This window comes from Papaver somniferum, chromosome 11, assembly GCF_003573695.1.
Source record: "Papaver somniferum cultivar HN1 chromosome 11, ASM357369v1, whole genome shotgun sequence".
NCBI classification, from domain to species: Eukaryota; Viridiplantae; Streptophyta; class Magnoliopsida; order Ranunculales; family Papaveraceae; genus Papaver; species Papaver somniferum.
This window is the reverse complement of record NC_039368.1, coordinates 77325634-77397722: the sequence shown is the minus strand read 5'-3', so window position 1 is coordinate 77397722 and position 72089 is coordinate 77325634. Positions and strand designations below refer to the sequence as shown.

The following is a 72089-nucleotide window of genomic DNA, read 5'->3' as shown; positions in this document are numbered from 1 at the left end:
AAAATATGCTTGTTTAACTAAATATTTATTTTGCAGGATATTCAGAAAATAAGTAGAAAAAGTACATTCCCGCATTTGTTTCTTACAAGACATATAACAACAAGAATTGATAAAGAGTGGATAGGCTGCGAAGAAGATCGCATGATAATTGTGACTGAGAAGAAACAATAAATGCACGAAGATGAACGCTTATACTAAAGACAAATACAAAGAAATGAAGAATGGAAGCAATTTGAAGTGACATCAACATTGGAGCGGAAAAATAAGCTAAGTAACACCAACATTATCTATACATTGCATCAACAATAGATAAGTATTTCATAGCATAAGCATCGCATAAGCATTTCATGGAATAAGCATTACATGGAATAAGCATAACATATACGTTTCACCGCTCAAGTGTTTTCGCTCAATTATTTCGCATAAGCAACTTGAAGACATTATACCAATGCATACCAATGCATGACAACAAAACATAAGGAAGAGGAAAGATAAGAGTGAAGAGCAGAGGCAGAGTCATTATCTCGCTCATCCAATACTTTCTCAAGGATTCTACTCTCATAAATAAAGAACAGGAGCAACTATGAACTACATCAAGAAAACGTTTTTTGTTCTTTATCTTCTTGGTTAGAATCATTTCAAAAGAATACGCTCATTCGTGAATAATAGGAATCCTCACCAACAATGGAATAAGAGAAATAGAAGACATGTAATAGAAATAACACACAACAGTTTCGCATGATCGACAACAACATCAAATCACATGAAAGCTAACATAGCATGAGGCAGAGAACACGTAACAATTTCGCATGATTAGTTCGCAATACTTCTTATTCGTATTCAAGGACAAATACTTCTTCTATTTCGAGGATTAGTACTTCTTATACTTCTTCAAGGATACTTCATACTTCGCATACTTCAAGAAATGATACTTCTCAAATCTTCAGAACTTCACAAAAGAATAGAGGCAAGTACGTACTTTTCAAGAAAAGTATTCTTTCTCGTAGTTCCTTCATCAACAAAGATCAAAGACTACTACAATAATGGATTTTTTCTTAAAGATTGCTCTTCAAGCAATATTCAAGAAAAAAGAGGCAAAATTTAGGGACGGAATGTCGCACAACAGATTTTGTTAGTGTGCGAGATTCATTCATTTCGTTAGCGTGCGAGAATGTAGCTAGGGATCCGAAAATAGGGGAATATAAGATGTAACCCACTACATCTTAGCTGTCATCCACTATGTAAACACCTATATAAAGAGAAATGCAAGAGAGAGAAAGGGACGACATTATTGTTAGTTGTGAGAAAACAGAATTTGTACTATTATTATCTCCTTCTTCCTCCTTCACCAACTTAGATCTCCAAATACTCATTAATGGAGTCTCAATGTAATCCAAATGTAATTTCAACAATCATAATGAACCCTAACACCGTGGATGTAGATCACATTGATCGAACCATGTAAATCTTGTGTCTTGATTTACATTTCCATCATTTTTATCTTCATTTTCATTTTAAATAAGGTTAGCTCTAGAAATAGTTAAAGGGGTGTTAGTTGTGGGATTTCCTGCAACTACACCATGATGCCAGAGCAAGAGCATAAGAACTCACCTACTTCAATAACCTTAACACTTATGAGGTTCATTTTTATATACATACTCTATCTTCCACATAGACTTATATACTTGTATGACTGATTTAAGGGTTCATGCTCTTGTGGTCACTGTAAGTTCATTCCGTAGAGAACTAGATCGCCGAAACAGAAAACCTCCAATCTACTAAATTAGTCATGATTGATTTTTATGGGTAGTGTTTATACTTGTAGTTTCAAGTTTCCTCACAACCACATTCTAGTATAACTTTGATCAATATTAGGTAATCATCATTAAACTCTTCATTGATTATCAAGACTTAAGTCGATTTACAAGATGGATACAAGTATTACAACAATCTTACTTGCTCCTAGATTTACTTTCTCTCTCCTAATTTCTTGTCTAACACTCACTAAAAGAATTCCCACACAAGTAATAACCTCTCCTCTTTATATAAGATCTTACATAGTGGATGACAACTAAGAGATCCTTTATTTTCGGAATCTTTATGTGATACACTCTCTCATGTACAATCACTCGTTCTCGCACAGACCATACTTCGCACAGATCTTCACACTTTACTCGTGACTTTGCTGACATCATCCATTACGTCATCTCAACCTTGCTGTGTGCGATCTCCCCCGTTTAAGTTATATAGTCTTCACTTCGCATACTTACTAACATGTGCGATATCTCACTCTCACATTCTGACTCTTCTCATTTCGCTTATTCTACAGGGTGAGCGATACGAGAAACTCCCACCCTATATTATCGCATATGCTTGTGTTTTCACATTTTGCTTTGCCGACAATTTTCCAGAATTCCGTGTTCCCTTGTTTACGCGTGTCTTTTTAACCATTCATTTTTTGACACGTCTTTTTAACCGCTTGTTTCTATCCATTCATTTTCTCGCATTAATGAGAAGAAATTTTGAAAAACGGGACACACTTTCCCTATATATCTTCCTTTATCTTCTTCTTCTTCATTCTTTTTATTTATTTTACTCTTCTTCGTCTTCTCTTCTACTGTTCTTTATCAAATAACCTCCATTCCCATTCTTTAATGGCTCCTGCTGGTAAAAAGATGGAGAAAAATTTTACCAAGTTAAAGGACGAACTTCATTCAAAAGGTTATACACTTTCTCTTCCTCCATCAACTAATTATTCCTCCAAACTTAATTTTGATTTGATCAACTATGAACAGTGGAGTAATCAGAGAGTCATTGTTTCATTAAGGCAACTTCAAATTCTTCCAATTCCCCTGTATAACCCTGAAATTCCTCTTTTCTATAAAATTCTTGCTGATGAGAGATTCACACGGGGAATATTTCAACTGAATAGTGATGCGATTAGAATAACATTGGAATATTCTCGTCGGCGTAGCTGGATTAGAGTCCTCTTACTCTTATGAGGTCCGAAAAAAATTGTATCGCAATAAAGTTATTGATCCCACTGAATATACTCTTGATAATTTCTTCAATCATTATTATGTTGGGCTTATGAAAAGTAATTCAACCAAATGGGTCGTTCGCTTAAGAAGAAAAGACGGCATTGCTACAGATAACAGAATCATGCGAGACATTGACTGGAATGAAAAATCCAATAACAGTGCTCACAGTTCTAATGATTCAAGTTGGCTTAATTGTCCCACTATTTTAGAAGGTCCCTACATTTATGGTAAAGCTGAGGATGGTTCTGATCCTCCGCTTCCCGATAATCTTTCTTCTTATCAACCTTGGAAGTTCGCATTTTCCGAGAGTGAGACAAATAAAGTGGTATGTAATTTTCGCATAAGTATTCTCAATCTCGCATAATCTTTCTTCTAATTTCTTATTTTCCTGTATTTTTTCTTTGCAGGCTACTAAGAAGGCCAAAATTTTACACAATGCATCACCTTCGCAGAATAAGAAAGTAAGAAACATCCTTTTTAATTTCAACAATATTGTTGCCTCTGTTTCTTATCTTGGTTATTCGCGTAGGTGAAATCTTTGGGTGATAAGACTTCGGGAAAGGGTAAGAATATTCTGAAGGAAACCGTGTCTAAGTCTTCATCCAAAACGAATTCGTCCATGGATGATCTCTCTAGGAAGCGCAAAAGATATGGTTCTTCCTCAAGTTTGGAATCTACTAATGATGATATTCTCTCTCCTGAAGAAGATTCATTAATTGATTTTTATGTGAAAGAATTATCAAACCTTTTTTCTAGGGGTATGCTGACTATTGTCGATCATGAAGGGTTGGATCATGCCTTTAAGATGGTCTCAAATGTATGTATCACTCCTAACTTGGAGGATCCATCTCTTCCTGTAATTTCCTATGCAATAAACCCAGATCTCCAATATACACTTAACGCTATGGTAATATTCACAAATTTATTTTTAACTTTTCCTTAGTAACCCCTCCCTTTACTCATAATGCTTCTTTTACACTCTCGCAAGGAGATCGTTTTTCTTATGCAATTTTTGTGGATTACGAAATGAAGCTTCTCAAGCTGAAAAATGAGAATGCGAAACTTAAAGATGAGAACTCAACTAATTCTGAACTGATTCGCCAGGCTCGAGAAAGAAATAATAAACTTATTGGTATGTAATTATCATTTTCTTCATTCTTCTTCTTTTATGCGATAATTCGCACTTATTACTTTATTATGTTCGCAGACTTGTATAACCTTTCAGATGAAGCAGCTAACCTCCCTGATGCTGAAATTCTCTTAGAACATCTCAATTCTTCCCTAAATAATTTTCCCACTCAAGGATTTGAGAACCTTAGCTTGGAAGAATTAAGGTTGAAATACGCTACCCTTAGGCAAATCCATAGAAATGCATTAACCTCATTAAATAGCTTTAAACACCGTCTTTATGAAAGTAGAGAAAAAGTTCGAGTATTGGAAGCGAAGAGGAATAAACTTATTACTGAAAAAGATGAGATCCCTCTTAATGGTGCGAAAGCACTAGAAAAGTTGCAAGAGTCCCTTATTGAAGTTAAGAAAGAACGTGATTCAGCTTTGAGCGAAAGGAACACACTCATTGAAGAAATAAATTCAATTCGATCTAAACTGCTTATAGAGAGTGAAGCTGAATTTAGTTGGGCTGCTAGAGTTCTGAATGATGATAGGAATAATTTAGGTGTAAACGTGAGCCTTCAGACTAAGCATTCCACATTGGTGGCAGACATTGTTTCCAATTATGAAGGTCTTTTGTTGTTCTTTGACGCTTGTTCTTCAAGAATAACACCTTACGTCGTTTTAACTTGCTTGCTCATATTTCGCAGTGAAGGAGAAGGATTATCTTGAGAGAATTAGAGATTTAGAAACCAGCTTAACTGCTAAAGAAGAAGAATCCTCTACTCGCAACTTCAGGTACCAGCAATTGAAGGAAAATTGGACCCGTATGGTTTCAAACAATAGCAATGAAGCTAATCGCGCTCGTATAACTGTTGTTAAATGAGTCTGTCTAGAGAATAATATCCATGTCTCGAAGTATAAGTTTCCATAGATTCCTGAAAATGTACCTATTCCTGATATTATAATCAGTGATGGAGAAGATGAAGATTCTGAAGAAGAAGTTAGTGATTTTGATGCTGAGCGAGAAGATGAAGGAAATGAAGATTAATCCTTCATTTTTTTTCTTGTTACAAATTCCTTTGTTGTAAATTCTTCTTTCTTTTTGTATATCTTGAAGATATTAACTTTCATCCTTTTAATGCAAATCTTCTTTTCTTCGTGTTCATGCTGAAAATATTATTTCTCGCATGTATATAAGACTATTAAATGGCGCAATTAACATTTCCTTTGCATTCCCATTCTTGCCTCTTATTAATTGACGCATCTTGATAGGCCAAGTATGATTTATATCATTTATCATAAACTTCTTCTTGTGCGAACATTATCGCATTAGCTTCAATAATTTTTTCTCTTAGGTCTTATTTTGCCTTCCTATGTAAAGGTCTTATGTTGCCATTTTTCTGAGCGACGAGATTGCAGGATGTCTTTACACCATAGTGTATCGACCCATTAATCTCGTCTTATCTTTTTCTTGTATTATTTTCTCTTCAGGTTTTATCGCATAAATATGACAAGTCTTATTACTCGCATGAGTAAAAAGTCTCATGACATTTACGTCTTTTAACACAATTCAGCTCCCTAACAGAGGGTGTCGTCCTTATCTTTCCCCTAATTGCCCCTTCAAGGAAGCTTACCTCTACCGGGTTAAGGTTATGGCTCTTCCCATCCGGTAATTCAACAAGAGTGGCAAGGTACACTCCAGACGCCCCGGGCACTCTTGACTCAACCGTGTACCTCGTCTCCCTGATCGAGTTTCTGCGCTCCTAGGAAATAAACATTTTTGGAAAAATTAGCTCGAAAACTTGCCCGAGGCACTCTTGGAGGACATTTGTTATTCAGACTCTCATCATTGGTTAAGGAGCACTCAATTACGAAGGGGCACCTTCGTTGATATTTGCACCACAGCTGTTGATTAAGGGGCGTCCTTTTCTTCCTCATTTAAAAATTTCTTTTGGCGGGAAACTTTTGGTTCTCAACCGTGTATATTTGGTAATGATTCTTACGATATTTTTGGAGATTTCTGGCACAAAAATGAGCGGGAAATATTGCATCGTATCACAACAGGATTGTTAACAACATTAAATGCGATCAGATAGGAAGATATCACGAGACAGGGAAGAGAGAATAATTTGGATGTCTCTTTGCTATTTTTGGGAGTTACGTGGGAAGGAAAGCAGAGGAGATATTGATGAGTGCCAAATATTGTATATATTTATCCCTTTTTGTTGGCATTTTAACTCATCTTTTGTGCATTAATTCTACATTTTATCCCATATTCTGTATTTTCATTGTTTTCAAGAATAAATATTTTTATTAATTAATTTTGCATTTTTAGGTAATAAATAAAGTTCGGATGAGTCGCGGAGCGAAAAGAGCAGAAAAGTAGTGAAAAGCCGGGAGAAATTACGCAAGGAAGCCGCGAAGAATGGTGCGCACAACCTCATTTTCTACACACAAAAGCGCCTCCGTTCTCAGCCATCAGATCAGTTCTCAGGAGCATCCGACGGTCGCTCCTTCATAGAGCATCAAAATCTGAAGTCTCTGCCAAGCACCACAGCGCTGAAATTCCAAGCCTTCAGATTAGATGGTAGTTGAATCCAACGGTCGCTCCCTTGCTGTGCATCAAAGTTTGATATCTCCGCCTAACACTACAACACCTAACTCCATCTGGCATCGTTGATTTTGTTGTATTATATAATCTAGCGGTCGCTACAAGCCTCACTTCACATCACCGTCCGATCTACCTACCAGCTCCATATCCCACGGCTCATCCTCGCTGTTCATCCAATTTGATGAAGCCGCCTAACACCCTAGCAACCGAACCTATACCAGCCACCCAAACGCACCCTACCCCAAACTCAGTCGCCCTCTCCTCCATCACCTCCCTCTGCAGAAACCGTACACCACCACCTTCTCCACCTCTGCCACCCACTCCATCTGCCACCACCACCAGCTCAATACGATCTCTCAAACCACTCAACAACCCTAACCCACATCATTACTTCCCCTTTCACCAACTCTATGTCCTCCTAATCACTCAATTTCACGCCTCTCCCATGTCAGGAACCCTAGAGGTGAAATTGACAAATTAGGTGAAATAGAGTTGCAATTGGAGGCGTGGATAACATCAGGAGAACAATTAGAGGCGTGGGTCGAAGTCAGTAGCGTGTAATCACATCACTGTGGGTAAGAATTACCAAAACCTAATTCAACTGATTTTTGGGGAAGAACCCTAATTTTGTAATTTAGGGAAATTGTGTTGTGGACTATAAATAGGAACTATGGGTGTGTTGTAAAAACCATGCTTGGAGTAGCCAACATCCAGGACTTTCATGTCCTGTTAATTTCAGTTCACATGTTAATTTCAATTCACAGCTCAATTTCAGTTCATGTTGTGCTTAATGTTTTTTCTTGTTCAATTTGCTGCTTGTTTGATGTACATGTTCCACTTTTCAATTTCAATCTCATGTCCTGTTAATGTTAATTGTTATGCTTAGGATTATCATGTTGTAAAAATTGTTATGTTATGTTGTCTCCTGTTTGTGTTCTGTGTGTGATTGTATTGTTCATGTTATATTTGTGTTAACTAGTTTGTGTGTTTTGTTTCTACACATGATCCTGTAAGTCCCCTGTTTAACTCACATGTTCTTATTCCGAGTCTTAATGCTTGACAACCATGAGGACTCTTAACTGCAACATGTTCTAATTCCCCACTAGGGTGAGAAAACAACTGAACCATGATGGTTAGCTATTAGGATGGTTTTTGCTGAGCTTAAAATAGCTTAGGCTAGTTAGACTCCTAAAAGCCCAACTGATTTGTGATTAGTGGTGCTGTAAGAAGACCACTAATGCTAGGGGTCAGTGGTGGCTCTAAGGAATTAATCAGCTACATTAGTTAGTAAGCCACTGCCTAGTTAGTCTGTGATTGGTTGTGCCTTAAACAGACAGCCAATACTAGGGGTTAGCTAAGGCTGTAAGGTTGGTTAACTAGACATTTGACAAAAACTTAACCTAGGTGAACTGGCTAGGTAAAGGGAATTCTCATCCATCTCCTTGCACTTCCCATCCACAATTTCTTTTCCATGTTTTGATTAAATTGTTCTTGAATTTTCTTTGTTTCTTTGCCTCTTAACTTCATTGCCTTTGGCTCATTGCCACTGAATTTTCTTTGGTTCTTTAGTCACTGCCCTGTTGCTTAGGCCTTTGCTTGCACTGTTTTCTGTGGCTTAGGCCTCTGCTTCTGTTGCTTTGGTTCATCTTATTCCACTGCCCTGCAGCTGCTGTGCAGCACTTCTCTGCTGCTGCATTGCCTTCTCTGCTGCTGCAATTCTGTTGCTGCTGCTTTCCTCTGCAGCTGTTGCTGCCAAGCCAAAGACTGCTGCATTGCTTTTCTCTTGCTGTGCATTTTCTTCACTGCCTGCTGTTGCCACTCCACTGCTGCTACATTGCCTTCTCTGTCACTTGTGCTGCTGCCACTTCTTCTCCTGCCAAGCCAAGTCCAGTTCCTGCAGCCAAGCTCAGATCCCATCCAACTGAGCCCAAGTTCAAATCAGTGAAGCCCAAAGGCCCAGATCCTTGACTGAAACCAAAGCCCAAGGTTTAGTTCACTGAGGCCCATTTCAATAAGGCTCAAAGCCCAGTTTAGGTTAAGGTTAAAAGCCCAATTCAGTCAACTGTGGGCTTAATCAAAAGCCTAAGTTTAAGGCCAAAGCCCATTTGCACTTCAAAGACTAACTGAGCCCAAACTCAGTTCATTTTATTGAAACAAACCCATTAAGCCCAATTGAAGCCAAAAAGGCTTCATAGCCCAATAGCAATTTAGGAACCCCAATTAGCTAGAAACACTTCCAAAACACACCCGATCTCTGTGGATCGACCCGTATTTGCACGAGCTACAACCGACGACCGTGCACTTGCGGTATTACTGTAGGCCCCCGTTTCATTGCGCATAATTTCTATACCCTTTTCGTGGCCTGCCAAGTTTTTGGCGCCGCTGCCGGGGACTGCCAGATATTCGGTTTTGATTCATTGTTATCCTAAAGATATCTTGACAGTTGTAGATGATAGACACATTTTTGTGTCTAATTTGTCCTCAATGTCTGTAGTGTTGGAACTCTATTTTTGTACTAATATTGTGTTTTTATGTCTTTTTAGGAAATAAACATTTTTGGAAAATTCAGCTCGAAAAGTTGATTTTGGCACCCGGAGGACAAGTGTTATTCAGACTCTCGCTTTTGGATAAGGGGTAACCCGATTACTAAGGGTCACCCCCAGGTCACCCCAAGGCATCTGCTATTCGCACCCCATCTTCAACATTCAAATTCGTGTTTTGGCGGGAAAACCATTTTCACTCCTGACAGATTTTCAATCAGCAAAATGAAGGTGTTCTAGTGTGATTCAATCGCTGAAAATTGGTGAGAAGTTGTGATTTAACATGGAAAAGCTGTTGTGAGTGTTCTCTTAGCTCAAATTTGGCTATAATTGGCTAGCCAATTCACGGGCTCAAAACAGGTAAAACACATGCAGAAGAGTTTCTCTACGACTTCTGGAAGATTTTGTGTGTGTTCTGCTCGTGTTTCATGCATCGAGAAACCTGTTGGAGCATGTGTAATCGAATTGGAGCGTGCTGGACTAGAGAAAACGCGTGAAAAGCTAAAACATGAAAGAAAATATCCGAAAATATTTTCTTTCACTGCCGAGGATTTGTGGAGTTATGAAGGAGATTCGATGCATGCTTCGGGTTTAAATAGAGTCCTTGGAGGTCAGAGAAAGGGGGATGAAGAGTTTGGGGTCGAGACAGAGCCGAGAGGAACGAGAAAGAAAAAGTTGCAGAGCTTGTCTCTGCTGCTGCCATTAAAGGAGAACACGAAGAACAAATCACCAACAGAGGCAGTCGTTTAAGCTACAGTAACAACGACAACCATCTGTGGGTCATACATACTACATCACCTTTAAATTATCGTTCTTTGTAACGGTGTTTGCAACAATTAAAAACGTTGCAAACACCCGATTTTCATTATTTTCTCCTTTTAATCATAGCAATGAAATCAACTTTTGAGCGTGTTTCCAATATGCGAAGCTAGAACCCATCACTGGGACAACGGAGGAAGCAACTTTTCATGATTGTGGTAAATGATTAATTCTTTATATGACTTTTTTGCATAGATTTAATTGTTTAATGATTTTTATTAATTATTTGTTATTTTGTCTGATGTCGCATGCTTAGTTTAAATTAATTTTGATGCGTCATGTTTACGACTTACAGATAATGTTTTAAGAAATCTAGTTTTGGCAAAGAATTAGAGTCACAACTTCTTTTGTTTGAGCTATATTGTCTAGAGTTAATACCTGAACCACAAGAATATGAAAAGTTGTGAAATCCTGCGTCCTAGTGTCTCTTCATCCTGTTAATAAATTAAATTTTGTATAAAATCATTTATTTATTATTTTAAAAAAAAATTTAATCTCTAGAAGTCCGAGTGAACGACAACCCTTTTACTACACGGAAAATAATTAATCAGTAGACACGGGCAAGAAAAGAAGAAAAGAAGGAATAAAATCTTCGCAAAGAAGGAAATTATCCCGTGGAGAATAAAAACAATAATGGAGAAGATACGGTAGTTAAACTCGAGTTATGTTGATCCTCTGAGTATATATAAGGTGCTGGGGACTCAGAAAAAAGAGGTCGAGAGTTTTGGGAGCTAGGTAGAGCTAGAGAAGACGAAATCAGAGTTTAACAAAACTCTGTTTCTGTTGTTGCATGAAGATGAACACGAAGAACAATAGATTGTAAGAGACTGTCGTTCTTCAACAGTGAGAGCGACAGTGGAGTGTGGATCGTAGTTTCCCAAAGACTACAACATTTCATATGTATCGTTCTTGTGTGACGCTTCCTGTGGGTCGCACATTAGCTGTTTACACCATTTTCTCTTCTTCTCATCATTTGTAAACCATTTTTGAGCCATAATAAATTATTTTGAGAGCATTTATACTATGATGAGCTAATTCCCTCGTAACCAAGGCAATGGAGGAAGCTATTCACGCAACATAAATGGGTAACTATTTCATTTAATTATATAATTCACCTAATCGCTGCTTTTGCAGAGTTTTAAATTGTTTGAATGATTGTCTTAATTATTTGTTATTCAGTTTGATAGGTTATGCTTGGTTTAATCTCTTGATAATCTATGCTTAAGGTTTACAAATAATGTTTGAGAATCTATATGATTGATAGTGAATTAAAGATAAAAGAGGACTTAAGAATTGAATAGAGTTTTGAAATATTTATCATTCAATTTTGCATAATAGTGGAATCTAGTGTCTTGGTTACCTCTCGCACCAATTGTTAATAATTTTGTATATAATTTTATTAAATCTTTAAATTTAATCTTCACAAGTCCGAGAGTGTGAACCTCATTACTACAACCAACGAAAAATCATTAATCATTTTGGCGCCGCCGACGCGGATTTGTGCTTAGGTAGAATTTTTTAGTTTTTTTTTTATTTCATTTGTTCTTTTTACGTTTCTTCGGGTGTGTCTTTGTATTACAGGTTTGAAGTTGGATACTAAAGACTTGGAATCAAATCTTAAAGCTAAAAGAGAAGGAAAAGACAAAGCAAAAAAAAAAAAAAAGCGAAAGAAAAAATTAAACAAAAAGAGAGAGAATTTATTTATTTATTATTATTTTTTTTAGAGACCTTCCATTTTTTGTAATTATTATTATTCTTTTTATTTATTTATTTTGTATTTCTTTTCTTTTGCACTTTATTAGAAGTTGGTCTAGAAACAATCTAAGTGGAGCCATCATGCTTGTTGTTTGCTAGATTTTATAGGTTTGATTTGGTCGAGTCAGCCTTGTTTGTGATTGTGTAGAATTCCCTTGCAATTAAGAATGTCGAATTGGTATGATAGAAGCCAATACAATGATTATCGACCTGAATTTGAATATGGACATCATCCTTTCTATGACCATGTTGGGAATAGTGATTGGGAACGCCATCCTTTGGAAGGATATGGGTCATACCCTGGTGAGCCCAATTACTATCCACACATGCATCAGTCTTACAAGCAAGAAGATTATAGTACTAGTTCTTCGTCTCTAGAGGATACAATCAAACTATTGAAAAGTAGTCCTTTTTATGATCCCTCTGTTACTATTCCTTCTTTAGAAGAGTCCCTCAGGGAGTTAGCTGAGTCGACGCGTAAGTTAGCTGAGATGAATAGTGTAATTATAGATGAAAGAACTACAATAATGAGTGAAATTTCTATAGAGGAATCCCTCAAGCTGATGGCTGAGACGAACGAAAGACTTGCTCGAAATAATCTTACTTTCCAATATAGTGTTTCCAATAATACCCTTAAAAATGAGGATAGTTATTTTCATAATCAAGATGACAAGGTTAGAATTGGTAGCACTAGTGCACTACTTGTTTTGATGAGGTTCCATCTTTTTCATGTTATTATGATGAGGATAGTGTTGATGGAGAATCATACTTATGTAGGAATAGTGATCAGGAAATGGTTACTCCAATTGAACTTTACAATGATAATATTATTTCTAGTTCAAATCCAAATAATTTTAATAATTATTCACCTATTCAAAAGGACGGGGATTTGACTAGAGATATCCTCGTTTTAGACGATGTAGTATTTCCTGTTTACAAAGCCGATAATGATTTAGAGGAACGAGTTTATTCTGAGAATAATGTTTTAGAGTCTAGCGATTTAGAAACAATAGTCTTAGACGAAGAAGATGAACTCGTAGAGATGAGTGAGGCTGAACCTGACTTAGAAGAATCAATTGAACATTTCCAGGAATCTGATGACCTAGAAATTAGGGAAGTTGTGACTAGTCTTTCTAGAGACACAGAAAACTCTAAGTTTGGGGGTGATTATCGTTCTCCATGTGCGTCAACTCTTAGAAAGTTACCTCGTGTAGGACTTGACATTTATGCCTCAACCATATTACAAGATTATCTTCATACATGTTTTCACGAACCTAATGATGTCTATAGAGAAGCTCAGTCGTTAGAAACCCATCCTCTGGTTGACGTGGTTTGCCCAGGCTATGATCCCCAGATTGACTTTGTTTTCCCACCAAATAGTTTTCTTCCAACTGTGGGAACGTTTATATTCCAAATGTGTCGAATATTAAATTGTGAGACTAAACCTAAATGCTTTAGGAAATTAGAATCGACACATTTGATTAAGAATGACCACTACTCTCATTGTGGTCAATTATGTAAGTCAAATATTATTGACTTAGAGGATCCTCAGTTATTTAGGTTATTATTGTGCGCTTCTAAGATCATATTTGAGTTTTTCTAGACTCTAGGACCTAATGATTCGGATCCCACCTATGAAGAAACGCAACCAATGCAAATTTTCTATTTAGACCCTTTTATATCACCTGAACCTGAACTACAATTAGATATAAATTTCTTAATCAGGAAACTAAGTAAGGGTATGCTAGTCTTGTTCACTTTCTTGGTTCATTGCAGTTTCCTTTGGTCACCTCTATTTAGTTTTGAAGACCCACAGTTATTTCGACTGTTACTTTATGGTTCGAGTTGACTAATCCTTTCCTAAGTCTGGCTGAAGACTTTAAACTTAACACTTCTTGGGAGGTATTCCATGCTCATGCAACACGGTAATATCTCTCATTAACTCTTTCGCTTCAAATGGTAACAGTTTCTCCTTGTTCATGCTTTTAGTTTCATCTTTAGAACATTGAGGACAATGTTAGATTTAAGTTTGGGGGTATGGGAGAAACTTTTTAGTTGCAATTATTAAACTCCAGAGCCTAGAAATTTATGCCTATTAAGGTTTGCACTAACCAATCTAAGTGAATGGGAACATCTTGGTTATAGGAGTTGAGGAACCAATCCGATTAGATGGAAACATCTATAGAGTCTATTCATAAAAGAACAGATCTCATGTGTTAGAAATAACATGATAGTTGCACCATATCTCGTTGAGTCCTTTTCATTTCTTTTTTATTTTATTTTTCATTTTAAACTATGTTTCTCTAAGTGATTAGGTGGGACACACGATTCAAGTTGTTACCACTGCTAGGGTGAATTACAGTGACTGAGTTACTAAAAAAAAAAAAAGACCAGACCAGTTAGACCAATCGGAATAAGTATTAACACTTGGATAGCAATATGCGTGTGTTCTCCCTGTTTCCGTCGTCTAAGCAAGCGTGGAATGTAGGACCCGTGGGAACTATCGTGTAATCTGCTGACAAGAAGCATGCGCTTGGATCAAAAAGATCTATTCATGCCCTTAAGTTAAAAAAAAAGGTTATTGTTCTGTGTAGTCAACTGTTGGTTCCCTTGTATTTGCCAGTTTGTTGATCTAGATTTAAGTTATTGACCACTGGTTCCCTTGTATATGCCAGTTGTGTTGATATTAGTCAGACCGGTATCTCAGTTGGCAGGTCCGGAAGGGTGTATAAAAATGATGCGATGAAAACGGGCCTACAGTAATACCGCAAGTGCACGGTCGTCAGTTGTAGCTCGTGCAAGTACGGGTCGATCCACAGAGATCGGGTGTGTTTCGGAAATGTGTCTTAGCTAATTGGGTTCCTAAATTTGCTTTGGGCTTAGAAGCCCTTTGGAAGTGTTGGGCTTAATGTACTATTGGGTTTGTTCTCAATAAAAGGAACTGAGCTTGGGCTCAGTTGGTCTTTGAAAAGCAAATTGGGCTTTGGCCTTAAAGTGAGTTCAGGTTTTTAAGTTAAGCCCACAAATTAATTGAATTGGGCTTTAGCTCTAACCTATCAATACACTAGGCTTTGGCCTTAATGAAATTTGGGTTTTGGTCTTAAACAAATGGGCTTTGGTTAAGCCTGAATTGGATTGGGTCTTAACCTTAACCTAAACTGGGCTTTGAGCCTTAGTAAAATGGGCCTCAGTGAACTAGACCTTGGGCTTTTGGTTTAGTCAAGAATCTGGGCCTTTGGGTTTCACTGATTTGAATTGGGCTCAGTTGGATTGGAACTTGGGTTCAGTTGGCTGCAGGAGCTGGACTTGGCTTGGCAGGAGAAGGAGTGGCAGGGTAGCAGCAGCCTGACAGCAACCTTGGCAGCAACAAGAGCAGAATTGGCTTGGCTGCAGGAGAAGAAGGGGCAGCAGCAGCACTTTGGCAGAGCAGCAGGCACCAGCAGCAGCAAAACAGCACAAGGCCAAGAAGAAGGAAAAACAGTGCAGCAGCACAAGTGCTGCAGCAGCAATTGCAGCAGTAGAAGAAATGCAGCAGGGAAAGCAAGTAAGCAGTGAAAACAAACAAGTGAAAGAAAACAAGACTAACAGTTGAAGATGGATTTGTGGATGAGTGACAGAAACTAAGGCTTCAATTCCACCACCTAGATGCATCTAATTCCCTAGTTTGATAAACTTATCCTCTTTTTCATCAAATGGCTATAGAGGTTCTAGCCTCAAACCACTTTGAATGTGTGAAACAATCACTAACCACTGTGATGACTCAATTTCAGCTAACATGTCAATTCCCTAGCATTACTTGTCTGTCTAAAGCACAAGTAATCACAGATTGAGCTATAACAGTTTACACAGAGCTTTGAATTTTGACAAAGAGTTAATCAAACTACCTAGGATGCTTGACATACAAGGTGAAAGCAAATTGGCAAAATTCAGAAATTAAGGCATGCTTATCATTAAACTTTCATTGAGGAGAAGTAAACACACAAGGGGATTTCATTCATCAGGGGTTTCATCTCTGCCTCAGAAACTAAATTAGAACATGATACACAGCATGACAGTGAGTAATAGTGAGTGACAGGGCAATACTAACATTGAGCATAACAGTGATTAACAGTGAGTAAACTAACATAACATTGCAAACTAACATAACAACAAATGCAATTAAGAGTGAAAATGCAACTAACAGGGGCAATGAAAGTTAACAGGAGCATCAAAAACTAACAGTGCAATTTACATTGAAATTAACCTAACCCAAATTGGGTGGAAACTTGGCTAGTCCAAGAACAAGTTTTAACATCTCATACACATCCCCTTTTATACCCAAATTAGCAAATTAGGGTTTACACCCATTTTCCCCAAAAATCCTCACTCAACAGTACAATTAGGGTTTCGAGAAATAGTGAAATTAACTCACCCTCTGATGCAATTAGAGTCGACCCATGCTTTGGGTATGTCCCCTCTGCTCTTCTGAAGCTTTTCCAGCCCTCAATTGTGTCTTCTCCTCGCTGTTGGTGAAACCCTAGCTTCTCACTGTTCTAGCTTGTAGCACCTAGTTAGATGCTAGAAACGAGACAAGGGAGAGACTTGGGATGGAGTGGTGATGATGGTGGAGGTGTGGTGGTGGCAGTGAGTTGGTGGCAGAGGTGGAGAAGGTGGTGGTGTACGGTGGTTCTGCTGTGGAGAAGATGGTGGAGAGGGTATGGCTCGATGGTTTGGGAGAGAAGGGGGGTGTGTATGGTTAGGTGGGTGGTGCTCGGTCACTAGGGTGTAAGGCGGGTGTATCTAGTTTTGATGTTCTGTGACTCTGAGCTGCGAGATGCGAAGATGGTTGGTAGATCGGACGGTGATGCGGAGTCAAGCGATGAGCGACCGTTGGATTATATGATACAACAAAATCAACGATGCCAGATGGAGTTAGGTGTTGTATTGTTAGGCGGAGATATCAAACTTTGATGCACAGCAAGGGAGCGACCGTTGGATTCAACTACCATCTAATCTGAAGGCTTGGAATTTCAGCGCTGTGGTGCTCGGCAGAGACATCAGATTTTGATGTCTATAAAGGAGCGACCGTCGGATGCTTCTGAGAAATGATCTGATGGCTGAGAACGGAGGCGCTTTTGTGTGTAGAAAATGAGGTTGTGCGCACCATTCTTCGCGGCTTCCTTGCGTAATTTCTCCCGGCTTTTCACTACTTTTCTGCTCTTTTCGCTCCGCGACTCATCCGAACTTTATTTACTACCTAAAAACGCAAAATTAATTAATAAAAATATTTATTCTTGAAAACAATGAAAATACAGAATATGGGATAAAATGTAGAATTACTGCACAAAAGATGAGTTAAAATGCCAACAAAAAGGGATAAATATATACAATATTTGGCACTCATCAAATACCCTCAAACCTGAATTTTACTTGTCCTCAAGTAAAACAAAACTAAGGAAATCCTAACTATACCATTGTCGCTGGTCTCTCGAATGCATTTAGCGTATGCACTAAGCCTTTTAAACCACTAAGTGTCCCTAGTGGACGAGTTGAAGTCTCGTGAAGGTTTACCAGAGGTGTGCCTACAAAACCTAAGGACAAAATATAAGCTCAGATTCCATCAAACGTGACATGTGCAAAACAGTTAAGGCTCACAGCAAAAATGGAGATGTCAATCTAGCTATTGAAGGCACAATCCTAGCACTGATAACAAATAAGGACATGTGATAAGAGTGTAAAGTGTATCTACACATGTGTAAAGAAAGATCTGAAGTCATGACTACTAATCACCAAGAGATAGTTTCTCAGGCTAAGAACTGAGGTCGAAATCTAGCTAGCTGTCCGGACTTTACGAGAATTGTGAATGAGTTGGAGGTATTTCACAATTTCTCGCGTTGTACATCAATGACATACACCCTCCTTGCTTATTACAACGAAACCACAAAAGATGACTATTTACATGACTCTTATTTATATTGACAAATCTCTTTTATTTTTGGAACAAGAGATGATGGAATTGATAAATACTTGATTTTTTTTTTTTGGTATTTTTCTGATATTTTTTTCTGAATATATACATCGTTTTTTTTTTTTTTTTTTAACTAGAAACACTTTTGATACATAACAAAAGGAAATAAAAAATTACATGACACTTTGCAAGAGGTAGCCCTTTTTGATGCACCCAGTTAAATTCGATGGTTGTTTTTCTTAATGTAACCTCCATCTTCTATCCCAACCAACCAAAGAACAAGCTAGTCCAGTTTCGTTCAGTATTCTAAAGTGATTGGCAATCGTGACTTCCTATCCAACACCTTGAAGATCGAGGCCATACATGTATTGGTAGATCGTGCGCGTGCAAATTTCTTATCACTATGTGAATTGTGCTAGAATCAGGGTGCCTAAATATCTAGACTAAGACTCCTAATAAAATACATATTTGCACAAGAGTCAACATTTCAAGGTAAATGAGCTCCATTTTTATGATTTTTTTTTCAATTTTTTTTAATTTTTTTGAATTTATTTTTCAATTTTTTTTGGAATTTTTCAATTTTTTCAAAAAGAAGAAGGAGTTCGTTTTTAATTATAGCATATTATCGTGGCATCTACTCTATACCCCCAAACCTAAACTAAACATTGTCCTCAATGTTTCAAAATATGGAAAGAATTAAAACAATATATGGAAAGGGACATGCTGAGTAGAGTAAAAGGAGAGAGAATACCCGATTTCGGCGAAAGCAGAATTAAAACTCCGTTATTCAAGGCAAAAATCCAACATATTTCAGCCGAGATCATATTGGATTAGAAAAATATACAAAAGGAACAAAAGGGTTTTTAAGAATTTTAACTACTGGATTATATACAAAAAATTCACCATACACTAACAATCTAAAGAGTTGAGGATCAACCCAAAAGACGAAGTGTAGACATTTCAACAGCTTCACACAATAATAACAGGAAAGAAACGCAAGTGAAACTGTGAAACAAAATGAGCTACCCCCAAACCTGGATTTTACAGAAGATATAGTTTTGAAAACAAAATCGCGCAGTTTTGGGGGTTCATCATGCAAAAGGTCTAGCTCGAAATGAACTGTGCTAGGGACGGGCAAACATGCTAATTTCCAACTGTGGTTCCTCAAATGTATTATATTTGGAAGAAAATAGTCCAAGAGGACTTGGGAAGCACACAGTTCCAAACCTAGGTTAGGAATTTTCAGAAAAATTGGTTTTACAATATTGGTACAAACCAAATCTAGGTTGGGTGGAAGGCCAACAGATTGTGACTCATGTAGGAGAATAGGTATCATTATCAATCAAATCAAAATCTCCTAAATCATCTACACATGTCACATCATGCTCACAATCATCAATCAATTAGCAAGTTCACACTCAGAATCATCAACATCATCAACAAATTTATTCTCATGCATCGGCAAATCAGGAGAAATATCACAATGTGACCTAGGTAGAGAATCAAACACATCAAATATATTTTCATGCATATTGGTGTCTACAGAAGATTCAACTATTCCTATGTCATGCTCATCTTCACAGAATAATTGTACGAATCCCATGTCAATATCAAAATCATATGAATTACAATGAGTATTAGAAAGAACAACATTCATGAAGGTCGAGGGCGAGAAGCCATATGTTATTGAACCAACAGGTTCCACAATATTTTCATGTTCTTCTAACATATCATCATAATCATCATAATCATCATCATGGTAGCATGCATATTGGTCCTCATTAACAGTGGTGGTGTCATTAGTCGATTCATGTTCCTCTAAATTAGGTTCACATTCAACATTATTTACATGAATGGGACTAGACACTTCATTAGGGACAACATACATTTCCTCATGAATTTCCTCCTTTTGTCGGTGAAGCAAAATCTGATCTAAATGTGCATGAATTCGTGCTGTAGATCTATCATAGTCTTGCTTACAGAGTCTTAAAACTTCTGTGGTGGAGTCTAAATTCATGGGAGTACAAAATTCTTCATGTTCAAATTGTGGTGAATGGTACGTGTGTGCATGGTCATTAGGGTCTACAAAATATTGATCACAACCCTCAAATGATTGATTATGGTCCCAATGATTACCATTCTCACAATTCATGGGCATTTCATACATTGGATTTTCTCTTGATGGCCTAAAATTATGCAAAATATGACAATGCTCAACAGGGTGGTCTAAACTACCACATGCGGGACATGCATAGATTTCAGGTTGCCTAAGAAAATTAGATGTGAAAGATTCCTCATGTGATTGCATTTCTAAAGTTGTGATTCGAGCTTCTAATTGATCCATAAGTGATGACTGGGTGAGTGAGGCACTAGCAAAATGTTCATTTTCACGTTGCGATGAATGATGCATGTATGAATAGTCATTAGGGTTCATGTATTGTGGCTCGGGACTTTGAAAATGTCCATAATAATTCCTATGACTATTGACATCATGGTCTATGGATGGTTCATAACGTGGCACATTCCCATAAGCAAGTTCTCTAAGAGTTTTATTTCCATCTCCAGGAGCAGACAAAAATCCAGACATGATTGGCTCAAAAGCTAAGCAACTATGTTACAAAGCCCAAAATTTGGTTTTAAATGGGAAAATTTTAAAAATTTGGTTTATGGGAAAATTTTGGTTTTGATGGGATATATTTGAAAATTTGGTTAAAAATGGGAGTAAAAATAAAAATTTGGTTTAAGATGGGAGCAAGTAAAAATTTGGTTTTAAAATTGGGAGCAAAGTAGAAAATTTAAATTATTATTATTATTTTTTATTTTTTTTATTTTTTTTATTTTTTTTTAGAAAATAAGAAAATAAAATTTGGTTTTTGAAATGGAATGAAGGCTGCGGCCTACGAAAATCCAAGTTTTAATTTTGAAAGTTTAATTTGGCCCAGTTGGTTAAGGCCCGACGTTTGTTTTAAAACTTTGGTTTCGAGGTCCACTTACAAGTCCACAATCAGTTATAAGCTCAGCTGGGTTTAAACCCAGAGTCCATAATACAAGTCCAATGAAAGAATTTAAACAAGCCCACAAAATAAATACAAGCCCACAAATTAAACAAACAAGCCCAAAAATAAATTATTACAAACCCAAAATAGAGGAATAAAAAGCCCAAAAAATTGGGTTAATTATTACAAGCCCACAATAAAAAAAATTGGAAGCCCACAGGTTGGGTTCTCTCAATGAAATGGGTTTAGGCTTACCTTTTTAGCACAGCCCAGCTGCTCTGATATTGTTGCAAAAACCCAGTTGGGTTTTGGTTCTTTTCCTTGGTGGCGTCCCAGCAGAGGAAAACAGGTTCAGAATCAGCAGGTCCAATAGCAAATGAAATGAAGCAGATGCAGATGCAAATGCTTTGAAATGAAATACAAAATAGCTAAGAAAACACAGATAAAACACAGCACCAATCCCCGGCAGCGGCGCCAAAAACTTGGCAGGTCCGGAAGGGTGTATAAAAATGATGCGATGAAAACGGGCCTACAGTAATACCGCAAGTGCACGGTCGTCAGTTGTAGCTCTGCAAGTACGGGTCGATCCACAGAGATCGGGTGTGTTTCGGAAATGTGTCTTAGCTAATTGGGTTCCTAAATTTGCTTTGGGCTTAGAAGCCCTTTGGAAGTGTTGGGCTTAATGTACTATTGGCTTTGTTCTCAATAAAAGGAACTGATCTTGGGCTCAGTTGGTCTTTGAAAAGCAAATTGGGCTTTGGCCTTAAAGTGAGTTCAGGTTTTTGAGTTAAGCCCACAAATTAATTGAATTGGGCTTTAGCTCTAACCTATCAATACACTAGGCTTTGGCCTTAATGAAATTTGGGCTTTGGTCTTAAACAAATGGGCTTTGGTTAAGCCTGAATTGGATTGGGTCTTAACCTTAACCTAAACTGGGCTTTGAGCCTTAGTAAAATGGGCCTCAGTGAACTAGACCTTGGGCTTTTGGTTTAGTCAAGAATCTGGGCCTTTGGGTTTCCTGATTTGAATTGGGCTCAGTTGGATTGGAACTTGGGTTCAGTTGGCTGCAGGAGCTGGACTTGGCTTGGCAGGAGAAGGAGTGGCAGGGTAGCAGCAGCCTGACAGCAACCTTGGCAGCAACAAGAGCAGAATTGGCTTGGCTGCAGGAGAAGAAGGGGCAGCAGCAGCACTTTGGCAGAGCAGCAGGCACCAGCAGCAGCAAAACAGCACAAGGCCAAGAAGAGGGAAAAACAGTGCAGCAGCACAAGTGCTGCAGCAGCAATTGCAGCAGTAGAAGAAATGCAGCAGGGAAAGCAAGTAAGCAGTGAAAACAAACAAGTGAAAGAAAACAAGACTAACAGTTGAAGATGGATTTGTGGATGAGTGACAGAAACTAAGGCTTCAATTCCACCACCTAGATGCATCTAATTCCCTAGTTTGATAAACTTATCCTCTTTTTCATCAAATGGCTATAGAGGTTCTAGCCTCAAACCACTTTGAATGTGTGAAACAATCACTAACCACTGTGATGACTCAATTTCAGCTAACATGTCAATTCCCTATCATTACTTGTCTGTCTAAAGCACAAGTAATCACAGATTGAGCTATAACAGTTTACACAGAGCTTTGAATTTTGACAAAGAGTTAATCAAACTACCTAGGATGCTTGACATACAAGGTGAAAGCAAATTGGCAAAATTCAGAAATTAAGGCATGCTTATCATTAAACTTTCATTGAGGAGAAGTAAACACACAAGGGGATTTCATTCATCAGGGGTTTCATCTCTGCCTCAGAAACTAAATTAGAACATGATACACAGCATGACAGTGAGTAATAGTGAGTGACAGGGCAATACTAACATTGAGCATAACAGTGATTAACAGTGAGTAAACTAACATAACATTGCAAACTAACATAACAACAAATGCAATTAAGAGTGAAAATGCAACTAACAGGGGCAATGAAAGTTAACAGGAGCATCAAAAACTAACAGTGCAATTTACATTGAAATTAACCTAACCCAAATTGGGTGGAAACTTGGCTAGTCCAAGAACAAGTTTTAACATCTCATACACATCCCCTTTTATACCCAAATTAGCAAATTAGGGTTTACACCCATTTTCCCCAAAAATCTTCACTCAACAGTACAATTAGGGTTTCGAGAAATAATGAAATTAACTCACCCTCTGATGCAATTAGACTCGACCCATGCTTTGGGTATGTCCCCTCTGCTCTTCTGAAGCTTTTCCAGCCCTCAATTGTGTCTTCTCCTCGCTGTTGGTGAAACCCTAGCTTCTCACTGTTCTAGCTTGTAGCACCTAGTTAGATGCTAGAAACGAGACAAGGGAGAGACTTGGTATGGAGTGGTGATGTACGGTGTGGTGTGGTGGTGGCAGTGAGTTGGTGGCAGAGGTGGAGAAGGTGGTGGTGTACGGTGGTTCTGCTGTGGAGAAGATGGTGGAGAGGGTATGGCTCGATGGTTTGGGAGAGAAGGGGGGTGTGTATGGTTAGGTGGGTGGTGCTCGGTCACTAGGGTGTAAGGCGGGTGTATCTAGTTTTGATGTTCTGTGACTCTGAGCTGCGAGATGCGAAGATGGTTGGTAGATCGGACGGTGATGCGGAGTCAAGCGATGAGCGACCGTTGGATTATATGATACAACAAAATCAACGATGCCAGATGGAGTTAGGTGTTGTAGTGTTAGGCGGAGATATCAAACTTTGATGCACAACAAGGGAGCGACCGTTGGATTCAACTACCATCTAATCTGAAGGCTTGGAATTTCAGCGCTGTGGTGCTCGGCAGAGACATCAGATTTTGATGTCTATAAAGGAGCGACCGTCGGATGCTTCTGAGAAATGATCTGATGGCTGAGAACGGAGGCGCTTTTGTGTGTAGAAAATGAGGTTGTGCGCACCATTCTTCGCGGCTTCCTTGCGTAATTTCTCCCGGCTTTTCACTACTTTTCCGCTCTTTTCGCTCCGCGACTCATCCGAACTTTATTTACTACCTAAAAACGCAAAATTAATTAATAAAAATATTTATTCTTGAAAACAATGAAAATACAGAATATGGGATAAAATGTAGAATTACTGCACAAAAGATGAGTTAAAATGCCAACAAAAAGGGATAAATATATACAATATTTGGCACTCATCATCAGTCCATTAGGATAGGTTCATTCTGGCAGTGGCCTTCAGACAGATATGTGAAACATCGATCATTTGGTTAACATCAAAACCATCTACATTTTTCTATTTTCATCTCCTTTTTCTATCTATATGTTTAGTTTGACTCTGAATATGATGTCCATAGTGCAACTACCTGAGTAGAGCTATCCACTTTATATGAACTTTAGTATGTTTGAGTGTAAACTCGTGTACAACAATTGGAATTTCGCATCAGGGTACTTCCGCATGTAGTCAGTGATTGTAAGCCAACCAAGGAGATTCTTTAGTGCCTTCCAAGGTTCTGCGTAAATAGCTAGGATCTGGAGTAAAGGTCTTGTGGGTACACCTATGGTAAACCCTCCCGAGTTTATAACTCGGTCTTTTTATTTTCTAGATTTATTTTTGCTCGAGGACTAGCAAATAATAAGTTTGGCGGTATTTGATAGACGCATTTTTGTGTCTAATTTGTCCTCAATGTTTCGTATTGTTAGTATTTGTTTTTGTCCTTATTATGGTGTTTTGTGTGTTTTTAGGTATTTTTTGGAAATAAACACTTTTGGAAAAATCGGTTTGAAAAATTGCCCAGGGCACTCTTGGAGGACATTTGTTATTCGGACTCTCATCACTGGTTAAGGAGCACTCAATTACGAAGGGGCACCTTCGTTGATATTTGCACCACAGCTGTTGATTAAGGGGCGTCCTTTTCTTCCTCATTTAAAAATTTTTTTTGGCGGGAAACTTTTGGTTCTCAACTGTGTATATTTGGTAATGATTCTTACGAGATTTTTGTAGATTTCTGGCACAGTAATGAGCTGGAATTATTGCGTCGTATCACAACAGGATTGTTAACAACATTAAATGCGATCAGATATGAAGATATCACGAGACAGGGAAGAGAGAATAATTTGGATGTCTCTCTGCTATTTTTGGGAGTTACGTGGGAAGGAAAGTAGAGGAGATATTCAGTTTTGATTCATTGTTATCCTAAATATATCTTGACAGTTGTAGACACGGGCAAGAAGAGAAGAAAAGAAGGAATAAAATCTTCGCAAAGAAGGAAATTATCCCGTGGAGAATAAAAATAATAATGGAGAAGATACGGGAATTAAACTCGAGTTATGTTGATCCTCTGAGTATATATAAGGTGTTGGGGACTCAGAAAAAAGAAGTCGAGAGTTTTGGGAGCTAGGGAGAGCTAGAGAAGACGAAATCAGAGTTTAACAAAACTCTGTTTCTGCTGCTGCATGAAGATGAACACGAAGAACAATAGACTGTAAGAGACTGTCGTTCTTCAACAGTGACAGCGACAGTGGAGTGTGGGTCGTAGTTTCCCAAAGACTACAACATTTCATATGTATCGTTCTTGTATGACGCTTCCTGTGGGTCGCACATTAGCTGTTTACACCATTTTCTCTTCTTCTCATCATTTGTAAACCATTTTTGAGCCATAATAAATTATTTTGAGAGCATTTATACTATGATGAGCTAATTCCCTCTTAACCAAGGCAATGGAGGAAGCTATTCACGCAACATAAATGGGTAACTATTTCATTTAATTATATAATTCACCTAATCGCTGCTTTTGCAGAGTTTTAAATTGTTTGAATGATTGTATTAATTATTTGTTATTCAGTTTGATAGGTTATGCTTGGTTTAATCTCTTGATAATCTATGCTTAAGGTTTACAAATAATGTTTGAGAATCTGTATGATTGATAGTGAATTAAAGATGAAAGAGGACTTAAGAATTGAATAGAGTTTTGAAATATTTATCATTCAATTTTGCATAATAGTGGAATCTAGTGTCTTGGTTACCTCTCGCACCCATTGTTAATAATTTTGTATATAATTTTATTAAATCTTTAAATTTAATCTTCACAAATCCGAGAGTTTGAACCTCATTACTACAACCCACGAAAAATCATTAAGCACTTAGCACTGTTATTCGCAGAAGATTCTGCTTCAGTATTCTGCTCATTTGTTTTTCCAGCTTCATATACTTCATCTACCATTAACTTCTCATCTCCTTGACTCTCTGCGATACGCTGTTTCCAATTCCTTCGTTTAGTTTCTCTTTCTTCGCACTTATCAATGTCAACTTCTTGAAAGTTTCTGCTTTCAATTGTATCCCCTCTTATTATACCAACACCTTTAGGTAAAGGAAATTTTATACATTGATGAAATGTCGAAGACACCCCCAAGATACTGTGAAACCATGGCCTTCCAATTAGAGCATTGTAAGGTGATTCGACATCCAAGACACATAATACATTCTCCGTTGGCAAGTTATGAAGAAGAATTCTCATTGTAACCTCTCCTTTTGGCTTGTTCGCAGTTTCATTAAACACATAAATTTTATATGTTGAAGGAATTAATTTATCATCTCTCCCACCCATAACTTTGTATGTAGAATAAAACAGGATGTCAACAGAGCTTCCAGGGTCTATAAGTAATCTATTTATCTCCCAAGTGTTTGCTTCATCCTCTTCATCATCCTATACTTTCGACTTTGGATTAATTCCTAATCTTACCACCAATGGACATTCATGTGATTCTCCTCCTCCTGGCGTTTCTTCCACACTGAACGAGATAACTTTTTTTTGCCACTCTTTTAATGGTGATACTTTCACAAGATTTAGGATCTCTTTGCCTTCAACATCTCTCGCATACACCCGACTTAAGACATTATCATGGAAATCTTCTATATTCTTGAATGAATGTATAATCGAATTACAATAAAATTTCTTCGCTTTCGCACCTAATTCAATTATATGTACATTATTTCCATTATCCGCTTTATACTCATTTCCCCTTGGTGGTGGTGGTGGCAAATTCTTTGGTTGTGCTAGAAATGGTTCAACTTTCCCTGTTCAATCATCCTTAATATGATTTTCCTCACATTTATGCAGTTACTTGTTGTGTGACCGTGAAATCTATGATATACACAAAATTCTTTACTCCTCCTCCCTGGTGGTGGTTCGTCTCCTGCATTATGTGGTTCTGGAATATCTTCCATTAGGATGGCAGCTTCCCATATCTTATCCACCTGTGGTATTCAACTTTGAAAAATTAATCTGCTCCCACACTATTCTTCCCGTTATTTTATTATAATGTGTTTGTGTACCTTCAGAACTTCCTGGTTGAATCATATCAGTACCTCCGCGATTTTGATGTTGCTTTTCAAACTCTGCTTGATCTGCACTACCCATGGATACCAGTTTTTGTTCCATTTCTGCAACATTCCTTCCTTGATTCCATTGCGACGTACTCGCAACAGTATTTGTCAATCTTGGAAGTAAACTTGCATTTCCACCATTCGCATCTGGTATTGCAACTGGGTACGACTCCATATCTCTTTGTTTCTCTTCAAGTGCTATGTACTCTTCTTGAAATTCGCGCAATTCTGACATTGTTATCGTATCCTTTATCCGAAATATTTATGTATACAATAAATATGTAGTAAAGAGAGCATTGATAAATGCAATAATAAGGTGTCTCTCATCTACTCGTCTTCCCATTTCGCTACACATGGTTCTCCAGCGTGTTGTTAGATGACGCAAAGGCTCATTTGTTCTTCTGCGAAGTCCGAATGTTGTCTGAATCCCTGGTCTTGACATATTATTGTTGATGTATTGTCCTAAAAAGACGTTCTGTAAATGGTGAAATGACCCAAATGATTCTATCGGTATCCCTTCAAACCATTTCAAATCTTCTCTTGGCAAGCTCGTAGCAAAATATTTACACATGACTGCATCATTATTTTCCCATTGCAATAGAGATCGGGTGTAGGTTTTTACATGTTGTATTGCACAAGCACTTCCATCAAATATACTAGTAAACACTGGTAAGATGCACTTGGACGGTATTTCTGCCCTTTGGATTTGTCTTATAAAAGGAGTTTTTCCAGCTTCTTCTACTGCTTCTTCTAATTGTCTCCTTCCACCATTTCTTCGTGTAGTCATCATTTCTCTTAATTCTGCCATTTCTCTCAAAATTTCTTCACTTAAGGTTTTATCTAAATCTTCTCGCATTGGTATTTTTAATCTTGCTTGCCTCAGTCTATTCTCATGATTATTCTGACGTACTGTCTCTTATATTTCACATTCTTCAGCTTCTTATCTTCTTTTCTGTCTATTTCTTTCATCTCTCGCACGTGTAATCTCCTCTTCACGCTCACACTGATTCTTCACCGTTTCTCTTCCATGTAACATCATCTGCTCTTGTCTTGGATCATCTTCCTCTCTTTCAAGATTTTGATGTGTGCGACGAAGAAGCTCACGTAGATGTTCATATCGTTTAGTTCCTCGATCTTGAATTGTACGTCTTCTCTCCTGTTGATCCTGTGAATTTTTATTTTCTTACGAATTTTCTTCAATAACTTCGATGCGATGTCTGTGCCTATCATTTTCACGGTTAGATTGACTTTGTTTGGATGAACTTATGCTTGACCTTGATCTTGATCTTGTAACATTTCTTGATCTCTGTTCATGTAACCTAAGATTTTCTTCTCTCAGATCGTCATTTTGACGAATCAAATTCGCACGCTCTTCGTCATCTCTTCTCCGTTCTGCAATCAATCTTTGTCTAAGTTCTGCAATTGTCATATCTTCTTCATTTCCATCAATCCTTCCTGGTATTCCAGTCCTTTGTGTTTCTTCTCCAGTAGAACTTGTTTGCGAAGTATGAACACTCACTCTATCATAATTAATATCATTGTTCAGCTCTTGTTAGTGCTGAGGTTCATGTTGGAGTTCATTTTCTTGAGTTTCTTCTATTCTTTCCTCTTGGTGATCAAGATTTGTAATTCTTTTTCTTTGTGCGATTATATTGCTCCTTCTAGCCGATGTTTCTTTCTCAACAGTAGATCCGATTCTCACCATCTTTAATTTCAAAGAATTAAAAGTTTTCTCCACAATTTTCAGATCTTACTTTTTCCAAGATTCAATGGATTTACTAACAGGATTTATCACCCATCCCTGTTTCTAGCGCCACAAATGTAGTTGCAAGTTTCCTCACAACCACATTCCACTATAACTATAATAAATATTAGGTAATCATTATTAAACTCTTCATTGATTATCAAGACTTAAGTCGGTTTACAAGATGGATACAAGTATTACAACAATCTTACTTGCTCCTAGATTTACTTTCTCTCTCCTAATTTCTTGTCTAACACTCACTAAAAGAATTCCCACACAAGTAATAACCTCTTCTCTTTATATAAGATCTTACATAGTGGATGACAGCTAAGAGATCCTTTATTTTCAGAATCTCTATGCGATACACTCGCTCATGTACAATCACTCGTTCTCGCACAGACCATACTTCGCACAGATCTTCACACTTTACTCGTGACTTTCCTGACATCATCCATTACATCATCTCAACCTTGCTGTGTGCGATCTCCCACGTTTAAGTTATATAGTCTTCACTTCGCATACTTACTAACATGTGCGATATCTCACTCCTACAATACTCTTGCTGGTATATGTTTTTTTTCCTAGAATCAAAACATTGTGGAACATATAATACATATTGTTTGAAGGTTGATGCAGTAAATTCTTCGTCAGCATATTTCGGCTTCTCCTGACTAATCTTTGCCCCAACTTTTGTTTTGTGCATAAAAGGTGATGCAAATAATGCATTAACGGAGTTAATGAATCTCCAGTGGTAGTTACATGTACAGGTAAAATGCTTATATGGCTAAAAAAATTTTTTTTGCTGCTATCAAAAAAATTTGTTTGACCCCAGAGTCGAAATGTTCTGGCTCCGTCATTGTTTTTATGTTCGGAGACATTCATATCAAAAGCAGTCTGGCCTGGAGGTTGACCAGTGTTAATGATTGCCTTTGTTCTTTACAGGTCATGAGGAGCTAGCTCCCAAAGACTCATTCAGCTTATGCAACATTTTTTGTGCAGTGAAATTCTTGTTGCACCGATAGTAATTTGAGAATCCCCTCTTAACAGTGCGAAACTGCATGGAAAATTTTCATTGGAATACAGAACAAAGTAATTCAAAACAGAAGAAGAATTTCTTTTTTTTTTTTTTTGCTCAGCAAAGATAAAGATTTTATAAATCTAATGGAAGCTCTACAAAATTGCCGAGACCATAGAAAATACAAAGGGATAGAAAAGCCCATAATGTCTCAAATGAGACAGAACAAAGCTAACTTATAGAAAAAGGGAAAAAGGGCAAAGGAAATAATACAACTAAGTCTTAGTGTAAGTAGTAGGGATGTGCAACGGACAGACGGTTGCGGATTAGGGATCATCCGCAACCAAACCGTCAAAGTTGTGGATTTGGAAAATTGAATCGTAGCCGGTTCAATCACCCGTGGATTTGACATCCACGGATTAGCCGGTGATGCGGACCGGATGCGGATTAACCGCGGATTTGGAATTTAAAAAAAAAGAGTCTGCCTATATGTAAAAATCCCTTCGTATGGGTAATTGATTTCTCTATTTATGTTAACTCACTGTCTCACTCCCATGATAATAAATTGATAACAATGAAGCAAATGCCAAAGTTTTGTTGCACACCATTATGAGTACAATATATACTTACCAGGTAGTAATCTTAATTAAAACTGCAACAGATAAGTGTAGTGATCTTTAATCATTTGATATAGCACCTTGTTTTTGAAAACGAATTTAATTTCCTCTATGAATTGACAAACAGCAGGATAAAATTCCTGGATTAGTGCTTTAGCAGGATTCTTGTCCACATTATACCACCTTTGGCGGATAATTAACTGCTACCTTGTTTTGTGTTTATATTCAGTATCAAGAGGAGGGCACAACTTCTTTTTCCAGTAGTTCTCACAACGCACGGAGTGGATCACATGCAAGCATCGAGAAGCTTCAAAACCTTCAGTTTCTTCAAGAAGATTATGCAGATCTTGAAATGTTCTCTGAAGAGGACGAACCTCTTATTCCCAGTAAATTATATTAGAGATATCTAATCTAATCTAAAATCTAAAACTCAATTTTTGCGGGTGCGGGTGAATCGGCGGATTTCAAAGTCCAACCGCAACCAAACCGCTAAACCTTGCGGATTTGAAAACTCAACCGTATCCGATCCATAGACTCTTACGGATTGGTTTTCACCCACAATTTTACGGACGGTTGCGGGTGAAAACCGCGATTTCGATGTTTCTACACACCCCTAATAAGTAGTAGTAAATATATATTGGGAGTTCATATGAAAATTAAAATGTAGTATTTAAAAACTTTCTTCTTTTTAAGGTCTGTGTTGTATCAGTGAATGGCGTGTCCCATCTTCCCATGGTGATAGATGTAGTAGTACGAAGCTGATATCTACCCACCAATGTACTCCCTCCCTACCTATTATATAGGGGGAGAAGTAGTATTTTCCTAGAATAAGAAAATGTTTAGTTTTCATAAATTTTCTTCTACTTTCTAAATTTATCCTTACCTTGTTCAAATACAAATATTATTTTATATATCTCTATCTCATATGTAAAATTAGATTGTATGATATCCATGCATCATTAATAGGGGTGTATGTGGAAAAAACAACTTTGAAAGTAGAGCTTCCCCTATTTAATGGTACTATAAAATTTTAAACTCCGCCTATATAATAGGTACGGAGGGAATAAGAATTACAGTGAAATCAATAGAATAACACACAACCATAATAAAGAGGATCGCCGAAAATGGAAAATTTTCAACTTTATAAAAGAAGCCATTTGAAACAAGTAAATTTGTCATTATTTTATGACCTAGCAGTAATTAATGGCATCGGTTCTAGGTCTTTTGAAGAGTGGGTGTTAACTGATATCGACCAATCAGTTTAATCCGATTTTAAGAGCTTCTCCATGGAAGGTAAATGTAGCTAAGTCCACATAGGATAGACATTCATTTTTTTCTTAAATTCTTTTCCAGCTCCAATCTCTTAAACAATGTAAAGATGACATGACTTAATTTTTGTTAGACATTGTCAAGGTGAATGTTAAGTTTTAGACATTCACATTGACAATGTCAAGCTATCCTAGTAAGCCTTTGTTTACTAAAATTTATTCCAATATATTTAATAACTCTTTTTAGTTCTAATAAAATCTAAAAATTTCTAAAAGTAAAAAATGAATTTAATCCATAAGAAATCTACCTAAGAATGTCTTGTTTGTGATTTTTGTGTAAAAAATGGTACGAGGATGTCTTGTTTGTGTTGCCACCTAAGGAACACACAACCACCATCGGAGAATCTCTAAGAATGTTACAAGGAGTTTAATCCTGATTAGCGTATTTAATCAGCATTTATAATAAAGAAACAAGTAGGTAGGGGTGCAAACGCGGCATATTTAAGATGGTGTTTTTGGTCACTTGAACAAGGTGACAGTTTATATTTGGAAACACTTCTGAAACAAGTGCTTGTTCCAAGTCCCTAACTCTTCTTTCCGACGTTTAATCTGAGAATGCCTAGGTTTCAGTTTTTCTCCTGTTTTAGATCTAGTAATGTGCATAGCTCACGTACAAAGAGAAGAGATGGTATGTAACATAGCTGATCTTCTAAAATCTTCAATTAATTACTAGTAAAATTATTGGTTTATTTCTTGAATTTTTGTGCTAGATTAACATTTTATTGTTGGTAAATTTATTTTTTTATCGTTTGAAAACTGGTTTTGGACCTTTTGGTTGTGAGAAACTTGAATTTGAATTTTGATTTGGGAAAATTAGGCTAAGGCCTAACCCATGGATAACCCATAACATAAGGCCCTTAATTAAAAGAAGTTTAAATCTAGGCCCCGAATTAGTAAAAGACACTCATACCCTTACATATATTGTTAAGCCCCAAATTAAATAAAATTTAAATTTAAGCCCAAAGTTATTAAATCTAGGCCCAAAATTATTAAAATATCGCGTGAATGTGTAAACAGAAGTTACACATGCATATGCCATGTGTATCCAGAAGTTACACATCATTATGACATGTGTAATGCAAAGTTACATATCAAAAAATAGACATCAAAAAGAATGCATACAAAAAGTACATGTATTATTTTAATATTCATTTATAATAATTTCTTAGCATGTGTAACTAGAAGTTACACACGCATCTGTCTAGTGTAATTGAGAGTTACATATGCATCTATCTTGTGTAATTGAGAGTTACATGCATCTGTCTAGGCCCAACAACCTCTGCTAGCCACCACCACTGCCTCCTCATCCTCCTCCAAAACCTGCACCTCCACCACCACAAATAAGCCACCAGCTTTTATGAAGTTATCTGCAACCTGAAGAATAACAAACAAACATATTTTATGAGATTAAAAGAAAGACATACAAAACAATGCATAATCACTTTCGAATGCATGTGACTAGTATAATTAGGAGTTAAACATACATATAAGGTTAAATGTACTTAGATTCAGAGATGCAAAAAAACAATTTTGTTATTCATTTTTAGCATGTGTAACTAGGACTTACACATGGATATGGGTAGTGTAACTGAAAGTTACACATGCCTGTTGTATGTTTAATTAGGAGTTACACATGCATAGTGGCATGTGTAACCAATAGTTACACATATATAGTGGCATGTAAACTTGAAATCTCTTTGTACATATAAAGCAAAAACACTAAATATTCAACTTACAGTGCAACAAGGAAAATTATTACATAGTAATTTACTGAATCATCTTGGTAACATCCAAAATCACCTAGCCTAATTATAGTTGAGTAATGTAAATAATAAAAATATTTTAAGATATAGGGAAAAATAGGATAGGAAAATGTAAGAAAAGAACCGAACCTGACACAACTTCAACTGCGTGACGCATGTATTCCAGATCTTACACTAAGACTTTTCAAGGAAACTACCTTAGCATTGCGAGCACAAAAAGACACCAAATAATTCGAAAGAAATGATATTTCATCAATTACAAGTCATTTACTCAAACAATATTTGGTTATAATGGAATCCCCTGATTGTTCATTCCAAAGGACCACTACAGCCATAATCTGAAAAACAAGCCAACACCTAACTTTTCTAAATGTTCTCAACTTTTATAACATAGTTTTGTAGTACAAAGTTCTAGTATAACACATCAATTCCTATTTATGCTTTTTTATAACGTCACTCCTAATAGAAAAAATATCTTGTAGGACTCTGTCAAAAAATAAAAGGTATTACACATCCAAAAAAGGTCAGTAAGGATACAAACCTGAAACTAGATACTGAAAGATGAAAGTCAAGTTATCAAGAACACTTACAAAACCCATGGATAATATCGAAGTTCATAAAAAAAAAAAGTAGACAAATTGAGCTCTGAATTCCCCATTTTAGCACTGACACTGACCTGAAATGTATTGGTTTTCCATATAACCCAAAACATAAAAGTGCATCTTCAGTTTCGTCCAAGACAGTAAGCCCTCATCCTGCACTTCAAAAATAAATTACAATTAAGAGATCAGTTGCAATAAGAACTTAAGTAGATGTGTAATACGACTTGTGTAACCGGAAGTTACACATGCATATGGCATGTGTAATCGGAAGTTACACATCCAATTTGATTGTGTAACTAGTAGTTACACATTCAATTAGTATATCCTCGGACATATACTGATGATCACCAACAACAACAACATATGGCATGATTCAGTCTATTAAAAAGAGTAGTATCTTACTTCACTAATGCTAAATAAACTATGGATACTCGAAACCCAAACCATGCATAATTCAAAATTCACAAATCTCAAAACGTTAAATCAAAATGTTAACTGCAAGGTCTACTCATTGAATGAGTAGACCACATCAACTGCAAGGTCTACTCAAAACTTTAACTGCAAGGTCTACTCATTGAATGATAAAACAAAGCATGTGTAATCAGCTGGTACACATGCATATGGCATGTGTAATCGAAAGTTACACATGCGTCTGACTTGTGTACCTAGGAGTTACACACGCATCTTACTTGTGTAACTTGGAGTTACACATACATATGACTTTTGTACTCACCAAAATATAGGTGATACTGCCTTTGCTCAAGATGCAAATTATAAATTTGCCATTTCATATTCTCCGTTCTCAAGGCACATCTCTGATCAGATCTGAGCCTTGAGTCTGTCGGTGGCAACTTTTCCTACACCAATGGAGTAAGTTGTACATCAAAAACCACAAGTACAAATAACTAAATCGAATGGAGATAACACAACAAACATATCGCCAGTTTTGTGGATGTCAAACCTTTAATCCATGAACGAGTTCATTGAGTGTAACAACAAAGCCGTCAAGTTATATGACGTTGGGAATTTCCGCTTCCAAAGCATCCGTGAATCAGGAAACAACTCTGAACCTTTTCCCTTCCTTGAACAGTCTCCACGTACATGATGCATGTTGCCATCCCATTTACCAAAAACTGTTGCTACTGTTTGATGGCCCGATCTTGAACCACGCCTTGTACCTGAAAGATATCAGTACATATGAATCATTTAGAAATTCTCACCGAATGATTCATGCACACTTTATTTGCTATTACTCCAGTAATGACAAATGAGTGCAACAAACCTAATGAGGATTTCAGTCTTTATTTGAATTTCAGCTTTCATGAATACTCATGATTTCCTTCTCTATGTAGTGAATTTCAAGTTTCAGCTTTGAATTTCAACAAACCTTTTCCCTTACCTGACAATCATGGACGACATAGCTATTCATCATCTCCACTTATTTCTCCACCATGCGCACTACCTCCAGCAAGATATACCGCGTGTAGTTTGAAGCTCTGAACTGAAATAATGCCACCGTTAATCTAAATTTCACCTTCCTGTAATTGAAATACATAAAGTCCATCAATATATTTCATATCCCCCACATAATTTCTTGTCAACCTTACTTGATTTTTCAGTTATATCTGATCATCAATCAGCATTCTAACAAAACAGTCAAATAAAAACAATTTACTAGCTACCACAAGAATAACCAGCAAAAAGAAACTGACAAATTCATTCCAACTGCATACTTTCGTCATGATTAGGTTTAGATAACAATTTTAATCAACTATACATTAAGGTTAATTTCTCCAATTATGAAAAGTTGCCGAAATGAGATCGAAATTCAAAAGTTAATGAAATTTGAATCGACTAAACGGGTGATATAAATCAAAGTATGCTTAGTTCAAATTTGAACATATTTTTCCGATCAGAATTATAGATTCTGAAATAAATCAAATCTCACTCAAGAACCCTAGAAAAAAATTGTTGATTATTTTTTCTCGAAATTTCCACTCAAAAGAGAGATTAAGATGAGATACTATTAGATCTAAACTCCATTCATGATTCGAACAAGGTTTTCGAGATGAAATCGAAATAAATAGGTTTCTGAAACCAAAAAATTAAAAGTTATGAAGAAATTAACATGATAGTAATAGATTAACTTATCTGTTGGATCATTTATGTAGAGCGAATCTTCGTTCTCGGTTCTTGTTAAGAATTTTCATCGACATTTCATCCTCTATTGGAAATAGATCTTGAAGAACATACACTGCTGATGTTGATTATAGATTTCAAAGATGCTAACAACGAATCGAAATAACAATCTTCGTTCTCTTCGGAGATAAAAACTAATGAATCAGAACGAAATCTCTGCAAAAAGAAACCGAAAATAAATCTGAAAAAATAAATCCTACTTTCGCCAGAGCCGAGAGAAAGAAAGAAGAGAGAGAAAGTGAAAACGAAAATGAAACCGACAAGATAATCTATAGGTAGTTTTATTACATTATATACTAAAGGGCAGTCTTGGTATTGTTATAATTATTTTGGATAATATTTTTATTGTTAAGCCCTGAATTCTAAAGTTATGGGCCTAGAAATATCAAAATGTGAAGCAATGGAGTTGATAGTGAAGGATCCATTTTGTGGGACTTCTCTATATTCAACCCATATAGTAGGGGGTTATAGTATTTTTCACTTTTGATTTTGATTTGATTGCTTGAATTTGGTGTTAAAGCAGAACAAGATGAATTTCGGTGTGATGCAGGTTTTTGTGTCTTCGAATCCATTTTTCATCGTTTGAAAACTGGTTTTGGACCTTTTGGTTGTGAGAAACTTGAATTTGAATTTTGATTTTGATTTGATTGCTTGAATTTGGTGTTAGAGCAGAACAAGCTGAATTTCGGTGTGATGCAGGTTTTCGTGTCTTCGAATCCAGAGAGCTAACTGTCGCCACTGATAATTTCAGTCCAGGACGTGTATTAAATGAAGGAAAATTAGGACGAGTGTATAAGGGAATTCTCAAAGACGGACAGGTAAGAGTTGTTGTTAATTACCTATTCTTTGCAAGTTTAGTCCTAATTGAGTGATCATAGATGACTGTGTAAAGTGTAATGATCTGATCGATAAATTAAACTTTCAGGAAGTTGCTGTGAAAAGGTTTGCTAAGCAGACAGATTTGTGGGGAGAGGTTCGAATGCTCAGCTGCCTGGACCATCCTAACCTTGTCAAGTTGATAGGTTACTGTGACGAAGGGAAAGATCATATGATTGTTTGTGAATATATGCCTTTACGATCGCTGAATCTTCATTTACATGGTAAGGTTTCTCACCATCTTATGGATTATTATGACATCGTAAATTTTGTTATAAGAACTAACTGGATATCTATATTGTAGACATTAAACCTGGAAAAAAGCCTCTAGACTGGAAGACTAGGATGAAGATAGCAGAAGGTGTTGCTAGGGCTTTAGAATATTTGCATCATGGAATGGATCCTCTTATAATCTACAATTGCCTGGAAGTATCCAAAATTTTACTAAATGAAAATTATAATCCAAAGCTGTCAGATTTCGGTTGTGCAGAAATTGCTATTCCAGTGGATCACTGCAGGGTCCGTACAAAGCCGGCAGTTGGTTATGTTAGTCGAGAGTATACTACGACTCGCAACATCACTTCGAAATCTGATGTCTACTGTTTTGGTGTTGTTTTGCTTGAGTTGATCTCTGGGCAGAAAGCATTTGATGCAACCAGAAACGGAGAGCGAGATATTGTTGCATGGGTAATTTTTGTCTTCCCTTTTCCCACCATTTATTTTATTGCTTACTCTTATCCAGAGACCATAGAAAACCAAACATGTTTTTTCTCATGCATTTCCTTAACATTTCACCATTTTGGCTTTGCAGGCACGGCCAATGCTCAGGGACAGTAATTAGTTCTCTGAAATTGCTGACCCACTCATGGAACGACGGTATCCATATAGTGAACTTTTACAAGCTATCGATCTTGCGAAAATGTGTGTACAACAAGATCCTCACAAAAGACCCCGTATAGCAGAAGTTGTGACTACTCTTTCAAGTTTAGTCTCCCGAATTTAAGAAGAAGCACAGGGTACAACCGAATCTGATCAATTTACTTCTTCAAACACGGTACATAGAGCATAAGCAGTTGCGTAGGTAAAATTATGGGATGAGAGGTCTAGTGAAATTATGGAACAATGATGTAAGATAGTTATGATTGATAACTCAAACCCAACCTACTTGTAATGGTTTCCTTGGGTTTTTATAACTTTTAAAGGAGTTTGCATGATAGTACTCTTATCTTATAGCATAAACATTGATCAGAATCATTGCTTATCCTGATTCTGGCATACTGCAGTGAAGTACTATTAAAGTGATCATTGGCTTTCATCTTAACCCACACTTTTTAGCCCATCTTTAGGCCAATTTGAACGCAGTAAAAGTTCACCTCCTTATACACATGCATGGCTAAATTGCATACTCTTCATGTTCCACATAGGTTCCAAAGATTCATTCTTGTGGAAACTCTGACGTACAACATGTTTTAACCCTAGGGTTTGAAGTTTGATGAGAAATTGTAGTGTCGTATAGTCCAACATTATGTGAAGTGATATTATTGTGGAGCCAATAGTTCGGTGATCTATTTTTTTAAATCCACGTGGAAGTTTATCACTGCAATACCTAACATGGTAATTCCAAACAGAAGAAGAATATATTTGTTGTGTATTGCGGAAGATGATAGAATGCGACCAATGTGCAAGCAGTAAGCTTACCAAATACCAATGACCAATTTACTGGTTTATTCACCACGTTTTATATCTTAGCGGAAAATACATACTGTAGTATGGTTTTTCTTGCTTGACATAGCGTGTATTTTCTAAATTTACATATACCTTCTTTTTCTTGGTATGCTTAACTTTTGAGTAATGCAACTTTACCAAATACGAATGACGAATTGATCATTGCTGAGTTTGGGTTGTATCGTGAAGTCCTTCCCGGAGGTAAAAGTTTTAAGTTTCGAATCTACTGGATGTAATAGCAATGGAAAAACACAAACTAGTTTGACTCGAATTTCTCGCCATTAAAGTCAAGCTTAACGGACCTCTAGGTGAAGCCGATGAAGCTGCTCCCAAGTATCTGAATTCTGAAAGATATCATAAGTGGTGTAGGATTGAAGAACCCAGGGGTTCAAGCTTGATTTTTTTGATACCATTCCTAGTAATACTGTAATGACAAAAACTTATCACGTAAATCGGTGATGATGATATTCACGACTCCATGAGCCTTGTTTTACTTGCCTTACCCACGACGAATATTCGCACCCATGGGCTCAGAATCCTCAGATTCTGACTCAATAGAGAATATTGTATGGGTTCCGGTTTTTTTTAGTAACTAGGGTTTATTAACAGTGCCGGTACGTACGTCTAGGTTTCGGTATTTAGATCCAGTAACGTGCAGAAGTCACATTCGAAAAGCAAAGATGGTTATTATGGTACATATCTAACCTTCTAAATCTTTGATCAGTTTATATTTTTTATTTTGAAATTTGGTTGTGAGACTCTTAAATATGGTGTGAAGTTTATAGAAGAAGCCATTTGAAACAAATTTGTAATAAAAAACAAAGACTCACTCTTGCAGAAACTCTGAAGAGTTTTTACCCTATAGTGTGAAGTTTCATCAGAGGTCGTAGTGTCCCATCTTCTCGTGGGCAAAAGTAGTAGTATGAAGCTGATATCTACCCACCATTGTAAGAATTACCGCGTGAGATCAATAGAATAGGACACAGCCATCCAATGGACCATATTAAAGAGGATTGGCGAAAATAGAAAACTTTCAACTTTATAAAAGAAGCCATCTGAAACAAGTAAATCTGTCATTATTTTATGACCACTTAGTAGTAATTAATGGCATCGATTCTAGGTCCTTTGTATAGTGGGTGTTAACTGATATCGACCAATAAGTTTAATCCTGATTAGCGTATTTAATCAGCATTTGTAAAAAAGAAACAGGTAGAACAGTGGGTGCAAACGCGGCATCATTTAAGATCGATGATGTTTTTGGTCACTTGAACAAGGTGACAGTTTATATTTGGAAACACTTCTGAAACCAAACGAGTTCTAAAAGTCTCTAACTCTTCATTCCACAATTGTGTTTTTCTCGGAGTATGCCTATGATTCGGTTTTTCTCCTGTTTCAGATCTAGTAATGTGCATAGCTCACCATCAACCAGAAGAAATGGTTTATGGTACATTCCTAATCTTCTATTTTAAAATCTCTAATTAATTAGTTTAGTTTTACTTGAATATTGGTTTATTTCTTGAATTTTTGTGCTAGATTAACATTTTATTGTCGGTAAAAATTTTTTTTTGATTGTTGAAAACTGGTTTTGGACCTTTTGGTTGTGAGAATCTTAAATTTTGATTTTATTGCTTGAATTTGGTGTTAAAGCAGAACAAGCTGAATTTCGGTGTGATGCAGGTGTTCGTGTCTTCAAATTGAGAGAGCTTATTGTCGCCACTGATAAATTCAGTCCAGGACGCGTATTAAATGAAGGAAAAGTAGGACGTGTGTATAAGGGGATTCTCAAAGACGGACAGGTAAGAGTTGTTAATTATCTACCCTTTGCAAGCTTAGAGCAACCACAGTCACGACCAAATTTGAGGACTACACCCAAATTTGGTCACAGAGTAAGCCGCAGTGGAAGGGACTAAAGCTATATATAGTCTGGAAAATTAGGGTTTGAGACTAAATGCAGTGGTCAACCCAAATATAATGGGGCACAGGTATAATGAGCGTGTGAGGTTAGGCGTAAGTATAGTGAGCGTCTAGGTTTATGCGTGAGTATAGTGAGCGTCTGATTGTAGAGCGTTAATAGAAATAGCGTTCCAATGGAGCGTTAGTATAAAGCACGTACAATAAGACTTGATATAGTGTCCGCTTGGATGGGGCGTTACTATAGTGAACGCCCAACACCAAACACCAAGCACTAGACGTTGTTATGGTGAACGCCCAACACCAAACCCAAATACCAAGCGTTGTTATAAACGCCCAACGCCAAATGGTGATGTAATATGCGTCTCACACCAGGCGAACATTTTTTGCACCTCCAAATCATGAGCTAACTATATGTGCGTCCAAGCATCGGGTGGAACTGGAATCAACGCTCAAGCTCAGACGTGGTTTATATTAGCGCTTGACTAAATTTTGGTCTTCTCCCGTTGTGGTTGAACAAGCAGAATACCAAAAAAAAAAATTGCTTTTAGTCAGGCTTTTGGTCTTTAGTCCCGCTCATGGTTGTGGATGCCCTTAGTCCTAATTAAGTGATAGATGACTGTTTAATGATTCGATCGATAACCTAAACTTTCAGGAAGTTGCTGTGAAAAGGTTTGCTAAGCAGACAGATTTGTCAAGATGATAGGTTACTGTGATGAAGGGAAAGATCATATGATTGTTTGTGAATTTATGCCTTTACGATCGCTGAATCTTCATTTACATGGTAAGGTTTCTCACCATCTTATGGATTATTATGACATCGTAAATTTTGTTATAAGAACTAACTGGATATCTATACTGTAGACATTAAACCCGGAAAAAAGCCTCTAGACTGGAAGTCTAGGATGAAGATAGCAGAAGGTGTTGCTAGGGCTTTAAAATATTTGCATCATGGAATGGATCCTCTTATAATCTCCAATTGCCTGGAAGTATCCAAAATTTTACTAAATGAAAATTATAATCCAAAGCTGTCAGATTTCGGTTGTGCAGAAATTGCTATTCCAGTGGATCACTGCAGGGTCCGTACAAAGCCGGCAGTTGGTTATGTTAGTCCAGAGTATACTACGACTCGCAACATCACTTCGAAATCTGATGTCTACTGTTTTGGTGTTGTTTTGCTTGAGTTGATCTCTGGGCAGAAAGCATTTGATGCAACCAGAAACGGAGAGCGCGATATTGTTGCATGGGTAATTTTTGTCTTCACTTTTCCCACCATTTATTTTATTGCTTACTAGTTACTCCAATCCAGAGACCATAGAAAACCAAACATGTTTTTTCTCATGCATTTCCTTAGCATTTCACCATTTTGGCTTTTGCAGGCACGGCCAATGCTTAGGGACAGTAATAAGTTCCCCGAAATTGCTGACCCACTCATGGAACGACAATATCCATATAGTGAACTTGTCTAAGCTATCGATCTTGCGAAAATGTGTGTACAACAAGATTCTCACAAAAGACCCCGTATAGAAGAAGTTGCGACTACTCTTTCAAGTTTAGTCTCCCGAATTTAAGAAGAAGCACAGGGTACAACCAAAGCCCATTTATTCCGTCAACGACCATGGAGCTTAGAGCACAAGCAATTGCATACGTAAAATCATGGGGTGAAAGGTCTAGTGAAGTTGTGGAACAATGATATTGTAAGACAGTTATGGTTGCCTTAGGTACTTATAACTCTTAAAGGAGTTTGCATAATGCTATGATGATAGTACTCTTTTCTTATAGCATAAACGTTGATTAGTATCATTGCTTATCCTTACTCTGGCATACTGCAGTGAAGTACTATTAAACTGACCATTAAAGTTTACTTCTGGAGTTATATATGAGTGGAGCATGGTTGAGCAAAGGACAGTCTTTAATATGTTTATTTCTTGATTTCTTCCGTAGTTCCGTTTAGTAACACAAAATGAGAGAAAGCATTCACACATCAATGAACACTCTACACTACATGGTAATCCAAAACTGAAGAATATATTTGTTGTGTAAATATGATAGAATGCGACCAATTGGGGGTTCAAGCTTGAATTCTTTTTCTGAAAAACCCATAACCATGAATTCATAAGCCTTGTTTTACTTGCCTTACCCACAAATAGCCAAGCCATGGTCATCAGAGAATCTTGTAGGGGTTCCGGTTTTTTAGTTACTAGGGCAAACCGTGCTGGAACGGCTAGGTTTCGGTATTTCTTTTTTTTCTTTTTTCTTTTTTTCCTTTTTTTTTGGAAAAGAGGGGGTTAAGGAGACCCCAACCATACAGGAAAAGAGAAAGAAAAAAAGGATAAAGAATGAAAAAAAGCCACAACAAACAACAAAACCAAGACCAAAGCCAACACAAATACCCTAGCCTCTACTAGAAGAATTCCTCATGTAGATTTTCCCCATTGCATCTTCCTGTACTATCCTTTTTAAATCTTCTGAAAAGTCACTAGGATCAATTTCTTCATATCTGCCAGGTTGGGAAGCATTCGCCAAGTGATGTGCAGCTCTATTAACTTCGCGAAATGAATGACAAGCAGTAAAAGCTTGGAAACTATTCCGAAGCCTTTGTATCGACATCCAAGTATGGTGGAAGGTCCAAGGTGGCGCAGCATTAGGCCTTGAGAAAAGCGACACAGCCGTCATAGAATCCATGCGCAAAGAAACCTTTTGTGCTCCCTTCTTAATAGCAAGTTCGAGACCAGCCTCAGCGCCTTGAAGCTCATGAGCAATTACAGACACAGGCTCCGAGTTGGCATACACAGCTCCAAATGGCTCCCCCTTGTCATCCCTAATTATGGCTCCAAATCCTGCACTATTACCTTTGTAAGCACCATCGGTGTTAATAGCAACCTCACCAATCATTGGTTTGACCCAAGTAGTCTCTATCTTATTAGGATAATAGAATTTGGGGGAGTAGTTCCATCTTAAGGAGAGCACTCTATTTTGAATATTTTCTTCCATTTGAGCATCAACAGAAACTAACTTAAGCCTCACATCCTCTCGAATTCTCTGTAGAAGAACATGTGTAGGCAGCGCCTTTTGAGTGAAAATCCTTCGATTTCTCTCAACCCAAATATGATAAATGTAAGCGTTAAGAGACAACTTCCGAATGGTACCAGTTGAACTATCCCCACGCAAATGGATCACACACCACTGTATTTGGCTCTCCCAGTCAGAATGAGAGACACATCTCAGCCCTAAAAGTCTCATCAGTTCACTCCAAACAGTAACAGCATAGCAGCATTTAAACAATAGGTGAAAATCATCTTCAAGCATTAAATTGCAGAGTGCACAGACAGGGTCTACACTCATACCCCAAGAAAGGAGTTTGAACCTAGTCTTAAGACCTCTATGAAGAGCAATCCAAGAAATAAAACACTGCCTAGGAATGCAATTAGAAAACCATACTAAAGAATGCCATTCCTTTGTATCTGAGTGAGGCCTAATAGCATTATATGTATCCTTTAAGGTATAGTCTCCTGACTTGCTAGCAGTCCATACCACTCTGTCCTCAAAAAAATGATCTGTTTTCACACTCATAACATCTGAGCCTATACTTCCCAAAACATTTACCAAATTAGGAGATAAAGACCAAGCACCATTCAGTAAACAACTGCTGACAGTGGCATCAATATGGTGTTCAGTGTCATAAGTAAAATGAGGAGGAAACAGACTAAGGAGGTTACCTTGTGGCAGCCATCTATCCTTCCACAACTTTGTTCCCCTCCCATTACCGATTAAGTGCAGAACAAACTTAGAAGCTGCTTCTCGATGATCCAGTATACGCCGCCAGCACCTAGAAGCATCAACAAGGGTCTTAAGAAGCCAGAAGTCCTTTCCTTTAATAAGATTCTGCTGAACCCATTGAACCCATATTGTATCCTTATTGATGACAATATCCCAGATATGTTTAAAATTTAGAAGCAGTATTAGTAGCCTCAATGCAGCGAATACCCAAGCCTCCCTCTTTATAGGGTAAACAAACAAAAGACCACTTGACCGAGGGGTGTTTATGAGTCAGCTCAATCCCAGACCAAAGAAAATTCCTAAATATAGCATTTAGGGTATTCACAGTTTTCTTTGGAAGGACAAAGCAAGAGGTCCAGAAAATTAACATGCTGCTAAGGATTACCTTATTAAGGAGAACTCTACCGGCGAAAGAAAGAGATCTTTCCTTCCAAGATTTAATTCTTGCGATCACATGGTCAATAAGGGCCACACAATCTGAGTGAGACAATCTAGAAGAAAGTAAAGGAAGGCCCAAATACCTGACTGGTAACAAGGCCACTTCAAATCTTAACATAGCTTGAATACTTAGAGAGGTAGTAGCATCAACAGACGAGATGAAAATGCTGCTCTTCCTATTATTTACCTCAAGCCCTGTTCGGTTAGAGAAGGTAGTAAGAGTAGAAGAGAGGGATCTAGCTGACTGGACATCACCTTTCATGCAGACCAGAAGATCATCTGTGAAGCACAAGTGAGTAACAATCGGGTTCTTGCATCTTGGGTGGAGAGAGTAGAAACCCAGCTGCACTTGCTTAAGCATCAGAGCGTTAAATACCTCCACAAGAAGCACAAATAGATATGGAGAGAGAGGGCATCCTTGCCTAATGCCACGTTTTCCTTCTATATAGCCATAGGCAGAACCATTTACCATAATTGAGAACTTAGGGGCAGTGATGCACATACTGACCCAGTTGATGAACCTCTGAGGAATATGAAACTTATCCAAAGTAGTGAGAAGAGCATCCCACCTGATACAATCGTATGCTTTCCGCAAATCTATCTTTAAAGCACACCTAGGGGAACCATTGTTCCTATGGTAGTTACGCAATAGCTCATGAGCTAACATAATGTTGTCTTGGATAGATCTTCTCGAAATGAAGGCGGATTGGCAAGGACTAACCAACTCTTGACAACATGCTTGAGACGAATAGTCAGAATCTTGGAGATACACTTGTATATAACATTGCAGCATGCAATAGGCCCTGTAATCATTAAAGGTAGAAGCATTAGGAATCTTCGGAATAAGAGAGACAAGGGTGGCATTTACCTCTCCCAATAATTTGGCACTAGCAAAGCAGCTCTTGACCTCCTTAATGAAATCAACACCAATAACGCTCCAACAACACTTAAAAAAGTGAGAAGAGAAGCCATTCGGCCCCGGGGCTTTATCGGAATCAATAGTGGACAAGGCAAGAATAATCTCATCATTCGTAGTAGGCATAGCAAGGGAAATTGCTTCCTCCTCAGAAACCTTGTGCTGAAGTTCAATTTGGTCCCAAGCCTGAGCATCAAAAGGAGTTGCAGAATGTTGGCCAAACAGGTTTGTGTAGTAGGCAATGCATTCCGCGGCAATGTCTTGATCAGAGGTGAGCTTCGTACCAGCAACGTCATACAGGACAAGAATCCTATTTCTAGCTATTCTCTCAATGATGGAATTATGAAAGAAAGGGGTGTTGTTATCACCCAATTGCATCCATCTTACTCTGGATTGTTGTTTCTTCATTGATTCCTCGTATCTAGCTTTCTTAGCATAGTCTCTAACTTCCTCCCTTTCGGCATTAATAGTGTCGACACAAAAAGGACTTACTTGCAACTCTTTCTGGACATTTGCAAGATGAGCTTTGGCCACTCCAACTTGAGTACTAAAATTGGTGAACCTTTTCTTCCTCCAAGTAATAAGAGCCTTCTTCACATTCTTTAACTTTGTTACAAATATAAACATTGGGGTGCCCTGAACTTTGATATTCCAAGCGGCAGCAACAACACCAAGAAAATCAGACTCTTCTTTCCATGTATTATAGTATCTATACACCTTGGTGACGGTACCTCTGCCAGAGAACACACTAGTAACCATAAGAGAGTGGTCAGAGATTCCACAAGTTAAAAAATCAGTGACCGAATCAGGGAAACAGTCCAACCACGCCATATTGATGAGCACTCTATCAAGCTTACAAGTAATTCTAGCATCAACATCTTGTTTATTGGACCATGTATAAAAGCATCCCACATAAGGACAAACAAATAAATGAGAATTCTGCACACAAGCATGAAAACTATATAGATTAGCTGAGGTAAGAGCGGCGCCTCCTTCCTTATCGTGAGAGAACAGATAAGCATTGAAGTCACCAAGAATACACCACGGAAGATTGTTGTCACCGGCAAAGTTAGAAATTTTATACCACAGATCATCCCTTAATTCCTCAGAATTGTACCTATAAACAAAAGTACGAACAAATAGAGGCCCTAACAAAAATGTATTGGGCAGAGCTAAACAGAAAATTAATCTTAACAGAAACAGGGTCCCAAAGCAACCAAATTCTACCTAGAGCATGATAAGAATAATTATCTGAATACATCCAAGAAGGTAGTATGTTATTCCTAATTATATCCTTGTTTGACTCTTGAACAAGAGTTTCGACCAAACCACAAATCTTGATATTATTATTGCGAATGAGATTACTTACCTCCACTTGCTTCAGGGGATCATTCAGTCCCCTGATATTCCAACAACCGATATTATTCACAAAAGGCAAGTCTGGAAGGAGACTGCCTAATCTGACCTGACTTCTTCAGGTCAGAAACTCGCAAACCCATCTGCACAGAACTAGATTTGGGAGCAGGGGGTCTAGTTCCACTGTCAACTGGCACTGAACTACCAGCACCACCAGAACAATCAGCATTTAATGTACCACCCACATGAGTTAGAGAGTTTCCCTCCATAGTGAGATCTCCTACTTCTCCTAACTCCTCTACAATGCCATCTACTGAAGACTCCATCAATGGAGCAAATGAATTCTGCATAAGAGCTGACAGTCCCATCTGACTTGCGGGAACTTGTATTCCAGGTGGCTCAAATCCTGGAGGGAACAATGGGGTAGACTGTGAGTCATTAGTCTCTACCAAACTCACTTCAGCACTATGCTTCATTTCCTTCCTCTTATGAGTGACAGGAATCCATTCTTTTTCAACACCAGAAAGCAACTGCATTTCAGAATCAACCCGAGCCTGGTGACTTGCAGCAACAGTTCTAATGAAATCCTTAGCTTTGATGTTAGCCGGCTGCTGTGGTTGAGCTACCTTCTTATTAGGACAATTACTATCACTATGACAAAAGGTAGAGCAAACAGAGCATTGGGGTGGTTTCCAAGCATACTCAACTTCAATGTTACACTTCCTGATGTTCTCAAACACAACTAGAATTGAATTCTTAAGTTTAGAACTGGGGTTTACCTCGACACGGTCACGAGCGTAGGCCATTCTGGTTTTGGCAGCTGTAGGACCATCTAGAAGCAAAGGAACTCCGACTACACTTGCAATGATACTTAATCCTTCTGGATTGAAGGCATGAACCGGAACTTTCTTCAACTTTAACTATACAGGTACAGATTGAATGCTTTCTAACTCTTGCTCAACAAAAGAAGCCAAATCTATGACAAAAAAAGGGCTACCAGAAACAAATACAGGTCCATATTCTAGTGCAGTCATTCGATCTTCATCTAAACAGAAATTGAGAATAAAAGCCTTATCCCCATGTATCTTCACTGACAGATTCCCTTTGAGTTTCCACGCCTTCTCAATGGTGTTCTTTAACAAGCATAAATGGGTATCTTTTACCGACAAAGCCACCAACGACCATCTTCTCACAACCAATTACATGAGTGGAGATATCAGCATCCTTAATAGTAGCACCAAGTTCACCATCTACCATTGTAGGGGGTCTGTAACTCAAGTTTGCAGACGAACTAGGCAAGATTGATCGAGATTTATTCACAACTCCACTCCATTTGGAGGTAGAGTTTTCAATAGGATCAGAAAACTGAACAGGGTGCTCAGAATTCACACCAGGAGCATTCATAGAAGAAGAATTAAGATGGGGAAAGGAATTGGTACTGTTGATTATACCTGGATCTGGTGGAATAATTGCATCCATGGCTGCTCGAGAAGAAAACCCTAAATCGCCTTGTCAACGGTCAAAATCTCCCGGCCAGGGTCAAGCTCATTTTACACAATTTTCGGTATCTCAAAATTATAATTTTTAGGTTTTTTTATACAATTCACCTACCAACTCATCTATTCAATAAGTTGTTTTACGGTTAATAACCCACTATGGTGCAGTGCTGTTGTAAATACAACATGATGACTACAAAACATATAAGTGGTAGAGAAAAACAGAGAGAGATATGAGAAGAATGTGAGAACGTGTCCCTTTCATTTCTAAATTCTTCCGGTAAGTTTACATACGGTTACATATATACATGAGGTAGTCCACGCTACTACAATGATATTTGAAGAGAAGAATAATATTTCTACAGATTCATGGAAGGCATATCTATGGTTAGGATTTGCCCCGAAATAAGAAGACAAATTGAAAGAGAAACGCTGGAGTACATAGCTGGAATACGCTTGCCCACTTTATTACTACCGCGCTACCGCTAACACCGGGACGTGAGAATAAAGATACGAGATGAAAAGGAGAGCCAGCCCCTTTCATACGCATAACACTTTTGGAATTTGAACAAGGAAATGATTTCCTATTTGAGCTATGTATCGAAAGAGGCAACTGGGCCCGCAAGAAAAAGTCCGCTCCATGCCAAGTCAGTGCAGTGCCAAGCGAAAGTCCGCGCCATGGCGCAGCTAACAGTCTGCACCATACCAAATCCAAGTCAGCGTCCACGTCAAGACAGCGCCAATTCCAAGCCGATCTAGCGATAACATCTTGCATCTTTCCAGCGCAAGCAACTTACATCCTTCCAGCGCTAATAACTTGCATCTTTCCAGCGCCAGCAGCTTGCATCCTTCCAGCGTCGTCTTTTGAACGCCCAGTAGAAGGGAATCAATAATCTAGTTTCATCACACGTAAAGATCAGGAACGACGTCTCTAAAATCGAAGCAAAGAAAAATCAGCAACCCCCTGAGTTCACAAAGACTTTTTTCCCTGTCAGGAGATGCATGATTTCTGGGGATTTCGCCCGCAAAATCGTGCAGTCTATGATGAAACATTTATGTGAGATTCTATATTTTCCCAAGGCGCAACATCAAGGCATATTTGCAGCCCTCAACCGCACTACATCAGCGAAGCAGCTGTTTCCAACCATAGAAGTCGTTCCGAAACCCCGACCTCTCCTGGAAAGCACAATTGATAGATGAAACTGGGGACTCCTAACAATTGTTCGCTTGAAGGGTTTCCATTTTGATAGCACACTGATTAACGCAGCCGCTCCGCTTCAACAACCTCCAGCAGCAACTCCGCTTCAATGATCACTCCGACAGCCGCTCTGCTTCAACACTCGCTCCAGCAGCTGCTCCATTTCAGCTTTCTCTCTCTAAGTTTCTCCAAGATCCGAAGACGAGTCTTCAACGTTCGTCTTGTTAAGTTTCAACATCTTCTCCAAGAGCCGAAGCTGCTTCAACGACGCTTCTTCCTGCAAAGGGTCGTACCACCACGTTCCCCATGTCAAGGATCATGATCACAACCAACCAATCTTCGTAGTCATGGATAGTTTGCTCGCTTACGCATCCAGCCAATCCTTTTACTTCCATGGATGCCCGTACAACTCCAGCCAATCCTTTTACTTCCACGGATGCACATACAATACCCTCCAACCTACTTTGTTACCACGACAATGTAGTATCTTCTGATTACATCTCCTACCAAGAATTATTGCCGCTCATTTGTTGATACCATCCAGAGCTTCACCACAGCAACAATAACTACAAAGATGGAAACATGTAAACCATACTTGAGGACTAAGGATATACACGGAATCCCTTCACTGTCAAATCTTAGAAGACACGGTCAACCAAAAGGCCATAACCGCAACAAGGTCATCTACTCTTCAAGAGCACGCCACAAAGATACATTCACATATTCGGCCAAGCCATCGGATCTAACAGAAGCATAACTTGGGACTGCTCACCACATCCCATCCCACACGATAGTCCAAGATTCGGAACATGGTTCGAAGGATGCCACTTGGAACCAAGTCCTTGAAGACTTGATAGTAGCACATCGCCAACGAAACGTCTCCCAACTCATCTATTTCATCCAGTGTCTCCGGAAGATTTCGACCAATACCAGCATCCACAACATATTGTCATCGCGATCAGAGGGTCCAGGCACTGAACAACCTAAAATCAAGGATGGACCGAAAACACAACCACATCCATCCATCCCAAGAATACAATGGAGTTTGATAAATTATGGAATCCACTGGAGAGACACTTCAGACGAAAGCACGGATCCGGACGAGCAACAGAAAACAGAAGAAGGTCAATATCTCTTTTCATGCAGACGGAGTTTCTAGAGTTTGAACAAAATAAAGATTCCTTCTTGCTCCATGAAACGGATGACTGGGCGCGACTATGCCACCTCGGGCCCGCAACGTGCCTCCTGAATTCGTCCTGAATTTTACTTTCGAGCTGTTTTCACCTCCCGGACGAGCTCAAAACCTAAATATTCTCACATTGGGAGATCAAAATTCTTTTCCGTTCAGAATGAAGGGGCGGACCGTCAAAATCCGAGTGCGTACGAGAATTCTACAACGATTCTAGTAAGGGGCGCTAATTAGGGTTGCAACATGCTAAAATATGAAGCAAGTTGTTACCTTCCCGAAGCCAGTCGTCACCTTCCCAGGGAACTAAAGCAAGTTGTTATCTTCCTGAAGCCAGTCGTCACCTTCCCAGGGAACTGAAGCAAGTTGTTACCTTCCCGAAGCCTGTCGTCACCTTCCCAGGGAACTCAAGCAAGTTGATATCTTCCCGAAGCCAGTCGTCACATTACCAGGGAACTGAAGCAAGTTGTTATCTTCCAAAAGCAAGTCATCATCTTCCCACGGAACTAAAGAAAGCTGCCATCATTCCACGGGCCCGCAATTCTTCCTGAATTTTACTGTCGAGCTGTTTTCACCTCCCTAACAAGCTCAAAATCTAAATATTCTCGAGAGGGGAGATAGGAAATTCTTTTCCGTTCAGAATGGAGGGGCGGACCGTAAAAATCCGAGTTCGTACGAGAATTCTACAGCGATTATAGTAAAGGGCTCTAATTAGGGTTTCGGCATGCCAAACCCTAATTCAGACAAAGTTGCCATCATCCCATGAAACTGAAGCCGGTCGTCATCCTTCCAAGAAACTGAAGCCAGTCATCATCCTTCCAAGGAACTTAAGATAACTCTACTCCAAGCCGAGAAACGCAAGCAGCTCCATTTCTAGACGACCAATGCTGACGGCTCTCATTCCAATCCGACCAACGCATGCGGCTCCCATTCCAAGCCGAACAATGCCTGAGGCTCCCATTCCTAGCCGACAAATGCATGCGGCTCCCATTCCAAGCCGACCAACACCTGCGGATCCCATTCCAAGCCGACCAATGCCTGCGGCTCACATTCCAAGCCGACCAACGCCTGTGGCTCCGATTCCAAGACGACCAACGCCTGCGGCTCTCATTCCAAGTCGACCAATGCCTGCGGCTACCATTCCAAGCCGACCAACGCCAGCGGCTCCTCTCAAGCCGGACCAACACCGACAACTTGCTAATACAGCACCTATGTGTTCCCTAGCCAAGCTAAGATGACGCGTGACCAAGACAAGCCGACAGTCTGCATCTCAACCAGCAACCGTCTCTACCATTTCAAGGTTTATCCAGCAACACCACGTGTAGAATTTACGCAAGGCCGCCAACACAAGAATCACGAATTCTCCTTACCTCTCGAAAAAGGTTAGTCAATTCTTCCTGACCATCTTTTCATGACTTGCCATTTCGACTTTGTCCTGGACTGTCACCATCTTATGCTTACCTCGCAACAATGCTCCTGTTCCGAGCTAAGCAGGGGACTTAATGTTGATGGCGGTTTTTAGCTTAGGGTTAAAATCGTAAAACCTTACATCTGACATGAGTCACTACAACCACTAGAGAATTTATTGAATCATTCAATATACCTACACAAGAATTACCAGTGTACCTTTTTTTTATGTACATATGTCATGTTCCACGGCAGAACCCTTAGTATTGACCGACATCATCTTTGTACATACCAAACCCTAATTTTCATGCTACCGCGCCAAGGCATGCCAACCATGCCAGCCTCATCACTGTTCCAATGGAAAACCATGCCAACCACATCTCCGCGCCAAGGCATGCCAACCATGCCAGCCACATCTATGCGCCAAGGCATGCCAACCATGTCAGACGCACCACTGTGCCAATGACAAACCATGCCAGCCACATCTCCGCGCCAAGGCATGCCAACCATGATAGCTGTACCACTGTGCCAATGGCAAACCATGCCAGACACATCTCCGCGCCAAGGCATGCCAACCATGCCAGCCGCACCACTGTGCCAATGGAAAACCATGCCAACCACGTCTACCGCGCCAAGGCATGCCAACCATGATAGCCGCACTATGCGCCAATGGCATGCCAAAACCCTTGGCACCACCATGCCAAGCCAACCGCACCTTGCCTTGGCCCCAACCATGCTAGCCGCACCATGCACCAATGGCATGCCAAACCCTTGGCCCCACTATGCCAAGCCATCCGCGCCATTGGCCTTGTCCCCACCATGTCGGCCTTCCCTATGCGGCTACAAAAACGAAAGGCATGCGACGATCAATGGACACCCTTCCATCCTGGATGCAAATCCTAGACGTCCAAGGTCGCCAAACAAACGCATGGTAACCTTTGGACCCAAACCCAAGTTTTGGCCCCAAACCCAAGTTTTGGCCACTCCGAACCGCGCCAAGGCATTCCATGCCACATGTGTAAATGGCGTGCCAACCACCTTGTCGCGCCACACCATGCCGGCCTTCCCCATGCGGCTACCAAAACGAAGGAGTACGACGATCAACGGCCACCCTTCCATCCTAGATGCAAATCCTAGCCGTCCAAAGTCGCCAAACAACACATGGTAACCTTTGCTCAAAACCCAAGTTTTGGCCACGCCAAACCGCGCCAAGGCATTCCATGCCACATCTGCCAATGGCATGCCAACCATCTTGTCGCGCCACACCATGTCGGCCTTCCCCATGCGGCTACCAAAACGAAGGCGTGCGACGATAAACGACCACCCTTCCATCCTAGATGCAAATTCTAGCCGTCCAAGGTCGCTAAACAACGCATGGTAACCTTTGGCCTAAAACCCAAGTTTTGGCCACGCCAAACCGTGCCAAGGCATGCCATTCCACTTGTGCCAATGGCATTCCAACCACCTTGTCGCGCCATACCATGCCGGCCTTCCCCATGCGGCTACCAAAACTAAGGCGTGCGACGATCAACGCCACCCTTCCATCCTAGATGCAAATCCTACCCGTCCAAGGTCGCCAAACAACGCATGGTAACCTTTGGCCTAAAACCCAAGTTTTGGCCACGCCAAACCGCGCCAAGGCATGCCATGCCACATGTGCCAATGGCATGCCAACCACCTTGTCGCGCCATACCATGTCGGCCTTCCCCATGAGGCTACCAAAACGAAGGCGTGCGACGATCAACAACCACCCTTCCATCCTAGATACAAATCCTAGCCGTACAAGGTCGCCAAACAACGCATGGTCCAAAACCCTAGTTTTGGCCACGCCAAACCGCGCCAAGGCATTCCATGCCACATGTGTCAATGGCATGCCAACCACATTGTCGCGCCATATCATGCCGGCCTTCCCTATGCGGCTACCAAAACGAAGGCCTTCAACAATCAACGGCCACTTTTTCATCTAAAATACAGATCTTAGTCGTCCAAGGTTACCAGTTAACGCATGGCAACCTTTGTCCCTAAACAAAGCCAAAACCCTAACTTTTGGCCGCACCTAAACAAAGCCAAAACCCTAAATTTTGGCCGCGCCTAAACTGGGCCATATTAAATCCACACTGATCATACTTTCATGCCACTGGCTACCAAATGAAAGGTTGCAATAATCAACGGTTACCTTCCTGTTAAGATGCAAAATCTCGACCGTTGAAGGTCACCACCGAGCCGGCAAGTCTCCCAAGCTCAACTTGCCAGACAACAACAACATGCTACATGTTTTCCACGAAAACACTCGAGACATCAATACATGTCACAAACTGGGGGATTCTCATTGGGTATTGGTTTGGCGGTTTACAACGTGCGGCGTACACTACGCTCGTTATAAGAAAGTGTCATAAGGATGAGGAGGTTAGTAAATACAGGGAGTAATGGTGAAACGCTTTCCTTTATGGAACATCAATTCCAAGCATTATCGGGTACCACCTCCTCCCATTTACTCACCCGTTTTCCATTTCTTTATGAGACCAGAGTACGTTTCACTTCGACTTGTATAAATAGGCATTACCTATTTCCACCGAACAACAAGTTCTGTTCAGGAGCATACAACACTCAGAAGACGTTTGCTAGCTTTCACATCTGTTAGCTTCCCACTTTCTGATACAAGTCACAACATGACTACTCTTCCAAAATCAACTATTTTGGTCTCAACACTCTCTTCGCTTCCCTCCCCAAAACCAACCCTTCTCCTCCACTTTGTGACCGAAGCAAGTCTGCAGTACATTGTTTAGGGTTTAGATTTGTTTCTCACCCACATGACATAAAATTACCGAAACCAGCAGAAACTGTTTTCACCCTCAAACAGTACCAAACTTTTTTTTGTTTTTTGTTAAGTATCAAATTTCCAAGGGAATACATGGACGGTTCCAAATTTTTAAGGGAACATAGAAACTTGAATACATGGAACTTACAAATCTTAGCTGCTTTGTTCTCCACCCTTTCTGATGAAATCGAGCATCATTCAAATAACCGCAACTAAGCTTTATATCCTTTGCAGGCTTGCTTTGTTGAAAGCTTTGGCATCAGAAAACTCGATGTAGGCAATCCTGAAAAATACAACAGGCATCATTATTATGACAAGTAAACTGGAGAAATAATGTTCAAAAAACGCAGTTCACGTAAATGCAATCAATCAATAATTACATGGGTGTAACACCAATTTGTATTGTTTCTTAGACGCTGGAAGTAAGGTATACTTAGAGCAGAAGACATACTAGAAGGGAGAAGTTATTGCTGCAGGGAAGTAAGAGAAGTGGAGGAGTATTGATTCTGTCATGCAATCGATGCAATTAGTTCTGCAACAAATCAAAGTTTATAAGATCTCTCACCAGGTAATACATGTGAAGTATACAAGTGAAGCACTTACCATGTAATCTAGCAGGTACACATGTTGATGCCAACCTCCTCGCAAGTATAAACTGAAGGCAAAAACCACAAATTATAAGCAATCTCTAGGTTAACTTGAAACAAAAATGAACTTCTCAATGCTCATAGTATAACTACGTACTTGATATCGTGGGTTCAAGAGTGAGAACAGTTTACAAGAAGCATCACCTGTAAGCTGGTCTGTTGCTCTAGCAACAATTCGTGAAACCTACCAACGTCATTATTCTTCAACGCCTCGATCATCTGTAAAGCTGGTCTTCCCATCTCAGCACAATATTGCTCATTGCTTCACTGTCCTCCAACTTTCTAAAATATGTCAATTGTCAAGTAACAAAAATTAAATTCATAGAGAAAACACGTTAAGAGGGAAGTCATAAAAACTCAAACAAATACACATTAAAATATACGTGCAATTTTGTCGTAACTTGTAGTAAAGTGCGGATGAGTAACCATAAACACATAAATAAGTATGAAACATTTCAACTGCATACAAACCTTAATGTTAGGATGAGTCATAACGAACTCCCCAAGTGATGGACCAAGAGTGAAAGTGTGAAATCATTGACACCAGTTCCAGTGCTCAACACAAACTGCAAGATCATTCCTTCAACATAAGACTCAAGTAAAGTAATCTTAATTAAGTATGTTGAACTTACTCTCAAGAGAAACATATTACCGCAACATTAAGGAAAAGCCAGAGGTTTGAATAAAAAAAATGCAAGACATTATGCATAAATACTGGACGAAAAACATGCTTCAGGAAAATGGTCTCACGGTTCTAATGGAAACACCACAGTAAATGTTGGAAAAACACACAGTATCTGCCCTATTAGCAAGACACTGGTAGTTAGTAAAAGTCATGCAGCACTTAACACAGAATGCACAATAAGAGAGAGGATCAGCAGTCACCTTTCACGCGACGCTGGATCCACAAAAGTTGCTTCTTCGTCCTCTTCCCTTTACTATAATAGACTGTCAATAAGGAGGATGCAATAAATTACTTAACCAATTGCAAATCCATTGAACACCATAGTCAAATCTAACTCAATAGTTCTCGGAGACTTGCTATTCTTCCACTGCGTATGAGAGCCTCAACAAATACATCAGTTGAAAGAATATCTGATTTCTTTTTTTTTTTTTGATGAGAAGAGAAGGATTTATTAAGAAGAAAAGAATGTACAAAGGTCTACCAAAGATAGACCAAACAGCAAAAAAAACAAAAGAAAAACAGTGAAAAACTTAGTAGAACACAGACTCCCAATTGTTTACAGAGTAAGTAAAATTCGAATGTACCCTGTTGCCAGAAGCACTTGCCCATGACAACACAAGAGACTTGACATCTACTGCAATATGAGAGTCTGTCTTGAAACTATACCTCTTCTCAAAAATGCGACAGTTTCTTTCTTGCCAAAGAACCCAAATTATTGCTGGTGGTATTAGATTCCATACCGTTTTTCCATTGTGTGAAAGAAGATTGTAAGACCAAGTATGAGCTAGAGAATACACAGCCTCAGGAAACACCCAAGCCCAATCCTTTTTAGTCATGACAGCAATCCAAATTTTGTAGGCAACTTTACAGTGAAGTAAAAGATGATCTTGTGACTCATTACTCTCACCATAGAGAATGCAAGAGCTGTAGACATTCATTCCTTTGCGATTGAGCATATCTAAAGAGTTTAATTTACCATGAACAGCACACCATAATAAAAAAGAGACCTTTGGCGGAACTCCATCATTCTGAATAAAGTGGTTAGGAAAGCTATCAACACCATCATTAATGATCAACCTGTGATATAAGGTTTTAACCGAAAAAAACCTGAATTGTGAAGTTTCCAACGCCTAACATCATGATTAATATCTGTTACATGTGGAATATTACCAATGATGCTTAGTAATCCTGCCAATTGATTCACTTCTAAGGTATTCAAAACTCTCTTGAAATCAAAAAACCAGTCGCCGTCAGAATTGATGTGGTCAGGAAGACTTCGAAACTGCAATCTGTCAAGCTTACAGAGAAGATTAAAATTATTTGCCAGAGTTGAATTACCTACCCACTTATCATACCAGAATGAAACCTTAGCACCTGAGTGAATACAGATATTAGAATTATTGTTGATCAAATCACTTGTAACTGCTATAGTCTTCCAACAAGAAACACCATGTGGTGTATGAACCATACCTGGAACCCAATGAGAATAACTGCAGCCATATTTCTCTACTATGAGCTTATACCACAAGCTATTTTTCTCCACCCCAAACCTCCAACTCCACTTAGCTAAAAGAGCCAAGTTCATCAGTTTCAAATTTAGCACTCCTAACCCACCTCTTTCTTTAACAGCATAAACCATGTCCCATTTTATCAAATGAGAACAACCGTTATTTCCCCAAAGAAAATTCCTCATTTTTTTCTCAAGTAACTTGATCACTGATGTAGGTGCCTTGAATAAGGAAAAGTAGTACATAGGAAGTGAAGTTAAGATACATTTCAAGAGAGCTAACTTACCACCTTTGGAAAGAGAAATTTGATTCCAAGTCGACAATCTTGCATAAAACTTCTCCAGAACAGGAACCCAAATTTCTTTAGAATTAGGCTTAGCACCCAGAGGCATACCTAAGTAAATGAAAGGAAATGTGTCCACTGCACACCGTAACTCTGCAGCCCAAGAATTAATTTGAGGTACGTCTCCAATAGCTATCAAACGAGTTTTAGATTTGTTAACCTTCAAACCTGCAATATACTCAAAACAATGAAGAATTGAGAACAAATTTGTGAGTTCCTCTTTACTGTTGTCGACAAAGAAGATAGTGTCATCAGCATAGTGTAAATGATTAACCACAGAACCATTTTCTACCATAGAAAAACCATTGAATAAACCAGAGTTTGCAGCTCTATCGATATATCTAGAAAATCCCTCCATAGCAATATTGAATAATAATGGAGATAAGGGACATCCTTGCCTCACACCTCTTGAACTGTTAAAAAAACCAAAAGGGGAACCATTGATCAACACTGAAAAAGTAGCAGTTGAATAGCAAAACCTGACCCAACGTATCCATTTTCTACTAAAACCCATTTTACTCAGCATAAACTCTAAATAACACCAATTGATTCTATCAAAAGCCTTTTCAAGATCGATTTTACAAATAACTCCAGGTTTCTTAGCATTCAATCTTGAATCGACCAACTCATTAGCAATGAGAGTTCCATCAATAATTTTTCTTCCCTCTATATAAGCACATTGAACCTGTGAAATAAGCTTAGATAAAACTAATTTCAACCTAGAAGCAAGAACTTTGGATAGAATTTTGTAAACACTAGTAAGAAGACATATTGGCCTTCAATCTTTAATAGTTTCTATATGATCTTTTTTAGGAACCAAAGTAATAAAAGTGGAGTTGTGCTTGATATCAATACAACCTGTATCACAGAATTCCTTCATTGTTTCCATAATGTCTGATTTAATGAAACTCCAGCATTTATGAAAGAACATAATGAGGTAGCCGTCTGGACCAGGTGCCTTGTCATGACCAAGATCCTGAATTGCCTGTAACACTTCAGCTTCAGATAAGTCAGCATCCAAAATGTCAGAATAATTAGAATTGATGTTATCAGAATCAATACCTTCCAGAACCGGTCGAATAATCTCTTCTTCCTTAAAAAGATCAGCGTAAAAACTTACAATATGTTTTTGAAGCTGTGATCTGTCATCAACCAAAACCCCATTAATATATAACTGCTTGATTCTATTATATCTTCTTCTAGGACTGGCCTTTCTAATAAAGAAAGTAGTATTCTTATCCCCTTTCTGTAACCACCTAGTCTTTGATTTGATCTTCCATGAAACCTCCTCCATTCTTGTAATTCTTTCAAAATCCTCTTTACATTCAACCAACTCTTGCAACTGTGAATCAGTTAACACAGAGTTTTCAGATAAACTGTCAAAGTCTTGGATTTCAGACAGCAACAATTTCAACTTTGTGTTTATATTGCCAAAGGTTAACTTGTTCCACTCCTTAAGCTTTTCCTTTAAGGCTTTAAGTTTGTACCAAAGTTTTGTACTAGGTGTACCTGCAAAACAAAAAGAAGTCCACCAATTTTTTAAAAGCTCAATTTTTAAAACCTTAATATCTGATTTCTTTTGTTATTCCCCCTGCAATCAAAGATGAACATATTACTTCGTAGTATCTTTCTCCAACAAAAAATGAGTAAGAACTGAATTTTTCGGAAAGAAAAATTAATAATTAATAGCGAACAAACATATTTGTTGCCTGAACATTGGTCTCCCTGGAAAGTCTGATAAGTTTCGAAAACATATCCTACTCAGGAAAATAACAGATAAGCTTAATACCTCATCAATAAAGATAAAACTCTATGATTTTTAGAACACAACGAAGTTATAACCCACTGAAAATTTGATATATCGAAGAAGATTATTCTAAGGAAGGAATGTACTCACAAATACTGCAGCACTTTACACCAATAGATTAGCTAGGAATGGCACCAGTTAACTGGTTCTGAACCAATCAAAAACTTAAGAACTTTGTAAATATAATACTTAATATGCTTCTGAAATCACCTGTCATTCCTCTCAAAGTACTCAGGTTGTCAATAGTGAAACTTACAAAATTTTCCGAATAGAGAGTTGTGACAATACTAAAGGAATATGACCAGTTAACTGGTTGTTTATGACCTGCATTGCAAACCAAGGCAAAATTAACATAAATTAAAATAAGTTCTATTGTGAAAAGATCACTCTATTACATACGGTGATCAGCATGTGGTGCTCGGCATGTTTGAGAAGCTTTCTCACAGCCAGTGTAACCATGGATAACACCCACAACTCACAACCAAAATGAAAAGAGAGGGTACCCAAATATACCTCAATCTAAAATTTTTCCACATATAAGTCTTTTCTCCGAAAGTGATTATCTATGAACAGAGTCGAGACAATACAACTAATCGGTTCACACTTCGTGTGATCGTCTATGGTTACGAGATCGAGACAATACAACAACGAAGTATGTTTACTTGATAATAGGTTCGGACTTAACCAAACTCTATAGGATTACTTATCAAGTAAAATAGGAATTAACGTTTCTGTATTTTACTTCTAATTATAATAAAAAAATTATAATTGCGGAAATAGAAAAGTAAAAGACACGGCAATATTTTGTTAACGAGGAAACCGCAAATGCAGAAAAACCCCGGGACCTAGTCCAGATTGAATACTCTCAGCTTACTGAAAGGAAACTTCAGCTTCATAATATACTTATCAATATCCATGATCTATAAACTCATTAACTGAAATTAACAGCTTTACTAAGTTACTGAAAAATTAATTACCTCAAACCAGTTGAAAAAGCGAGGGTAAAACAACCATACCCAATATTTCGCTTAGCAATCTGTATGGACTAACTCCAATATACTTTCAAGAGAATCAACTAGAGTCAATCTTAATAAAGTATATCAAAGAGTTATAATATCTCGATCTCTCGATTTAATCCTTGCTCAAGAAAATAAAAATATGCGAGTCTGATTAAATATAAGAGAGATAACTTGGATGGTACCAAAGACCAATATCCAAGTGTCAATCAATGTAAACCAACAACCAGAGGTCGGATATTCTAATTGATTGAACTAACGCACAATCTGTGATATTTCAATTATATAACAAAATATAATGCGGAAAAAAATAACACCGACACCAGAATTTTATTAACGAGAAAACCGCAAATGCAGAAAACCCCCGGGACCTAGTCCAGATTGAACATACACTGTATTAAGCCGCTACAGACACTAGCCTACTACATACTAACTTCGCTCTGGACTGTAAATGAACCCCAATCAATCTCACACTTATCCAAGGTACAATTATGCTCCTTACGATTCTGATCCCAACGGGATACTACGCACTTGATTCCCTTAGCTGATCTCACCCACAACTAAGAGTTGCTACGACCCAAATTCGAAGACTTTAATAAACAAATTTGTATCACACAGAAAAGTCTACGGTAATAGATAAATCTGTCTCCCACATAAATACCTACGAGTTTTGTTCCGTCTTTTGATAAATCAAGGTGAACAGGAACCAATTGATAAACCAGACTTATATTCCCGAAGAACGGCTTAGTATTATCAATTACCTCACAATAATTTTAATCGACGCGGCGAAAGAAGATATTGTGGAATCACAAACGATAAGAAAAATATGTTTGTGATTACTTTTATATCTTTCCTATCGGAGATATCAATCTCAAGCCAATCTTTGCGATTGTACTCGTACGATAGAATATGCAAGATCAGATCACACAACTACGAGAAAGTAGTATCGGTATGGATTCACAATACCAATGAAGTCTTTAAGTCGTTAACCTGGTTTTCAAGAAGAAACCTAAGGTTAAAGGAGAATCGACTCTAGCTAATACAACTAGAATCGACTCGACATAACATATCTCACGGAACACCAACTAAGCTAATAAATCAACTTGGTTGTATAGTTCTCAACATAAGATGCATTACAGAGCCTCATAGTAATACATAAAAATATGGATCAGGGATGATCAATATTGCGGAATACACAAGGATTCATTCTATCTTCAATCACTATTTGCATAATGACGATTAATAGACATAATCCTTGAAAACAAAAGATTTTAACCTATCTTCCATCAAATGTTTGACAATATAGGCTTAACTTTTGTATTTGTCAAAAGTCTATTCATTCTTTTACCAGTACGTGAATACCGATCACAAACGACTTTACTTTTGACAGAGTTTGGGAAAACATAGTTCACGGACATAAACACCAATATCCCACAATAAATTGCAATCTATCAAATCATAAAGATTAATACCGCAAAAACATCATCCTCCAAATATTTTTAGAATTTAATACCAATAAACCTAAAAAATAAGAAGATGAAAAATAATAACTATGTGTAGTCACAATCATTGCTATTCAAGCACTAGTTATTCTTCCAACTAAGCCAAAAAGAATGCATACTAGGCAACATGAAGCTTTCCCAAGGCCTCTTCAGAGAATTCCTTTTCGTTGTTGAAAAACCCATTGATAATGGGATCATTCAATTCCTCCAACTCTTTGGAAATAACTGTCAACTTACCAAGTTCTCTTTTTAGTTTACATACATTGTTCGTTGTTAGAAACAACATCCGTTCATAGTGAATTACTTCTCCCAAAGACGAAGCGATTTGAGATTTTAAATTGTTTCTTATGCTGATGAATTCCTTTACCAGGTTCCTGAAGTTAACATCACTTTGATAAAAGGACAAGAACCAATTTGTGGAATGGACTTTACCATTAATTATAGCCTTCAATTTCTTCACCCTTGTGAAGGAAATTACTGTACACTGATGTACGTGAGCTGCTTCAACTGCATCCATGCTTGTGCTGCCTCTAGTTACAGGAGCCATGAAACAGTATTCCTTTGGGAAATAACACAACGTTTACGAACGAATAAAACCCTAGACAACAGTACTTTTGTAGTTTATTATTTATATAGTTAAACAAAACTTTTTAACCAAGAAAATACTACTTGAGCCAAAAAGACGCAAAACCCCATTTTCTCAAATTAAAGATCAGGATGCGAATGTCTATGGGGTTAGATAGAGACTTTGTGAGCCAAAACCTCCCCTTGTTTACCACATAGTGGTTTACCAAGGTTTGTTGTATAAACAGATTTCCTACCTCTTCTGATTCTCACTAGTGGAAAACAGAAGTTTCGCGATTGTCAGGACATGTCATATATACGAGTTATACGACTAATTTTAACCGTCTCTGATGGGGTCTCTGATAAAGCGTCTTTTTTTTGTACGACCCTTAACCGTAGGCCTCATAATAACGACTGATTTTAAGGGTAGCGAGGTACAGACCCTCGGCCGTGGGTCTCAGATTTAAATTATAATATAAAAAAAATATAGATTCAGATTTGCTGAAATGTCTGAATGGCTGAATCTGAAATAATCTGACTCATCAAAGTCAAGTCAAGCTGAACTCAAGTCAAACAAAGTCAAAGTCAAGTCAAACAAAGTCAAAGTCAAGTCAAACAAAGTCAAATTAAACCCAAACTGAAATTCAAATTTAAACTCAAACTTGAGAATTCCACATTCATTCATTCATTTTATCCATTGGGTTTAAAATTACACAAAAAAGATGAAATTTTGATTCAGAACAATACATGTCAAATCTAGCTAGCTAGTAAGTTCTAACAACAAGATGCTAAACTAATAGACAATAAACAACAAACCGATAAGCTCCTTCAATGAGGATGAACTTAGCCAATACTTCATAAATGATATCAAGTAGAGCATCCATGTGTTGTGTCCCAGGTTCACATATGACAAAGAACGTCGTTCCTGCAAAGCAAATAAAAAACATTACAATTACTTCGTTTAGTTCATAATACACGGTAGAACTATATAAGTTACTACAGTATACTTCATATTCTTTATTTTAATGTTGGAAGCACATGTGGGGTAATTTGAGAGATTAAACCTAGATCTAGGTCATGTAAACAGCAGTTGGCTCATCAGTAGCAGGTCCGTAATCATGCAACAAGAGTGAAAACATAAATGAAAAAAGCAGGGAATTCAGGAAAAGAAAAGGACTATAACAGAATTACTTTTGTGGAATGCTTTTGGTATGCAAATACTAATATCTCATATTCGGTTTCACCTCTATGATATCACAAGGGCTTTCAACAGCATTGAAAGAAATTTATGAATGTAATATGTTTGCAACAAAACAGGAGCTTCAGGGAAAGTGAAGGCAGATACAAAGAAATTAGTTGAATCCTTTAGAAACTCATGTTTTTTTTTGTAACAACATCATAGGGGAATAATGTTCAAGCTCGTATCAACAACCAACATGTTATATATATATATATAGTGGAAATATGGAATGAAACCTTACCTGAGCTTCTCCATTCAAATACTCATCATCTCCAACAGTTGTCAAAATTGATGGAGCTTCATTCGCATTTCCAGTGAAGACAAATGGATCTTTCAAAGCATTCTTATTGGGGTCTGATCTAGAAATATAACTTGTGCAAAAAATATTGCTAAATTTAGCTGAAACTAACCTTATTCATTGCTGCAAGAAGTGTTGTTGTGCAATTTTTTTCTTCACAACACCATTAAGAATTTCTAGACGAAGAGAATCAGAAGATGCCGAGGCTTGAACACTCCCATGAAATGATTTTTTTTCACCATTGCTCTCATAGTCATTAGTAGAAGAGCGAATCCACAACACCAAAAATTAAAGGTAAGGCTCATTAACAAAATATAAAGAAAACAAAACCGAATGTGTTCTGAACAGAACCATTTTCCTGAATACTGTTCTTTAACCATTAGGAGTGAGGCCGTAAAATGGAACATCAAAAAACACAATGCATACCCGAACTTCATTAAGGTTGCCCCATTTTCCTGACTACTGTTCTCTTAAGAACAGCGAGGCTCTTTGTGTGCATAGGAGACTTTGGAAATACCCCATTTGTAGGAGGAAGTCCTAGCAATCCACATATCAGAACCTAAAATCATGGACTCAAGTTGAGAAAAAGTAAGATAATAGAGTTATGACAATATGGATGAACCAATGAACTAATCTGATCGATATCTTAGTAATTAATTATACCATAAAACCAAGCAACAAAATGTCATAGTGGTAAGCATATGGCTTTTTTAGATTGAATTCCTTCTGTTGGTATCTGAAGAAACAACAGTGTGGTCGAAAAAGTAAAGAGCAGCTACCATTATATATGGTATAATGGCAGCAAAAATGTAAGAGACTTTTCCCATATCCTGCAGTTTCGACATAACATTTCAGCCATATACAACAACTAAAAATTTAAATTTGTGCATGTACGTTGATCTAAGTAATTACCTTGATTACTGTCCAATGATATAACGATGCAGATTTCCATGGAAGAGGAGTATAAAGCCTTCGTGGAACTCCATATGGAACTTTGCCTAGAATACTTTATGACATTGATGTCCACACCACAACAATGAAAGGAACCCATAGTCTACAATAAAGCTTCCGAGGAATTCTGTTATAACAAATCAGTTCGAAAATGTTTTCAAGTTATAAATACTCTTATATAGAAGTACAAAGTTAGATGAGTTTAAAACGGTTCCAGACATGTGCCATAACGCCAGGACCTGGCCCTCCTGCTTTTTAAAGAAGTAGAGAGAAGTCCAAAGGTGAAGATTAGTCCCAACAGTCCATTTGTATACAGCCACGCACTGAAATTGATATCTTTCTTCATTTGGATTTCCAGACTTCGAAACTGAAAATTCACTAACCATTCCTTTAATGGCCTCTTGAATCAAAACGACCGCAATCAGCACGCCAAAAAGTTCTCCAACAATCCTTGTAAATCTAGTGATTATAGTACAAGCATTGAAAACTGCAAGGAGAAATACTCTACATTATTTCATTAAAAAGGAAAAACTGGTTTCTAATAAATTCATCAACAACAAATGTATACCTCATTAATCAAAGCAACAAATCGAGCAATACATAACTCATAGAAATTGAAGTACAATAAACATAATCATACCAGCAGATCATAGTATTTGTCCTGGCTATGTAGGGTCTTCCAGCTTCAAAACCAAGCACATGCATCAAAGTAGAAAAGCAAATGAGCTATTAAAATCAAGCAAAACAAGCACTTTTCCGTTTAACATTCTTTGAATCAAAAATTAAAAATGAGATTCAAATTGAAATTAAAATTGAGATAAAAACCTTACGTATCTGCCATAACCCCCAAAAGTTTAATTAGCCAGATACACACAAAATTATGTCGACAAACTAATCATCTATACACTTCACAGCAACAAAGAACATGTTTCTGCCGTAAGTCAAAAAAACCTCCAAAATCAGATCCAGTGACAAAAATCCCCAAAATCTTAAAACAAAAGACACCCTGAGAGAGAAATGACACACTGAAGAACATCTTGAGTACGAGTAGATCTAATAATAATCTCAGTACCCATAGGAGTAAATCTGATTTCAACAGCAAACCAAAAATCAGATTTCAACTCATCATTATCATTAAAGAAAAAATTAAAGAAACAAAAACAGAAATAAATGGAGAATTAAAATAAACTAACCTTATGAATCACAGAAAAATAGTTGTAATGAGTAATCTCCTTGGAAAATAAATTTCATTTGAAGAACCCTAAATTTCTTCATGACTCAATTAAGAAGAATCTATACCCTAGTTTCTTCATGAATCAATTGAGAAGAATCTATACCCTAGTTTCTTCGTGATTCAATTGAAAAGAATCTCTACCCCCAATGATTTTCATTGAGAAAAAAATCGAGAGAAAGATAGAGATTTCGATCGGCTGTGAAAGAAGTTGCGAGAGAAAACTAAAATTGTAATGGAATATAGAGATATAGATGAGGTTTTAGAATCGATGGAGTTTCTAGTTCGTGGTGTTTGGAGGATAGCAAATTTTCTTTTGCAGAGAAGTGAAGAGAGATAAAAGGCTGGTAAGGATAAGGAAGAAGGGGATCTTTTCTTTGATAGGGAAGTGATAAAAACGAGATAGAATTGTTACCATCCGACCGTTCTTTTCGGGAGAAAATCGTGACCATTGAAGTGTGGGACCCATCAGATCTGAGTCGGGGATTGGGGGTCGTTACATCGGTAGTTCTATGATGGAAAAATAGTAAATAAATTTTCTAATTCAGAGACAGCTTACTAGTCTCTCGGAATTTTTACGTTTTTTTACGTTTTTTTACCAGATCAGAGACCGCTATATATGATCAACGTATCGGATACAGTCAATGAGGGTCTCAGATGTGGGTCATTTAAATTTAATTTTCCACTAGTGTCTGGAAGCACTGGTTTTCTGAGACCCATGTTGGTTAACCAGATTCATCTTTTGCATGTTCCTTTGCAGTCTGGAAATTCTTTTGTTGTTTCTATTGAATCTCCAACACTTGCTTTGAACATTATTTGCATTTCCACAAAACGAAAAAAATCAAGAACCTTTTGTCTTGTTGAAGTGCCTTCTGTTTATCACAACTGTCGGCCTTTATTTTTCTACGACAAGTAGAAACAATGGGGTTGACAATGTCTGCAGTCTTACTTTTAAATCCTAAACCATTTGTATTTCCAAAGGATTTCTGACCAAATAACATTGCTGAGATTTTGTCAGAGCTTCCTGATAATCTTTGTAGATCATCCCTGAGAGTATTAGTCTCTTTTTCCTTCAAAGCAATGGTTCTGGTGAGTTTATCATTAAGACAGTCTATCTCAAGATCTTTCACCTGGATTAATGATTCTAGTCTCTTCAATGAAGCTTTTAATTGAATATTTTCTTGAAGAACCTCTTTATTCAAGAATTCAAAAATCTTTGTGTCAGACTCAATTTCTGAATCAGATTTTGAGTCTGTGGATGTTTCTGCTGCATGAGCTGAGGGTTCATTACATCCATCAGACGTATTCAAAACCTTGACACATAAGGATTTTTCTTTCATAGAATCAGTAGCAGCAAGAGCTAACAGTGGATGTTTATCACATCTGATGCTTCTTTTTACAAATTCATTGATCCTTTCTGTTAATAATGGTTTATCGAACAGTTCATCATTTGAGCAACACTCATCATCCCAAGACAAGTTAGAGGTTTTACTTATGTCTGAAATGGCATTGAAGGCAATGGTTTGAGCAGAAATTTGATCAAGAATTTTTACCTTTCCATAAGAAGCATTTTTGGAGAGGGTGTTGAGGTTATTTTCTCCATCGATGGCATGCTTCCTAGAAAACGTATCTATTGTCTTCAAATACAGTGTCTAAGATATCCCAGGCATCTTTAGACTTAGTGCAAGTAGACATATAGTGCTGAAGATTTGGGGTAATGGCATGTCTGATAGCATTCAATCCGTCGGAGTTTTGCATTTCAGCAAGAGATTCATCGGGACTGTAACTACCAACATCCTTAGGTAGAGATACATCGCCTTCTGTATTTACCGGAGGATTATAGCCCTTAACGACACGTACCCAGGTCCAAAAATCACGTGCTTAAAGAAACGCACACATAACAACTTACCACCATGGGTAGTTTGAGCCATCGAAGACTAGTGGTACGTTAATAGAGATATCACCTCTGTCCATAGAGTCAGATCGCTACAAACATAGACTTGTAAGGTATTGAATGTGTTTGCCTGCTTTGATACCAATTGAAAAAGAGGGGGTCTAACAACGCCACCCAATATTTCTCTTAGCAATCTGTATGGACAAACTCGAATATAATTTAAGAGAATCAACAAGACTCAATCAATTATAAGTATATCAACGAGTTTATATCTCTCTCTTGATTTGATTTACTCAAGCAGGAACTGCGAGTTCTGATCAAATGCAAGGAATAACATGGATGGTACCAAAGACCAATATCCAAGGATCAATCAATATCAATCGACAACCAAAGGTCGGATTTACAATTGATTGATTCAAACACACAACCTGTATTATTTCAATTATAAACATAAAACAATATAATGCGGAAAATTGAAATAACACAAACACCATAAATTTTGTTAACGAGGAAACCACAAATGCAGAAAACCCCCGGGACCTAGTCCAGATTGAACACACATTGTATTAAGCCGATACAGACACTAGCCTACTCCAAGCTAACTTCGGACTGGACTGTAGTTGAACCCCAATCAGTCTCCCACTCATCCAAGGTACAATTATTCTCCTACGCCTCTGATCCCAGCATGATACTGTGCACTTGAATCCCTTAGCTGATCTCACCCACAACTAAGAGTTGCTACGATCCAAAATCGCAGGCTTTGACAACAAACAAAGTTGTCTCACATAGACAAGTCTATCAAAGGATCAATCTTTCTCCCACAGATAAAACCTAAAGGTTTTGTTCTGTCTTTTGATAATAATCAAGGTAAAACGGAACTAATTGATAATCCGATCTTATATTCCCGGAGAACAGCCTAGAGTTATCAATCACCTCACAACAATCTTAATCGTATGGTAGCGAAACAAGATGTTGCGGAATCACAAACAATAAGATGAAGATGTTTGTGATTACTTTTTATATCTTGCCTATCGGAGATATCAATATCAAGCCAATCAATCTGATTTTACTCGTACGATAGAAGATACAAGATCAGATCACACAACTACGATAAAAGTAGTATCGGTATGGCTTCACAATCCCAATGAAGTATTTAAGTCGTTAACCTGGTTTTAGAAGAAGAAAACCAAAGGTTAAAGGAGAATCGACTCTAGCACGCAAACTAGTATCACACATAAGGTGTGGGGATTAGTTTTTCACAATACTAGTGGTCTCCTTTATATAGTCTTTCAATTCAGGGTTTGCAATCAATGTTTGCTTAGTAACAAAGCATTCAATATTCACTGTTAGATAAATACCTGATTTAGATTCAAGCTAATATTTCTCAAGCGTTAGATCGAAAACTTAGCTTGTTACACACACTTGACAATGCACGCTTCTAGGTTTGTTAACCGTACCCAAACGTATGCACTTGTTAGTTCAACAATAGTTAACCAAATGGTTAGCCATATGAGCATTTCATATCAACCATGTTCTTCTTCACCATAACTAGTTCAAATGACTTCAAGTGAACTAGTTAGAGAGTTTTTCAATTGCAAGGAAATCTTATGTACTACACAAGACACAATTGAAGCAAAGATGATTTGATTCACTTGAATCGGTTCATGGACTTTTATAGCCACGGTTTGCAAACTGCATTCGTTAGTCTTTTTAATTTTAAGTTCAGAAATCATCTTCAGATATATAACCTTCTCAAGTTCGCAGACTAGGTTTGCGGACTTAAGTTACAGGGCAGAGTTTACAAACTCCGGCAGAAATTCTCAGGTACGAGAACTTCGCCGGTTCACGGACTGGGTTCGCGGGATGAGTTCGCGGACTTAGCTTCACGCAAGTAGTTTGTCAACTCCAGCATAAATTCTCGTGTTTGAGAACTTCAGCAGTTCGCGGACTTGGCTCATGCCATTCTTCCGGTTCTCTTGATCAACAAAGTTCGCAAACTTTGGTTCAAGGAATAGGACTTATACATAAATATGTTTCCACAACAATGTTTATGTCCACCATTGGTTATGTAATCTAAACTCTCATTTCAATCATTGAAACATTCTTAGAGGGCGTTATGTAGTTGTTGCACCATTTCTCGTCAAAAAAAATTTCAAGATGATTGAAACATATCATGACTTTCGTCACATGGTAAAGATAAACTTGATCGAAGTGAAAAGCTTACCAACACATATTTCGAGATATAGATAGGCGAGGTGTACTCGGCTCGAAATACCAAATGTGTATAATCCAAGTCTAAATATATAGCATACGACTTTTTGTCTCAAAGAGTAGGAGATAGAGTAGATAGACTTTTGAGTGATACATAACTTCAAGTCTTCACATACCTTTTTTTCGAGAAGTTCCACCGATTCATTGAGTAGTTCTTCTACTTGTATGATGAATCGTCATGAAGTCCTTGAGCTCAACTACACTTTCTATCCTAGTCCGAGACTTAGCTATAATAGACTAAAAATCAAGACTTATAGTTTTGATCACTAACATTGACAAACATGCTTGAGATAGCAACGCATGCGAGTTCAACCGAGCAATGCTCTAACAGACTCCACGGCGATCATCTTACGAAGACGAAGAACTACTCAAGGAACCAGTGGAACTTCATCCGACTAAAAAGTTATGTGGAGACTTGAACTTATCTATCACTCAAAATTCTACCTTTGTATCTTCTATTCTTGATACAAAGTCGTATAAGTATGATAGTTTTCATACATACACATTTGCTATCTCGAGCCGAGTTTACTCGTCTATCTTTTTCTCGAAATATGTGTTGGAAAGGTTTCGCTTTAACCACTTTTCATCTTTA

General features: G+C 38.0%; 2 protein-coding genes and 1 long non-coding RNA gene across 15 annotated transcripts; 2 read left to right on the top strand and 1 right to left on the bottom strand.

Annotated features, from left to right (window-relative positions):
* Positions 1-35099: 35099 nt before the first annotated feature.
* LOC113324606 (probable serine/threonine-protein kinase PBL7) lies at positions 35100-40944 on the top strand. Its single transcript, XM_026572911.1, has 6 exons — positions 35100-35104; positions 37101-37251; positions 37359-37533; positions 37614-37996; positions 38121-38142; positions 40685-40944. Exons 1-6 carry the CDS (start codon positions 35100-35102, stop codon positions 40942-40944), a joined length of 996 nt encoding a protein of 331 aa, XP_026428696.1.
* Positions 40945-41181: 237 nt separating this feature from the next.
* LOC113320303 (probable serine/threonine-protein kinase PBL7) lies at positions 41182-43591 on the top strand. 3 transcript variants are annotated; one of them, XR_003346025.1, is made up of 4 exons: positions 41182-41729; positions 41810-42192; positions 42325-42642; positions 43453-43591. XR_003346025.1 is itself a non-coding variant. In XM_026568227.1 (3 exons), the coding sequence occupies exons 1-3, from the start codon at positions 41645-41647 to the stop codon at positions 42412-42414; spliced, it is 558 nt and encodes a 185-aa protein (XP_026424012.1). In that variant the 5' UTR covers positions 41182-41644; the 3' UTR covers positions 42415-42869. The 3 variants fall into 3 exon arrangements, 1 of the variants encoding a protein (XP_026424012.1); XR_003346024.1 differs by having other exon boundaries at positions 42325-42666; positions 43453-43588; XM_026568227.1 differs by lacking the exon at positions 43453-43591 and having other exon boundaries at positions 42325-42869.
* Positions 43592-64255: 20664 nt separating this feature from the next.
* On the bottom strand, positions 64256-67681 carry LOC113322880. Of its 11 annotated transcripts, none has more exons than XR_003347332.1 (5): positions 67295-67681; positions 66742-67187; positions 65814-66588; positions 65094-65709; positions 64256-64537 (listed from the first exon to the last, which is right to left on the bottom strand). It is a non-coding gene; the product is annotated as an uncharacterized LOC113322880 (long non-coding RNA). The 11 variants fall into 11 exon arrangements; XR_003347328.1 differs by having other exon boundaries at positions 65094-65980; positions 66063-66588; XR_003347336.1 differs by having other exon boundaries at positions 66063-66588.
* Positions 67682-72089: the final 4408 nt, after the last annotated feature.

Excerpts from the sequence above, each read along its gene's own strand:
- LOC113324606 (XM_026572911.1), top strand. Across the intron at positions 37,252-37,358 it reads GAATTCTCAAAGACGGACAG|GAAGTTGCTGTGAAAAGGTT; the intron begins GTAAGAGTTGTT and ends TTAAACTTTCAG. Across the intron at positions 37,997-38,120 it reads AGCGAGATATTGTTGCATGG|GCACGGCCAATGCTCAGGGA; the intron begins GTAATTTTTGTC and ends TTGGCTTTGCAG.
- LOC113320303 (XM_026568227.1), top strand. The coding sequence starts at position 41,645 with ATGATAGGTTACTGTGATGAAGGGAAAGATCATATGATTGTTTGTGAA. Across the intron at positions 41,730-41,809 it reads GCTGAATCTTCATTTACATG|ACATTAAACCCGGAAAAAAG; the intron begins GTAAGGTTTCTC and ends TCTATACTGTAG. Across the intron at positions 42,193-42,324 it reads AGCGCGATATTGTTGCATGG|GCACGGCCAATGCTTAGGGA; the intron begins GTAATTTTTGTC and ends TGGCTTTTGCAG.